Source organism: Ipomoea nil, unplaced genomic scaffold (assembly GCF_001879475.1).
Source record: "Ipomoea nil cultivar Tokyo-kokei standard unplaced genomic scaffold, Asagao_1.1 scaffold1576, whole genome shotgun sequence".
Classification (NCBI taxonomy): domain Eukaryota; kingdom Viridiplantae; phylum Streptophyta; class Magnoliopsida; order Solanales; family Convolvulaceae; genus Ipomoea; species Ipomoea nil.
The window spans coordinates 1,493,767-1,554,538 of NW_017618004.1; the positions used below are offsets into that span (position 1 = coordinate 1,493,767).

At 34.3% G+C, this 60,772-nt stretch overlaps 7 protein-coding genes across 12 annotated transcripts; 2 read left to right on the forward strand and 5 right to left on the reverse strand.

The window, feature by feature from the left end:
• The first annotated feature begins 9,727 nt into the window (after positions 1–9,727).
• On the forward strand, positions 9,728–13,832 carry LOC109190559 (probable WRKY transcription factor 2). Of its 2 annotated transcripts, XM_019341063.1 has the most exons (7): positions 9,728–9,807; positions 10,943–11,444; positions 11,540–11,731; positions 11,812–11,950; positions 11,987–12,602; positions 12,850–13,008; positions 13,099–13,832. In XM_019341063.1, the coding sequence occupies exons 2-7, from the start codon at positions 11,025–11,027 to the stop codon at positions 13,649–13,651; spliced, it is 2,079 nt and encodes a 692-aa protein (XP_019196608.1). In that variant the 5' UTR covers positions 9,728–9,807; positions 10,943–11,024; the 3' UTR covers positions 13,652–13,832. The 2 variants fall into 2 exon arrangements, with proteins under 2 accessions (XP_019196608.1, XP_019196607.1); XM_019341062.1 differs by having other exon boundaries at positions 11,812–12,602.
• A 908-nt stretch (positions 13,833–14,740) lies between these two features.
• LOC109190560 (uncharacterized protein At4g26450-like) lies at positions 14,741–18,195 on the reverse strand. Its single transcript, XM_019341064.1, has 4 exons — positions 16,198–18,195; positions 15,834–16,014; positions 15,593–15,647; positions 14,741–15,118 (listed from the first exon to the last, which is right to left on the reverse strand). Exons 1-4 carry the CDS (start codon positions 18,081–18,083, stop codon positions 15,066–15,068), a joined length of 2,175 nt encoding a protein of 724 aa, XP_019196609.1. The 5' UTR covers positions 18,084–18,195; the 3' UTR covers positions 14,741–15,065.
• Positions 18,196–19,958: 1,763 nt separating this feature from the next.
• LOC109190217 (high mobility group B protein 10) lies at positions 19,959–22,979 on the reverse strand. The gene is made up of 6 exons (XM_019340669.1): positions 22,654–22,979; positions 21,787–21,865; positions 21,466–21,625; positions 21,290–21,367; positions 20,503–20,864; positions 19,959–20,409 (listed from the first exon to the last, which is right to left on the reverse strand). Exons 1-6 carry the CDS (start codon positions 22,827–22,829, stop codon positions 20,320–20,322), a joined length of 945 nt encoding a protein of 314 aa, XP_019196214.1. The 5' UTR covers positions 22,830–22,979; the 3' UTR covers positions 19,959–20,319.
• Positions 22,980–34,706: 11,727 nt separating this feature from the next.
• LOC109190405 (actin-related protein 8) lies at positions 34,707–39,531 on the forward strand. The gene is made up of 12 exons (XM_019340875.1): positions 34,707–35,127; positions 35,576–35,661; positions 35,872–35,942; positions 36,079–36,146; positions 36,423–36,484; positions 36,827–36,924; positions 37,460–37,541; positions 37,621–37,763; positions 38,048–38,196; positions 38,345–38,478; positions 38,658–38,776; positions 39,150–39,531. The coding sequence occupies exons 1-12, from the start codon at positions 34,748–34,750 to the stop codon at positions 39,219–39,221; spliced, it is 1,464 nt and encodes a 487-aa protein (XP_019196420.1). The 5' UTR covers positions 34,707–34,747; the 3' UTR covers positions 39,222–39,531.
• LOC109190404 (pentatricopeptide repeat-containing protein At5g66520-like) lies at positions 39,487–41,359 on the reverse strand. The gene has a single exon (XM_019340874.1). The coding sequence runs from the start codon at positions 41,228–41,230 to the stop codon at positions 39,590–39,592; it is 1,641 nt and encodes a 546-aa protein (XP_019196419.1). The 5' UTR covers positions 41,231–41,359; the 3' UTR covers positions 39,487–39,589.
• Positions 41,360–47,413: 6,054 nt separating this feature from the next.
• On the reverse strand, positions 47,414–49,610 carry LOC109190407 (GPI-anchored protein LLG1-like). 2 transcript variants are annotated; one of them, XM_019340880.1, is made up of 3 exons: positions 49,371–49,610; positions 49,149–49,228; positions 47,414–47,855 (listed from the first exon to the last, which is right to left on the reverse strand). In XM_019340880.1, exons 1-3 carry the CDS (start codon positions 49,481–49,483, stop codon positions 47,491–47,493), a joined length of 558 nt encoding a protein of 185 aa, XP_019196425.1. In that variant the 5' UTR covers positions 49,484–49,610; the 3' UTR covers positions 47,414–47,490. The 2 variants fall into 2 exon arrangements, with proteins under 2 accessions (XP_019196425.1, XP_019196426.1); XM_019340881.1 differs by having other exon boundaries at positions 49,149–49,223; positions 49,369–49,602.
• Positions 49,611–52,868: 3,258 nt separating this feature from the next.
• Positions 52,869–57,494, reverse strand: LOC109190406 (KH domain-containing protein At5g56140-like). 4 transcript variants are annotated; one of them, XM_019340879.1, is made up of 7 exons: positions 57,117–57,494; positions 55,889–55,974; positions 55,282–55,427; positions 54,413–54,535; positions 54,213–54,329; positions 53,596–53,739; positions 52,869–53,483 (listed from the first exon to the last, which is right to left on the reverse strand). In XM_019340879.1, exons 1-7 carry the CDS (start codon positions 57,212–57,214, stop codon positions 53,337–53,339), a joined length of 861 nt encoding a protein of 286 aa, XP_019196424.1. In that variant the 5' UTR covers positions 57,215–57,494; the 3' UTR covers positions 52,869–53,336. The 4 variants fall into 4 exon arrangements, with proteins under 4 accessions (XP_019196424.1, XP_019196423.1, XP_019196422.1 ...); XM_019340878.1 differs by having other exon boundaries at positions 52,869–53,486; XM_019340877.1 differs by having other exon boundaries at positions 55,282–55,430.
• Between the last annotated feature and the right edge of the window lie 3,278 nt (positions 57,495–60,772).

Consider the following 60,772-nt stretch of genomic DNA (forward strand, 5'->3'; position numbering starts at 1 on the left):
CGCGAATATTGGGGGTTTGGATTTGAGTTTGGGTTGTACTCAACTCCTTGTGTGCAATCGTTATGATGTGGAACCATGTCCACTTTGCAAGATGGATACAGTTCTATGTTCATAATTACTGAACTATATGTTCATAATTATAAAGCTATATGTTTATAATTTTTGAACTTCATATTCATAATTATTGAACTCTATATTCACAATTACAGAATTCTATGTTCATAATTACTGAACTATATGTTCATAATTATAAAGTTATATATTCATAATTTTTTAACTTCATATTCACAATTATTGAATCTCTATATTCATAATTACAGAACTACATGTTCATAATTATGTTCACACTCTATGTTCATAATTATAGACCTATATGTTCATAATTTTTGAACTATATATTCATAATTATGAATAGTTTTGGAACCGTGTCCACCTTGCAAGCTGGGCACGATTCCATAGCATAATTTGCCTCTTGTGTGTCTAGATTGACTTGATTTACCTCTTTATGGGCATGGTGGACGGGTTCATGAGGTCTAAGGTATAGTACAATGGGGGTTTGGGTATGAGTTGGGCTCCTTGTGTAGTTAGATTGGCTCGATTTACCTCATCAAGCTAAGGAACTGGGAGACGGATTCGTGCGGTCCAAGATATAATTCAGCAAAGGCGAGAAACTTTTGTTATAATAATAATAATAATAATAATAATAATAATAATAATAATAATAATAATAATAATAATAATAAGATAATATACAAGGTAATTATATTTTACATTCTCATAATCTCGCATTATTTCTTAAAAAGTAATCTCATATTTCGTGAACTAAAATGCACTCCTAACTTTAAGTCAAGCTTAGTACGAAAAAGTATAAAGTGTATTTTTATGAAGTATTACTCTTATGAAGTGATTCGCATTGATTGGGTACGAAAAAGAAAAAAAAAAAAACGAAAAGATAAAGGGGTCTCCGCTCAGGCTTAATGATCAATCAATAACGAAAAGAATAGTGTAAAATAAAAACATATGAAGTATAACTTGCTCACCGAAAGCAAGGGATTATTGTCTGGAAAGTGGATAATTTAGAGAATAAGGTCATTATGGCACATACCGTTACGTGGACTATACTATTAAATAATGTACATTTAATATATAAATGATTTACTTTTAGTATATTAAAAATATGAATGAAAAGGGGTGACTAGAAAAAAAAAAGTACTATTTATATATAAATTGAATTTATTGAGTTAAATCAAAACTAAAAGACTGAATTTGGTTGATAAACACCTAACATCACAAATTTTACTTCTTTTTTGTTTTGGTAATCTTTCAATGTAAGACATATATACTTCAACAGTTGCCCTTAAATTGACAACTGAGCCACTTTGTATCTAACTATTTTGAGTATGATTTTTTCACAAAATATTTGAAATAAAAACTTCTCAAGCAATTAGTTTGATAATTTCTCAATTAATTCAAGGCGTGTGATACTCACATTTTTTTTAAAAATCGATTCTCTTCCTCCCAAGAGTGCTAGAGCGTTGAAACGCCAATTTCCCAGATACAATGAATTACAACAGTATATTTGAGCACTCAAATATGCTATTCAACGAACTAGAACAAAGGTAAAATGCAAACTTTTATTGGAAAGTAGAAAGGTTTAGAGAAATTTTTTAGTATGCAGGCATGTTTGACTCTACCATTTTAGAGGTCCGAGGCAAAGTAAAAACAATGGCTCTTAATATATGAAGTTAATGTGTGTCTACATATATTGCATTATTTAGTTCAAAATATTGTATGAGTCAATTGAAAATAATTAAAAGATAACTTTGAATTTTTGTCAACATATAATTTTCTCTTAAAAAAAAAAAAAAAAAAAAAAAAAAAAAAAAAAAAAAACTCCTTGAACTAGCCTTTGATAAGTGTCCATTAAACTTATTTATGTATCAATTGAATTATTATATTAAATGGTTGTAATGGTTAAGTGAATTTAATGTTAAATAATAACTTTGAAGTTGTGGGTTCAAATTTTTGTTCATGTAAGAATTTTTTTTTTAATAATTAGGAGATCCCTTCCAACATTGGGCCTTGGGTGGGTGCCCAGCTCACCGCAAATTATGCTGTGGAAACGTGTTCACCATGCGTATGGTGAACGCAAGAGTAGATCCATAATTTCTATACTGTAGATTCATAATTTTTTTTTTTTTTTGAAAATGTAGATTCATAATTTTGTTTTTCATTTGTTGTTACAGATATTATGAATCTACATTACAGAAATTATGAATCTACAGTACAGAAATTATGAATCTACAGTACAGAAATTATGAATCTACAGTATAGAAATTATGAATCTACAATATAAATATTATGAATCTACAGTATAGAAATTATGAATCTACAGTTTAGAAATTATGAATTTATCCCATTAACAACAAATAAAAAACAAAATTATGAATCTACGTTTTCAAAAAAAAAAAAATTATGAATCTACCACTGTGTTCACCATACACATGGTAAATACGTTTCCACAACATAACTATTGTCAGCTCACCCACCCTCAAGGCGGGGCTTGTGTGTAGGAAAAATAAAGCTTAAAATTTTTATTGGTGTAAAACGATGATGCTACAAATTTTCTTATATATAAGGAGAATTTGAGTAATAAGAATTTATGCATTCAAATCCAAAATAACACTTCAACCATTACAGATTAAATTCTCAGTATAGATCTTACTATCTTAGCCATTTCTAGCTGCCAATTTTTAGATGACCATTTCGTGGGTGCAGTGCACATGGGTTCAAACTTTCAAAAGTCATTTTGAGATTTTATTTGCACACCCACTCCCCTTCTCGTGCACTTAAGAGAGAGTGCTTCTATGTCATACAACTCAAACTCCTTAAAAAGTTGAATTGTATTTATAATAGTATAAATGTAAGCACATAATCCACGTGACAATTAATAAATACGTGGCTATTAAAATAGAGTTTAGATTACCAACCTCCAGCCATAGCTTTAGATCTTGATCACCAGGGACTCGTGGTCTGATGAGCAGAAGTTCCTCGGGCTGCTGTAAAATCTCCGTAGGTTTTAATTGTGTTTCTCTCACTTCTCTCAGTGACTTTAGATGGTGTATGATACGTCAACTGAGCAGTGAGAGGACTTGGGAGTCTAAATAACCTACATCCCATCAATGTAGGTAACTAATTACCTAATGCTGACTAAGTTCTAATACTTAGTCAGCCTATTGATTTGCACCACTTAAATATTATTGTTATTATATAATAAACTTAATAATAATAATAATAATACATAAGGAAAACGTTACATTCTCCCACTTGGTGCAAATACGGAACCCAAGAACAAGATTTACACCAACCATAATGACATGTCCTCCTTAGCGCAAGTAATATCCATTATGATCAAATGCAAACTGTCATTGAGTCCTTTAGGTAATCAAACTTAATGAAACAAACCATATGTTCATTTCAAGTCCACTGAAGTATATTTTCTTATTGAGATAAACTGAATTGTGTACACACTCAAAGAAAATATCTGAAGTATCTGAAGAAAAAAAAACTTAAGTGCAAAAGAATTTCATTATTAAACTGAATGTATATACAAATTACAAAGTGGACGAAAGTCCCATTTTCTGAATCAGATCCTTGAATTTAGACGGAGGCATGCCTTTAGTCAAGGGATCTGCTAGCATCAACTCAGTATTAATGTGTTCAATGAATACAACTTTATTCTTGACACGCTCCCTAATGGCTAAGAACTTGATGTCAATGTGTTTACTTCGACTCCCACATTTTTCGTTCTTAGTTAGGAAGACTGCAGCTAAGTTGTCACAATAAACTTTCAGTGGCTTAGATATAGAATTCATAATTCTAAGCCCGGAGATGAAATTCTTGAGCCACACACCTTGCGAAGTAGCCTCAAAACAGGACACGAACTCGGCTTCCATGGTAGAAGTGGTTATTAAGGATTGTTTAACACTTCTCCATGAAATTGCCCCACCAGCCAATATGAAGACGTACCCGGAAGTCGATCTCCGAGAATCAACACAGCCAGCGAAGTCCGCATCAGAATAACCAACAACATCGAGGATGTCCGTCTGCCTAAAACCCAACTTGAAATCTTTAGTACCTTGGAGATACCTCAGAACTCTCTTCACAGCTCCCCAGTGGTCTAAGCCTGGATTATGCAAGTACCGCCCTAACATACCAACGGCAAAGGCAATGTCGGGCCTTGTACAAACTTGAATATAGCCGAGACATCCAACCGCTTCAGCATATGGAACATCCTTCATACGCTCCGTCTCCAACTCGTTCTTAGGACATTGGTCCAAACTAAACTTATCCCCTTTTGCAATGGGAGCAACATTCGGTAAACAGTTTTTCATCCGAAACCTTTCCAAAACTTTGTTAATATAGGTTTCCTGCGATAGACCCAGTATGCCCCGGGACCTATCCCTATGAATCTTTATGCCAATGACATAAGATGCTTCACCCATATCTTTCATATCAAAGTTTTTGGAAAGGAACTGTTTCACGTCACGAAGCATCCCCACCTCATTAGTGGCGAGTAGGATATCATCCACATATAAAACAAGGTAACAGATTTTGCTCCCACTAACTTTCTGGTATATACAAGGATCTAAGGGACTTTCAACAAAACCAAATGATGAAATGACCCCGTCAAACTTAATATACCACTGACGGGATGCTTGTTTTAAACCGTATATGGACTTCCTAAGCCTACACACCAAATCCTCACCACCTCTAGAAGAGAAACCTTCAGGTTGTTTCATATAAACTTCTTCTTCTAGATCACCATTTAGAAACGCGGTTTTCACATCCATTTGTTGCAACTCAAGATTAAAGTGTGCAACCAAAGCCAGAATGATTCGAAGAGAATCTTTCTTTGATACAGGAGAAAAGGTCTCCTTGTAATCAATTTCTTCTTTTTGAGTGAATCCCTTAGCAACGAGTCTGGCCTTGTACCTCTCAATGTTACCTAATGAGTCTCTTTTGGTTTTAAATACCCATTTACAGCCAATCGGCTTGGCCCCATTAGGTAACTCAACAAGGTTCCAAACTCCATTACTCTTCATGGAATTCATTTCATCTTTCATGGCTTCTAACCACAAATCGGACTGTGCACAATTCGTAGCTTGTGAAAACGTTATGGGATCATTTTCAGCTCCAATGTCAGATTCTTGTAGATACGATACATAATAGCTAGGAACTGCTGAACGCTTTACCCGAGTAGACCGTCTTAATGTTGGAACACCAGTACCTTGTGAAGGTTGTGGCGCAACTACCTCTTCAGGAACTGGATGTAGTTCTTGGATTGGTTCAATTTCGGTCTGTGCGGGTTCAGGATCTTGCTGAAAATCCTGAATTGGTTCAACCATTGGCTCAAAGTCTAGCTCAGGAGGTTGCTGTAAGTCCTGAACTTGTTCTTCCAATGATTGAGTTTCAACAGCTTGTGGAATCTCAACAATGGGTTGCACAACCGCAGGCGGGACTGAAGGCGCATTGCGTATAAGTACAACTCCATTAGATGACGTTGAAGGGCAAGAGTCAACATGATCAAATAAAGGAACTAAGTCCTATCATTTTCTATTGCGAAACAAATCTTACTTGAAAGCATTTTTTTTTTTTTAAGTTGAGATCTAAAAGTGGATTAAATCAAAGTTAAAAATGTTACTATACTAAAATAAACTCTAGCAATGTAGACTTTTTTTTTTTTCTAATACTATTGACTCCATTGCAATATAGTATTTGTTCTATACTATCTCAACTATTACAGCCCAAAGAATCAACACCCCACTACCGAGGTTCGATCCTATGACCTTTCCTCAAAAGAAGTCACAGAGGTACCATCTGAGGACAATGTGTTTGGCGTAGACCCATTTATTTTCTCTTCAATTCTTCAATATGGAGTATAAGATATACTTCAATAGAGATCATATAAGAACCGCCCTTTTCATGGACATGCTTCATATGTACACGCAAATGTATGTTGAATTCTCCCAACTAATTTCATTTTTAGATTTTTTTTTTAATGCACCATATTGATTCTCATGTACTCAATGGTAATTCTCAAGAATCATCCTCTCTCTCTATATATATAGCTAATATGATCCATGCATCCATCTAAGTAAATCAGTGATTGAAAGTTATTAAAAATACGGGGAAAATGGTAAGTTGTTTTTATAAATATTACAAATTTGAAATATTTTAGATAGTGTGAAATCGTTGAATATATAATTTGAACTAAATGAGTTATACAGTTCGCAATATTTGATTAGATCTTAAAGGCAATTTAAGGAAGATAGAGTGGCAGCAATAGCATGTTGGGTAGATAGGCATTAGTGGCTATTAACATTTTTGTTCCGTTAGAAAGTTCTATCTTTAGCCACTAGGCACAAAATAAATGTCTTCTATTTAATTGTTGTACAATCTTACCCTAAGTCAAACACTCATGCCACATGGCTATTTTTTATTGGCTGGTCAAACTCTACAAAGTTGCACATTTTCAGAATTTACTACTGCTTTAAAAATCTGGTCTCCCATATGTATTATTTTTTGTTTAAAATATATTTGAGAATTTAAAACATTAGCATAACAAATTCTTTTAAAATACTAGTTGTCCTCCGAAATTTGATTTTTATTTTTATTAAATTGACCTTTGTGAGCATATAGCCATTAATGTGCAATCCAACTATCAGTTTAAGCTTTTAGTTGGGATGGAACACATGCTTCAATTATCTTTAGTAGTATTAGTATTGATTTTTTTTTTTGTTTAATATATGATTATTCAATAATTTTTTAAATTTGTGATATTAACAAATTCATAAACAATTAATGGATATAAAAAAAAAATTATTAGCCCATCACAAGGTAAATCGAGAAAGGAAAAAAATAACTTTTTTCTTTAAAATATATATCATTAATTAATTACTAACTTAATAATACCATCATAAACCTAATAATTAATTACTTCCTAAATAATAATAATACAACAATAAGAGTATTTATATCATAACATTTACTACTTCTATGTTGGATTTTTTTTTACACTTTTTTTTTTGTTATACCATTAATTTTGTCATTCAAATAGCGATGAGAAATCAAATATGCCGAAATAAAGTGTTTCTCTTTTCAAAAGCATATTACAGTGTCTTATGCATCTCTTCAACCAAAAAATTATGAATACTTTATTATTTTTGAATTAATAGTTATACTTAATAGTTATTTTTACGTTTACTCCTTTAAATATAATAAAATTTTTGAATATGGTTTATCATTTTTTATTTTGACAAATTTAATCTTCAACTTTAAAAAATATTTTATTCTTCCCAAAATTATTTTATAATTAGTCTAAAAATATTTCTAACGCAATTTGTATCGCGGACTACCTGTGGACCCTGGTCAAGATTATATATCTATAATTAACATATTGTATATATCTTAGTTAAAGGATTATGTACATATAAATATATTGAAAGTACATAATATGTTAACCACAACACGTATATAATATGGTAATCGTATGTACATCATTTAAAAATTGATCCACAATGTGCATGGTCAGCAATTATACTGTGAACCGCGGTGCACAAAACTTTGTGGCGCGCGGTCTAAAAACGGCGCCGTTACAGTTAACGGAGCGCTCATGTTTGATGTATTAATTGCCAACTGTGGATCTAAACTGATACTGCCTCACGTATTATTTTATATTATCAAGTGAAACTGCAATTGAATTGAAATGAAACTGTAGTTGTGTTGAAATGATACTGTAATGTATATAAAATGAAACTGAAAACAATTTCACATTTTTTAGTGTATATTGCCCAGTGAAACTGTAGTTATATTAAAATGATAATGCAGTTGTGTTGAAATGAAACTGAAGTGTATACGAAATGAAACTGAATAACATTTCACATATTTGAGTGTATATTGATCAATGAAACTGTAGTTATATCGAAATAATCATGTAGTTGTGTTTTAATGAAACTATGGTGTATATAAAATTAAATTAAATAACATTTTCACATATTTGAGTGTTATAATATCGAATGGAACTGTAGTTATATTGAAATGAAACTGAATAACAGAGTTACTTTTTGCGGAAGAGTGCAGAACGGCGCGAAATGGGTGCCGTTTCTTTTCATTAAATAAAACGATGTCGTTTATAAGCCCGGTGTATAATCCATTATGCACCGCGGTGCACGATATAATTTGCCGTGCATGGTGGACACTAGTCCACGATATAACAATAATATTTCTACATGTAAAAATGGTAAGCTCTAGGTCAGGTTTTTCTCGAATAAGAGTCAGACTCTGATACATAGACCAAGATTCACGTAGCAAGATGGATCCCTGATACATGTTCATTTTTAATATATTGTATGCTTATTTTTATTGTACTAGATATTTATTTTGACTTGTAATACACTAAAAATGAATATCTATTAAAATGTAATGAACATATAGTGCATTAAAAATAAGTTTGTAATATATTAAAAATAAACATGTATTATGGTCTACCTTACAATGTGTACTTCACTGTTTACCTATATAATTTGCCTTGAATATCATTTGAAAAAAGAAAATCATAAAATGAAAGTAATTCAAATTCAAACATTTTATTTAAAAATTATATGGGTACATTTATTGGGAAAATAAAAAAGATTAGAATATCAACACCCACTTTTAAAGTTTTAATTTTTGAACGCCGCTACTGACCCTATTACATTGTAATGATAATGAAGCACACAGAGTCCCTCTACTGAGAGGCGATCTCATGACCTCCTACATGGAAGAGATCACTACATGCCATCTGAGCAAAAGGTGTTTGGTAGTTTTAATTGATTATGCTAATTTTGATATATTTATTTGAGTTAAATTTAGATTTAGTAATACTATTACTCATTTTCAATTTTAGTTATTAATTAATAAAATTATCAAATTTAATCTTTAGATATTAAATTATTTCTAATTGTAATATTAATATTGAGGGTAAAATTGGAAAGTTATTATCATTGTACCAATTTTTTTAAACGTTAGAAAAAAAAAACCTTAATTTTCTTTCTCTAACTGCTCTAACATTTTTGGCAAATTATGTTGTTCAACCGTGTGCACCATGCATGGTGCACACAGAATTGGATCCATAATTTTGATACTATAGATTCATAATTTTTATACTATCGATTCATAATTATTGAACTCTATATTCACAATTACAAAACTCTATGTTCATAATTTTCAATGTTCATATTCCCAATTGTTGAACTCTGTATTCACAAATCACTGAAGTATATGTTCATAATTTGATAACTATTTAGTATAGAAATTATGAATCTATAGTATAGAAATTATGAATCTATAATATAAAAATTATAGATCCAATTCCGTGCATCTTGTATAGTGCACACGGTTGCACAACATAACACTCCAACATTTTTAACAATTTACACAGGAAAAATCTTACAGTAGATTACAATTTGAAATAATCCAATAATGATTAAATTTGATAATTTTAAAAGTCAATAACTAAAATTATAAATGAGTAATAGTTAGAGGACCTAATTTGCAATTAACTATTTTATTTTTTTTTTGAAACAGAAATTAACTCCTCCTCAAAAAAAAAAAAAAAAAAAAAACTATCTTTATTTAATAATTTATTTAATTATGTATTTATTTATTCATAGTCATTATTGTTTCCCCAAATCAATCATTTCTGTGCTTAAGCAATATTTTGGCAGAGGATAGAGAGAGATATTGGACAGGAAGAGTGAAGCCAAGGTTCTTTCTCTTTCTTTCTTAGAAGAAAGTCTTTCCATTTCTTTAACTTTTCAATTTCATTGATTCAAATAACTAAACCAAAATTATCAACTTCAAAGGAGACTAATCTGGGGAAGAGTTAGAGAGAAAAGGGTCTCCTTGGCATTCCATTTGTCTCTCTTTCTCTCTCTCTCTCTCTGTTTGTTTTTTAATTTTTATTTTCAGTTACTCCTTTGCATCATCATTGTTGAATGATTGAGTCTTTTACTGGGTTTTCTTCCTTGTTTCATTCAATTTTGCTATTTTTCCTTCTTTTTGTGCGACAGAATTGTTAACTGGGTTTATAATTTTTTTTTTAAAAAAAAATCCAAAATAGATTTAGTTGCGTTGGATTGCTGATGGGTTATTTCGGATTTTGATGTTTTGCTCGTTTGTTGTTTCTTCCCAGATCTTTAATTTGTTTTGGAGATGTATATAACCAGTGCCCATGATTTCCTTTTATGAATATATTTCGCGAATCTTTGTAAAGATTTAAGCTTTAATGACTATTACTGCTTATGTTGAGGTTGAATTGTCTGAAATGCTATTGAGAAGGAAAAGCTTCCATGGAAAATTTAAACCTTTTTTTCTGATTGCCCATGATGGATTTTCCTCAAATCTGGATTTTCATAAATTAAGGTTGATTCTTATCATGAAATGCTGTTCTGAAAGAGTTTAGGTAAGGGGCTTTTTCACCAGTGCTGATTAGATGGCCTGCAGGAAAGTACATGTGTTGTGGTTAGATGAGGAAAATTGATCAATGGGACCTTTTGAAACTGTCTGGTTTTGGTGTATTTTAGGTTTATGTTTTTGACTATCTTCATTTTGTGGAGTTTCTTCACAGTTTATTATAGCCATATTTGGTAGTTTAAACTCTCAGCATGAGTTGTGGGATCTTGGAAATCTTTGATCTCTGGGGTTCAGAAATTGTTCTTGAAACATTTAACCATAAAAAGACTTAGGTTCACTGTTGTTGTGGGTATCTCATAGAATTGGAACAAATAAATTCCTCGAAATTCTAGAGGGAAATAGGACCTAATAAAGGGCTGGATTATATGAGTGTGACTGGACACAACCACTTTTATCGCATTAACTTCTAAATCTTTAATTCTTTCAGGTTTATATTTATTGGATGCAAGTCGTTTGTGTCACTGTTTATTTGTACTTGAGTTGCTGATTTCCAACACCACTTGAGATTCATGGGTGGATTTGATGACCCTGTGGCCATCATGGGAGATTGGATGCCTCCTAGTCCAAGTCCAAGGGCGTTTTTCTCATCAATCCTGGGTGACGATCTTGGGACGAGGGAGAATAAAACCGGGACCCTTGTTTCAGAGCCTGAAGGGTATGCTTCATCGAGAAATAGTGATGGGAAAGGTGGTGATCAAGCGGGTAGCATGAGTTTGCTTTCTGAGCAGAAAATAGGGTCTCGTGGTGGTGGTCTCTTAGAAAGAATGGCAGCTAGGGCGGGATTCAATGCCCCACGGCTGAACACAGAGAGCATTCGAACTGCTAATCTTTCACAGAATCAAGAAGTTCGGTCTCCTTACTTGACGATTCCTCCTGGTCTCAGTCCAACAACTCTGCTAGATTCTCCTGTTTTCCTCTCGAATTCACTGGTAATTTATAGTAGAATATCTTGTCATAATACATCTTGCTTGAGTATTTTCATTTGACTTCGATTGTTTCGAAAACGTGATATTTTTTTTGGCAGGCACAGCCGTCTCCAACAACTGGAAAATTTCCATTTCCTTCATCTGGTGATATTCAGAACTCAATGATGTTTATGGAGTCCGCTTCTCGTAAAAGCAAAGAGAGTTCTTTCGACAACAATGATTCGTCGTCCTTTGCTTTCCAGCCCGTTATTCAAACTGGCCCTTCCATCTTTCCCGGCACATTTGGCAAAGTAACCTTCTTTTTATCTTAGAAAAGTACGTAATTTCAAGCTCTATGGCATGAACTCATTAACGGCTCTTGGCTTTACAGGTACCTCCATCCAATCTAGCACGGCAATCCTTTCCCAGTATAGAGCCTACTCAAGTCTATGCACAAAATGGAACAATTCAACGGCCTGATTTCTCTAGATCTTCTACGGAGAATGATAACGGGAGTGGTAATATCACATCCGAGCCAATGGCTTTTAATACGGTTGCTGGCAGTACCGAGCATTCTCCACCTCCCGATGAGCTGCCAGATGAGGAAACTGATCAAAGAGGAAGCGGAGATCCCAACTTTCTCGGGGCCCCTGCTGATGATGGTTATAACTGGAGAAAATATGGGCAGAAACAAGTGAAAGGAAGCGAGTATCCCCGGAGTTACTACAAGTGCACACATCTAAATTGCCCGGTCAAGAAGAAAGTGGAGCGCTCTCACGAGGGTCACATTACGGAGATAATCTACAAGGGGGCCCACAATCACCCAAAACCTACGCCTAGTCGCAGATCAGCACTTGGAAACATGCAAATAGAAAATACTGAACAAGGTGGAACCGGAGGTGATGGTGATCCAATTTGGGCTAATATGCAAAAGGGATCGGGTGCTGGAGATCCCGATTGGAGGAACGACAATCTTGAGGTAACAACTTCTGCACCTTTGGGCTCAGAGTATTGCAACGGGTCTTCCTTGCAGGCCCAAAATGGCACTCAGTTTGAATCAGGGGATGCAGTGGATCGGTCTTCTACTTTTTCAAACGATGAAGATGAAGATGATCGTGGAACACACGGAAGTGTGTCACTAGGTTATGATGGTGAAGGAGACGAGTCCGAGTCCAAAAGAAGGTCTCTCTCATATTATCCATGATATTAACCTATAGACCAGGTTGAAAAAATAGCTAGGCGCCCTCTATGCGCCTGGGGACCGCCTAGGGCGCCTGGGGACCGCTTAGGGCGCCTGGTGACCGCCTAGAGCGCCTAGGTGGCCGACCGCCTAGCGCCTAGGCGCGATTTTTGCAACACTGCCTATAGATGAGGATTTTGATTTAATCCAATGTAGACCCATAATGTTTTTTATCTACCGATTTTCTAGGAAGATTGAAACTTATGCAGCAGACATGAGTGGCGCCACCAGAGCCATTCGGGAGCCCAGGGTGGTGGTGCAGACTACCAGTGAGGTTGACATACTCGATGACGGGTATCGCTGGCGTAAGTATGGACAAAAAGTCGTCAAAGGGAATCCAAATCCAAGGTCTGTAAAATTCTCTACGTTTTCCAAAATCCCAAAGTTAATTCTTGTTGCTGGAAGTGAATGAATTCTTTGCTTGTTTCCGATTTACAGAAGCTACTACAAGTGCACGAGTGCTGGCTGCACTGTCAGGAAACACGTGGAGAGGGCTTCTCACGATCTGAAATCGGTGATTACCACCTATGAAGGGAAGCACAACCATGATGTTCCTGCAGCCCGCAATAGTAGCCACGTTAATTCAGGAGTTTCCAACAGCGGGCCCACCCAAGCACCCGCGCCAACTCATACCCATTTGCATAGGCCCGAGTCTTCACAGCTTCAGAACGCCATGGCAAGGTTTGAAGGGCCTCTTTCATTTGGGCTGGCCGGTAGGCCTCCACAGCTAGGTGGTACCCCGGGTTTTGGTTTTGGGATGAACCCACAAGGCTTAACCAATCTGGCAATGGCTGGGCTTGGCCCTAACCCGGGCAAATTTCCCGTTCTTCCATATCTTGGACAACAGCGCCCGGTCAATCACATGAGCTTCATGCTGTCCAAGGGAGAGCCAAAGATGGAGCCTTTATCAGACCCCGGCTTGAACATCTCCAATGGCTCATCGGTTTATCAACAGGTCATGAGTAGGTTGCCTCTTGGACCTCATATGTAAATTTACTAACTTTTGCTCTCACAAGAGAAGAAAGTAGAAATGTTTGACTATATTCAATGGGGGCATTTCATTTGATTGCATTATATAGTTCATTCTTTGTTATACCCTTGAACAATCAGCACTATATATAATTGAAATTTGTGAGCTTTTCCTAAAGCTGTTGCTTGCTACTATTTGGTTGGCATTGAGTGCAAAAATGGAAAGTTTCAGATTCAATGAGATATTTCAATTTGATTCCATTTGGTACATATTTCTGATGATGTGCACACACACACACACAAGCATTAGGTATATGCAATATGTACTTGTTTCAGCAATGTGGTTGAGTGGAAGGGACTCTTTCATCTTTAACCAAGCCTTTTTCAAGTGGATTGAGATTTTCACTTATAATACTCGACTTTACATAATATATTTTTTAATGTTTGGATTTTATAGACATTACACTTTTTAGAGGTAGATGAAAGAGGATGGGGAATTAGGGATTTGACGTTTAACATATCTATTTAATATACTATATTGTGTAGTGATTATTACTGAGTAGTCACATGTTAAAAATGTCTACAATTGGAATAATCAGTTGAAACATTTTTGTAATTGAGAGAACTAATTGCATTTTCACGAGGGTATATATTCACCCTTGTTTTCTATAGAATATAAAAATCTGCATTATCCAATAAATGGAAGTAAAGCCTATAGGATTAATTGATGAGTTAATTCCATTTTTTATTCTAGATTTATAAGTGACAATCCACTTTTTATTTATTTATTTTTGTTAGAATATCCCTCTTTGGTCCAATATTAATGTGAGTTAACTCGCTATATTTTCTTTCTTTTTTTTTTTTTTGAAAAAATCATTACTTGAAGAGCAAAATGACATTGTATTTTAAAGGTCATTTAAACGGTTTTGTTAACAGAGTACCAAAAATGGTTCTGCCACAATAATACTATGATTAAAGTGAAATATTCTTTTTTTTTTAAGGGACTAAAAGTGGAGTGTTATCTACAACTCCATGGCAAAAATGGAATTAACTCAATAATTGATTAAAGAATAAAGAAGTTAACTAATAAAAATAAAAATACTACGATAAATTTGCATTGAGAAATGCACTTTGTTATGTCAAAAGCTAATTGTGGAGCATACATAAAATATGATACACTAAAAGTTGCACATGGTAGGACCAGTCTGACACTAAAGATCCATACTAAAAGTCCTACACAAACAGTTTTTATTTTTTTTATTTTTATGTATATAGGAAGGGGATACCCAATTACATCAAATGTCTCCATTGAGATTCAAACCTATCACCTCTCATAAAAGGAAGTGACATGGTACCATTGGACTACAGTATCGTTGGTAGACAAACAGCTTTTAATTTACACATTGAGCTGTGAACCTAAACAGAAAAAATATAGCTCAAAATGGCTTCCCAAATTCCTGAGATGGTTGTTGCCAGGACCTTAAAAAGCCTGCAGGAATTTGCAATGTTATTAGAGAAATGGCAATGAAAGAACAAACCCGAAAAATCATTTTTCATCATCTACGCATTTGAATGCACATTAGTACAAAGGAACAGACATATATTCATGTATGTTTCGATTCTGCACTCTAAAGAAATCATGAAACTATGCTACCAAAGTTATCATCAATCAAGAATTCCAATTCCATAACAACGTATCTTCTATACCTAGATGCCCGACACCTTGCTTAACCCGATCAACAAGGATTTCTCTTTATGCATGGTTCTTAAATCTTTCTTGTTTCTATACGAGACTCAAATTTTACTAAGTCAAAATTTACTTTTTAAGCACCTCACAGTCTCCTTCTGGTAGCTAGGGTAAGGCAGGTAGGTAATGTCAATATTCTATTCAAACAAAGTTGCACCTTAATAACTGAATTTAGATTTAGAAGACATAAAATACTAAACTAAGATTATAACATACTTGGTATCTCTTCCAGGGACATATATATTGAATCATCGTCACCACCAAGAATTCCCTGCAATAACCAACAAAAAGAATTTGTCACTCTCACTTATAGATAGTCTATTACGTGGACCAAAAAAATAGATAGTCTATTACATATATCACTTCAACTAAATGGTGAGAATTATCTAGGCAGGTGATACTAAGAACTAAACAAGCTATGAATCATATCCAAAGAGTAGCCAGTAGTCCATAGTACCTCTCCGTTATGAAGGCCCATATCATTATGTAGAGTATTCAAATCTCCTGGTACAGATGAGCAGTTTGGTATATCACTCCCAAGCAATTCCGAAAACATTAAACCATAACCATCCTGAACATCAGCAATATCATTTGCATCATTAGGAAAGCCATCCTGGGCAGTGAATCCAGTTTCAGAACTGCAATTCAAGGAAATACTTGTCAAGGGTCTTCGAAAATAATGCAAACCAAGACAATGATCATAGAAACTGTGTATATGTGAAAAGCCGAAAGGAATCAATTGAGGCTTCCCTTTAAGGGAAAAAATGCAGTTCAGCAAGCCAATAAGAATGACATGGAATGTAATAGAACAGACAGCTAACCTCTGTGGATTATTGAAAGTCTTGTTATCTTGATCAGAATCATTTTCCAAATCAATCACTTCTATATCTCTGCCACCGAACCCACATTGACTGTATTTGCTGGGCAAATCGTAGTTCTCGTTCATGGGCAAACCAATGTTAACTGGTGCAGTCTGTTTTCCGATGTCTGTGGTACAAGGGAACGTGAGAACAGAATCAGCATCACAATTGTGGTTCACATCACACGTATCAATGTGGTTTAGGTCACACGTCTTATATGAACTGGGAAAGAGTTGCTTTTCAGAAAACTCAATGGTTGGCACATCACTTGAAAACAGAGGGACATCCACCAATTTTTTATGATCAGGTGACAACATTGCTGGCTCTCCATTTGTAGTATTTTGGTCTTCTGAATTCTGCTGCTTTGCCATTGAAATAGAGTATACAAAGACATCCTCCGGTTCTGTTTCATCAAATAAAGCCAACTCTCTAGGTTTCTTAACTCCCACATTATTGTCAATATCCTCTAATGGTCGTTTTTTGCCTCTTTCTTCGGAGCTGCATCTCCCAAACATATTTACTCCCTCGCTTTCCTCATCCTCTTTTATTAAAGGATGATCAGCAAAAGAGGAAGGCCCGGTAGTATTTTCTTCTATGACAGCAAAAGAAACAAACGGGACTTCCTCAGTAGCTAGTGCTTTTGAATTTTCGGAATCAAGGGCTTTTGTGTCATGATTTTGATGCAATGAAATGTCATCAGAGGAAACATGCATAGACATATCTTCACCTTGTGCATCAAACTCCTTGGGAAGCTCACTCTCTTGAGTTTCCTCTTTCTCTGCCATGGTATTAGCATCAACCTTTGGACATCTATTTGCCAACGAAGAGCGTATTCTTTTAGGAACTTTCTCAAATCTGCAGAGGCTTAGTAAATCGGTGCCCTTTTTGCTTGTTAAATTATCTTTTTCAGCACACAAATTAATCTGCTTATCCTCCTTGACTGCTGTCACCTCCATTCCATCATTATCGTTACCATTCTCAACCTCCCCAACTTCTGCATTTGAGATTTCCATGTCATCAGCCTTCTCAGTTCGATCCACTTTATCTGATAATAGGAGATCCTTCTCAGTATCAATTGCACTTGTATCTTCAACCGACTGGTTTCTGTTTAAGATAGACTCTGAATCTCCAACTAATTTATGAATGCCATCCGTTTCTCGGTTTAATTCAGTGGCTGGGGAATTCTGCAATTCACTATTGCTATCTTTAATAGCTTGCTTTTCATCTTGACGCCCTGAGAAAGCATTTGTATGACCATCCATGTCTGTGGAAGCCCTGGCTCTATCAGACCAAGTCGCGCTTCTTCCAAATTCTTGGTCCCACTCAGAATCTTTATACGATCCATGTCTTCTCCTTCCTCTTGCATAACCTTTCGAGGCCATGGAGCTATAATCATTGGGGTACCGTTTCCTACCTGGCCCTTCACCATCAGCAACATTTCCCAAACGAGAAAGAGCTGATGTTCGACCCTCCATGGATAGCTGCATATTATCCCCATCTACCATCCTAAAACCGTGACTATAACCACTGTGATTCTTCAAGCTACCATTCTGCAACTTCCCCAAAAGGGCACTTCGCGGCAGCAATCCCTTGCTCACCAAGTACTCCGCTGCCATTCGACCAGCTTCCATGAAAATATCGCTTCTCTGTGGTGAAGGTTGCCGAGGCTCAAACTGCTGCCTCAGCTGGCCACGCCCATAGCCACCACGGTTATAGCTTTTGTACATCCCGCGACTACTTCTCATTGATCCCTCCGGTGAAACTCGAGAGGTTGTCCCCATACCTCCCATCCCCATTGAACTAGACCTATTATATGCATTTGCTGGACTACGATGCCTGGCATGCATATTTACAAAGCAAAAGTTCACTGATGACAATTCAAGTGTTCTTTCTTGCTTCCTTTCTTTCACAAAACCCTCACAGTCAATTTCTTCACTAAATTCTTCCCCAAAAGCAGCTTTACAACTTCTAACTTAGTGTCTCAACAAGAATTGCAAAATATTCCTACAAAAACCTTGTTCTAAGCAGTTTCAGAGGTTTTTACAAATTTCCTGTAAGGGAATCTGGGAAATATATAGAGATTCAACATCTTTCTCATGGGGTTACTGATAAACCTCAGAATTAACAGTCCAAGAAGGTCAAATCCATAAGATTTGCACAAGTCAAGAAATCAAGGTTCACAGATCTGGTGATTTTCTGTAATCAATCAAAATTTAGCAGCAGCAACAGTGGTTTTAAGTTACCTTTGACTGATTGGTTGACGGAATCCAAAACTGGGGTTCTTGCAATTAGAATTTTCAGATCCAAGTTCACATCAATTGAAACCCTTCATCCAACTTCACCATCGTCATCACACAAAGTCCGAAAGATCAATGTTTAGCAAGATCTATTAAGATGATCCGGGTCAATTTCATGCCCGGTACCCCCCCCAAAAAAATCTGTTAGGGCAAGATCAATCCGGGCAAATTTGTGTGTATGAATTCAAATCAACATGGCAGATCTACCTACGAAACTATGGATATTAGTATTTTCATTGTTCTATTTATTCATCTTTCTTTTTTTCTTTTTTCCTTTGTGATTTTGTGGAGTGAGAAAAAAGAAGAAAAATTGAGACGCAATAGCTGCTACATCCAACTTTCGGCCAGTGTGATTGGTTTCTTACGCAATAATTAATTGTTACGTGTTTTAGTTTCTTTCCTTTTCCTTTTAACCTTCTATCATTGCAAGAGCCAAGTGATAATCAAAATAAAAAATTGAGCAAATTTTTCATTCTTAACCAAAAGTTAATGGTTCTATTATTTGCTTTGTGTATGGAGAAGCTTTAAATCTCCATGTCAGTTGTCCCACCTAAAAAAAGATATCTACAATTAGAGATGTCGAAATTAGCCGGCGAAGTGGGGCCTGTCAAAACCGAGGGCGGACTAAAAACCTGCCAAAATACGGGCATAAAGGAAGTCGGCTCGCCCCGCCCCCAATGCATGTGGGTTAGGTGGGAGCGTGCTAAAAAGCTTATATCAAAATACAGGTCCAAAATATCAAAGACCACCTTGTCCTTTTTGCATGACAGGACGGGCTAATCGGCAGACTAAGCCCGCTTTGATTGTTTTAGCTACAATTCAGCGAAAAAATTAGTCACTGTGTTCGACGGTGAACACAACATCATTCACTAGGAGGGGAGGGGGGCTTGGGAATGACTATTCCCAAGGCAAAGGGAATAGTCAACTCTGTAGAATTCTCAAAATTCCGTAGAATTCTATTCATGATGATGAGTGATGTACACCCAAAAAAAAAAAAAAAAGAATAATATGACAATGTTTTTCCTGGTGTATCCAGGATTTCCAGGATTTCCACCGTCAGAGACAATGACTAAGAGGGGAGAGAGGCTTGGGAATGACTATTCTCATGGCAAAGGGAATCAATTCTGTAGCATTTCATTGTACAAAATGACATTTCATTCTCAATGTATTCCACGAACCAAACATCACCTTATTGACTGATCCCAGAAAACATCCAATAGCTACACTTACAATGATTGTTTCATAAAGAGTAGGAAAAAAATTGGAGAAAGGTGCTTACCACCTTGACCATACACAATCCACATTCACATGTTCATGTGCATAGCAGCATAGGATCAATGAATATAGATATGCTCTGCCAACTTCTAAAACCAGTCAGTGTATCATGCATGCACTTTGCTCACATCAACATGCATGTTAAATGAATTGATTCACTTCAAATGAACATGCAATTCAATTTAAAAGGGCACTGGGTTCAGTACAATATAATTAAGCAACCTTCATCTTCATTTTAATTTACATTCATGTTCAATTGTCAAACTAGATGAACATGACTTGACTATGAAGTTTGTCCACTCCAAAACTAATACTAAAGGAAAGAAAAGCCCATTTCCTATGTTCCAAACTGTGCACTAATTAAGGCCTGAGGATTTCATTTCCACCAAACCGAATATTAGGTGAAAAGGTTGCAAGGGAAAGATCTAAACTAGGCCAATTGACAAAAACAATTTCCCAAAACCGTTGTAGGAAGTAGTGATCCCATGGGAAACAATTTCCCAAATTATATCTATTGAATTTGTAAGGGCTGAGAGGACTTATACTCGAGCATCTCGGTCCTGTATCTCTCCTTATCTCTCAAGCCCTTTTCCTGATAAACCTGCAAGAGAGAGAGATAGGAATGTCTGTTGATGCAGAAGTCCAATGGTGAAATTACTAAGATTATTTGATATACAGAATGCATAAATCTTACCTGTTTCTCGGCGTCTGAGAGTCTGCTCCATAGCATTCCAATTTCCTTGCTGATAGCTCTCACGTGGCCGTGATGTGCAGGCTTCAGCCTGGCATAGTGTTCAGCGAAAAAGAAATTGTAGCCACTTAGGTTTTGCCTCGGTTTAGAGGGATCCGTTAGTGCAAGCTGGTGTTTCTTTCTATTCAGTTTAGCAGGTCCAGTTGAAGCACTAGCACTCTGAGATGAATCTAGTTGCATAGGTTTATGATAAAGAGCGCCATTGAAAATCTCGGGACCCATGTTCACAGATATTACATAACCATAATCAAACTTCGCATCAATTGTGCCAACAACTGAATCGCCCACTTCGATACTAGGAGCCCCTGCATATAACATCGTAAACTAGGCATATGAAATTTGAATATTACTCTTCAACGATTTTCTTTTGTGTATCGGTAGATGTTAAATTTACATACTTGGGTGAAGCATAATATAAGAACTCTACAGCCAAAATTCAAGGCTAAAATCTTACGAGTGCCTTAACCAGCTTGGTTGGCGTGAGTGGCCATGCACTCTTGTCCCTTAGAGAGGAACCCCCTCTCGTATGGAAAAACCAATCTGGTCAGCACTTTGTCCCTTAATTGGGCCGGCCCGGTGCGAACGGGGATTAGTCTGAATATAGTATGGGCTTAAAGGTGCCTCCTACAGTTAGGGCCTGCTCAGGACACCTCGAGGTCTGACACAAAAAAAAAAAAAAAAAAAAAAAAAAAAAAAAAAATGACAGTGCATAAGTGCATTAGAAGCAGACCTGACAGTGGATTTACGGTGGCATCGCCATCAATAGGATGTCCGGTTTCTAAGACACTGAAAGTTTTGTCAGTAGGATCTGCGCAACAGGGGGAAAAAGTTGAATTTTTACCTTAAAGAGGAAAAACAAGTAACACAAAATAGCGTTCTATAATTTTTTTCAATGTTTTAAGGTACCGGGGACAGATGAAGGCTCTTCCTTGCGGAAGTAATAGACCTGCTCAAAGTGATAGAGCATGGAGAGGTAGTACTTTCTTAAGATGAATGATGCACTTGTTACATAGGATGGAAAAGTGAATGCCCCAATCACATCTTCCCATCTTCGATCTCTAATAACCTGCACATTCACGAGCTATGATCCATAAAACTGTATAACAATATATCATAATCAAACTAAATTCAAGTTTCCATTATTCTCAAGAGTCAAGATAATGTCTAGTTCCACTTAACAGGGTTCAATGAACCTTAAGAAAAATCTCAAATCGAAGAAAGCCATACCTTTTCTATTCCACCTCGCGAAGTAACCTCCACAAAAAGACGATGTAGATCTAGAGGCTTTCCTGCTACAGTAGGAACCCTGCAGAAAATGAGACATCAAAAGTGGAATGATCACATTACCATTCTTTTAATAATTTAGCATTTTTTCGAAAATTCTCTTCTATAATCTTCATAAGTTGGTAGCAAAAGTAGTAGTTCAAACTTCAAAGCATAGATGAATAACTTCAAACCAAGCTCCAAGTTAATAGTCCATTATTTACTAATCCATAATACACTCTTTGTGTCTTCAATTACCCATACACGCAAAGATTGCTACTTTCTTCAAGAAATTGCAGTCAAATACTGTAACTTTATCATTGATCTACACAATATTCAACCACAACAAGAAAGGTAAATTACATCAAGAGCACAAGAATGTTCATTACTTTCAAAGTAAACTGCGATAATTTAAATGTCCACTGTCTTTGAAGCAAATATCTATTACATTTGTGAATAATGCTCATCAAAACTCACATATATGTGAGATGTGGTTCCTAGAACCCTAGGACACCAATTGACCAAAAAAAAGATTCTTTGGGCCCATCAAGCATCCTCACACCAAGATAATACTCCAAACGTTTTCAAGCATAATGGAAGTCCACAGTTTGTTTGAGCATAAATACTCACCAGATAAATTATACATAAATAATCAATACTACAAAATCAAATCCACAAACACAACAAACTAATAGGAATCGAAGAAGGGCACACTAGGAATGGGGAAAACAACCTCCATTAGCCAAGAACTTCTAGAGCAAGAAAACCTCAAACCAACAGAAGAAACAGCAAAAAAAAAAAAAAAAAAAAAGGAAGAAAAAGAGGACTAACAAGTATTTGGCAGCCAAAGAAACATGGAAAGCTTGAAGCATTTGCCAGAAAAGCTGTGGGTCTCGAACAATTTCCTGAAACTCAGCTTGGGGCTTAGGGTAAGAGAGCGGGCGCTTGGATTGACCCGAAGAGGGAGCAGTGAGAGGCGTTCCCGTGGGTGAAGGGTTAGATGACATTTTTGTTGCCGATAATTATACTCCCTAATTGTTTGCAGTATGAACTCGTAAACCTCCCATTCCCTCTGCTCCTACGGCACAGCGATGAAGTATCAAATTTTTTCTTAGTAATCAATGTCTGCCCACAAATTATGCTATCATTCTGGCGACAATTCTAGTTTTATTATTATTTAGTAATTTAGTAATATTTAGACCTACCCATCAAGAAAAAATATATATTCGGTGTAATATTTTACAATTATTTTTTTTTCAATTTTATTTCGATGGTTAGTATAATTCTAAGTGATGTAGTACAATGGAATTTTGATTACTATTTTAAATGGATTGTCATAGATTTGAACCCTAATAGTGGAGTTTAGATTCTTTTAAGCTGGAAATATTTTCGAGAGTATTTTTTAAAAAATAATTTTTAGTTTAACTCAATAACTTTAAATTGTATCTTTTATAATAATATAATATATTATACCAAATATTATAAATGATTGAGTTATTGAAAATGATCGAATAATAACGCTTCGGGGTCTAGGAACCCATAGCCCAAGAATATGATCCAGGTAGTTCAAGAAGAGTCCACGACTCCACGATCCAAAGCCCAAGGAATTGACCTTGGCTCAAGGGAAACAACTCGAACCAAGGTAGTCCCGACCAAGGAATGTGACCCGGACCAAAACAATTCGAACCAGCGTATGCGACCGGGGGCCGGCCCCTGGGGCAACCAACCATTCCTGTCCTGTAGCCCATCTTGGAGGTCGGAATGGTGGGTCCGGACAAGCCATGCGGACAGTCCATGGGCTTTGACCCGTTACCTCAGTCCACCGGATTGTTATATTGTGCAACCGTGTGCACACTGGTCTAGATTCATAATTTTTATACTGTAGATTTATAATTTTTAAACCGTAGATTCATAATTTAAATGAAGTAGATTCATAATTTCTATGCAGTAGATTCATAATTTCTATACTGCAAATTCATAATTTCTGTACTGTAGATTCATAATTTCTAAATTGTATAGTTATCAGATTATGGATGTATAATTAAGTGATTTGTGAATACAGAGTTCAACAATTGAGAATATGAACATCGAAAATTATGAACATATAACTCTATAATTATGAACATATATTTATAAATTATGAATCTACAGTATCCATTTTATGAATCTATCGTATACAAATTATGAATCTACAATATAGAAATTATGAATTTAGACTCATGTGCATACGGTTGCACTACATAATTTGCCCAGTCTACCGTGATTTTAGCTAAATTTGTTAGACTTTCCTTGTATAAATAGCTTATGTGATTATATCCTAACTTAGACAAATCACGTTCTAATCTGTCATGACTCATTCTTACACAACATATTTTGTAATAATAGCTTATGTGATTATATCCTAACTTAGACAAATCACGTTCTAATCTGTCATGACTCATTCTTACACAACATATTTTGTAATAATATTGCAATAATCCACTTATTATTACCACAATTATCTCTTTTAACTAAGTAATTTTAAATTGAATCTTTTATAATCATATATTATACCAAATATTATAACTAATGATTTTTAATAGTAATAAATAGAGTTAATCAAAATGGTCCTCAACTATAGCGGTTGATAGGGACTATTTCTTGACCGTAGTCTGATGGTCAATCGTGGGTCCCTTACGCCTAAGGATTATTTCCTGACTGTAGTCTGATGGTCGGTCGTGGGTCCCTTACGTTAAAAGATTACGACCTGACCCGACTGTGTCTATTGACTTCTCGACCTTTGCGCTCACCCAACTTCCTTAGTGAGCAAGCCCGCATGTCGCCTGAGAAGATATCTTGTGAACCGAGCTCCTTAGGTCGGGACAATCGATTGAATTGTCTGCAGCATGTCTTATCTCGTCAGGGATGTTGCAACACGTGTGCGGATCCCCTTTGGCCCCATACTGAATCCGTGCATGGGCACCACAATCCCTCCAAGCCAAAGGCTCGGAACTTGTTTTCTAACCCCTCTATAAATACCACATTTATTACTGAGGGTGGGGGATCGAGTGGGGGACTTTTTTCACCTACGTAACTTACAAATTTATTTAGAAGTTTTCATGAATTAATAAAATTCTGAGAATGATGTGTAAACTTGTTCAATTGGAGCTAGTGGGATGTCAACATTGTCAATTCTTTGAAAAATGATCCTACCATTTTAGACTCCATGTGTAATTGTATTTCTAATCAACAACTTTGCAGTTAAGTCGCGCATGTCTGACAATGATGTAAGAACAATTTTGTCCGGAAAAAAAAATAAGTGTATAATATTTGTAAAGTAATGTACACTGTACATTTGTACAATTTATAAAAATACATACAAAAAATATTAATATCATAATGACCTAACTCATTCTAATAATGCAAAAGCATAATTAAAATATTGAGCTTTGTTATAAATAATAAAAAAAAAAGATTAATTAAGCTAAAAAAAATAAAATTTAACCTATTTTTTTAAATGCAAAAAAATGATTTTCAAAGTTCTTGATTTATAATCTTTGATGCTCAAATTTGAATGCTATGTATTTAGTCGAGCTAATTATTTGATCAAAATTTATGTTAAATTTTATATTGTATTTTTTTTTAGTATATTTTAACATATTCGTAGTATATTTTAACAATTATGCCAACTCTGATTGGGATGTGGTTCGAATCTAAAACCTTTCTTATATAAATTAATAAGTTAAGAATAATAAATAGTTAACGGAATCTATTACTAAAGTCTATATTAACGTAATGAAGGGTTATTTAAGAAAATAATATAATATAATAGAGGGTAAATAAGGAAAATAAAAAAAAATACTAAAATCACAATAATATGAATCATTCATTTCAAGAAACAATTACACTAACATTTTTTTGTTTCGGTTAAGAGCCTAATATTATTGGCTCTTATTAGATTTATTACTAGTTTTTTACGCGCATTGCGCGATTGAGACAATGCCCAATATTTTTCTTAAATAAGTATTTTAAAGTATATCAAGGCAAGATTATATTAGAATTGTTTATGCATAGATAATTGAATGTTGAATTTGTGTATTTAAATTGGTAATTCTAAGTTTACAAATGCAAGATAATATAGTCAAGATTGATTATATTGTCAATAAAATAATTGTATGGGTATGGTTGAAACCAAATACGGGACATAAGGGAGGGCAAATAAAAATTAAAGCATAAAATATTAAATATATACTAATATTGTTTGAGGAGATTCCGGCAGTAGGATTCGTGGTTAGAGTTCTATTAAGACTTTAATATTAAAATTAGATTAATGTTGTAGTTATAATTCTATATTAGACTTTAGTATTCGAATTAGACTAACGGTGAATTAACGGTACTTAAGGGAAATGCTAACGGATCGGATAATCATATAATTGAGGATAAATTAATAAATCTCAAGGAAAAATTAAAATTTGAACAATCTAAACTATTCATTTGATTTAATAATTTGACGGTCATTTTTTCTACCCAATGTTTATAATTAAATAAATATTTGAAAGTATATAAATGCAAGATTAAAATGAGAAGTTCAACATAAGTAATTTAATGTCTAATTTGCTTATTTAAATATGTAATTCATAGTATATGAATACAATGTAATATAGGAGATTCATTATAATTGTTACTAAACCTTTTTTAAATAGTAACCAAGTATTTTTGTTGCAAAGGGTTCTAATATATTTAATGAATGCACATATATACAAGATCAATGAATGAATCAAAGGTACCAGTCCTTTAGGTGTTTTGCTCAGTGTTCATTTAGTTCAACCATTATTGTTGAATAAATTATTATGGATAAAGCTAAGAAATTCCTAATTTAAGAAATTTAGATGTAATAAAAATTTAAAATTTTTTAATTATAATGTAACACAAAGATATTGGACGATTGATAAATATGATGTAACCCAAAGATCAAAATGCTAAAGAAAGTGTTTTGGTTATTCAACAGTTTGAAGCAACAATTTGTTCCAAACCACTGAAAATACAAATATTGCAATTTACAATATTTTCACTTGACGTTTTTGAGAATGATTTCCCCAAAACATATCTATATTTTTTAAAAAATTATTATTAAAACAATTATTGTATATATATATATATATATATATATATATATATATATATATATATATATATATACATATATATATATAATTATTATTATTATTATTATTATTATTATTATTATTATTATTATTATTATTATTATTATTATACCCTTAGGTCATTTTAAATGTTAATTTAAACAGCTAATTTTTCAAATATCTTTTTACCAATCGTTGATATAATTCGCTGGTCAAATCCGCTAACGCTAACTGCTAACTGCTGATTGTCAAACAAGGACATTGCAATGTAGTTTCTCACTTAAATTTGTTGTGTGAATTGAATACTCTCTTTGTCAACAAATCTCTCAAGTAGTTAATTGGTTTTATTAATTTAAATTTTTTAATTTTTTCATGGTATTAATAAAATACTTGGTAAATAAATATATAGAATTATTTTTGTATTATAACTTTGAGATTTAATTAAAAAATAGTGCACAAAAAAAGATAATAGACAATGTAGTGAATATAATCAATTGATGAATTTGAATGTAAAGAATTTTTACATTGGAGAAATATAAAGATAATATAACTAATAAAATTATATCTCTTAATTAATTTATTGATAATGAATAATTTTTTTTAATAAAGACATTGTAGGGAAAATGCAGCGAATATAATCAATTGATGAATTTGAATGTAAAGAATTTTTATATTGGAGAAAAATAAATACAATATAAAATAATGAAATTATTTCTATTATTTAATTTATTGAGAATGAATAATTTTTTTTGAATAAAGACATTGTAGAGACAATTCTAAATTAAAGAAATACATATGTATTATTTTTTGTTGTAGCTACTAAATTATTATTTAATTTAATAAGAGTAAAATAGAGTACTAATTATGCCAACTTTGATTGGAATGTGGTTCGAACCTAAGATCTTTCTTATTGAAATTGAAATCAATGAGTAAATTAATGGTGAACTAACAGAACTTAACGAAAAAGATAATATTTAACGGAAAAGTTAACGGAAAATCATATTCATTAAGGATAAATTAGGAAATTTTAAGTAAAAATTAAAATCTGATCAATCTGAGCCATTCATTTGATTATAAAATTTGACCGCCATTTTTTCTACTCATTATAGGCCTAACTCTCTTGGGCTCTTATTAGTATAGTAGATAGTAGATATTTAGTATATATTGTATTTTATTAGATGAAAATTAGATGAAAATACACATCACTGTTATAAATTTTGAGTATGTTTGGTAGATTTTATTTATGAGCTTATAACTTATTTTGAGCTACTAATAAGCTATAAACTCTGTTTGATAATATTCCAAAATAAGCTCGTAGCTTAAAATAAGCAATCATTATTGTTCACACAAGTTGTGCGGACCATATTTTGTATACTATAAAATAATATATATTTAGTACAAAAATAATGTACATTGTATTCAGGGGATGTACATTATTTTTTACTGAGTGTACATTATATTGTATAATGTGTACATTATATTGTATAATGTACATTCAGTACAAAAATAATGTACATTTAGTATATTATAAATGTACTTTTTGTTATGGTCCACATAACACTGTGTGGACCATGATCCACACAATAATTTGCCTAAAATAAGAGCTTATTTTAGAACGAAAATAAGCTAGTGGCTTTCTATTTTTTTTTCATCTTTGTCTTTATTATTTTAAAGAAATGACATATTTTACCATTCCAAACTAAAACTCTTTTCTTTTCTCCTATCTGCAACTTTCACCGCAAATATTATTATTATTATTATTATTATTATTATTATTATTATTATTATTATTATTATTATTATTATTAATTATTAGATGAAGTACATTCACAACAATATTGCTATTTCATTATGGGATGTTAGATCATGATTATGTTAATAGTTTTATTTTAAAATGTTAATTTTTTTAATACAAAATATTAAATTTTAATATATAAACAAACTAATTTAAATTTTATGAAGATGTCATTTTTTGCCTTTTTACATTTATCAGCTTATCAAAAAACTAATTTTACAAAACACTTTCAAGCATATACAGCTTTTCAGTTTTCAGCTCCTAGCTTATACCTTTTCACCTTTCAACTACATTTTAGCTAGGTTTGTCATTAATTTCTTCATTTTCTCACTTAAGTAGTGTGATCCCCTCCATAGTCTTCATTAACCATCCAATAGCTGTAATCATCCTTTATATAATAAAGCTATATGGTTTGGGAAATAATTAATGCTACAATTAATGTCACAACATCTTTTATTATTAAAAAAAAAAAGCACAACATTTAAAAAATAAAATAGCTATATATTATATAATCATATAAAAAATATGTTCAATTAGAGTTTAAATTTACACATACAAAATTTGAAATTTGCTTTCCAAATGTAATTATCTTAGTTATTATTCATATTGTGAAAATTATAATATAGATGAAATACAATTAAGAATAAATCAATGTAATTATGTAAATTCTCTCTATAAGTTTATTTGAATATGCACATAATTAGAGATTATATTAACCATACAAAATTATAATTTTAATTTTAATTGTAATTTTGTATTCTATAAAAATAATAAATACTTGACCAATGGAAACTCAAAAATATTATTATATTAAATAATTTAAAATATTTTAGTTTTTTTATTTTTTATTTATATTTATAATAACATAATTTTCTCGTGCATCGCAGGGGTGAATTACTAGTTAACCACCCAATAGCTGTAATTAAGAATACAATCAAGACATATGTAAAGATTGAAAAAGACTATTACATGTACTTCCTATTTATACTTCATCACTTTTACTCTATAATATATCAATTAATGATTAGGACTTTTCATCATGTGAGTCCCAATGAAAATGTTAACATCAAAATTTTATAAGAGGGAGTAGAATTTGTAAGTAGGAGTAGTATTTTCCATTAGAATGAATGGGCCGATAGACATGTTATCGGGTTTTAATTGGTAATTAATTATCGACTAAATTACTTTAAATATAATGACTCAATAAATATATATGTTTTTGAAAGACTCATGATAACTCGTGACCACCTATTTGGAATGGTAATAGAGGTATTATCACGGGAAATTATATTGTGCACCTTGTGCGCCCTGACCAAAACGACGTGGTTTCTCCTTTCTGCCGTAACTTTTAAAAAAATTATTTGTTTCGGATGTACAAAATTGTATAATAGAATACACATAAACTCTTAACATAATACACATAATCTAACATAATACATAATACACATAAACCATTATCAGAGTACACAAACTCTTAACAGAATACACATAAAACACAAGTGTTAAAAAAAAAAAAAAAACTGTTATGGGATTGAACGGACGGAACGGTATCCGTCGCGTCAACTCCCCACACAACTTATAAAAACGACGTCGTTTTGAGTCAATGTGTACAATATTTTGTGCGCCTTGATGCATAATATAACAATAGTTATCATCACATGGTAGTTGGGGACTACATAAATATTTAGTTAATTAGCCTAGTTGTTAGATTGGTGTTGGGTTGATTAGCTTGAAATGCTGAAATAATTAATTGAGTTTAACCAGATCATTTGAATAGTTGTGTTGTGTAAATGATGGATTTGACCATTGACCCATAATATATTTCATATATATATATATATATATATATATATATATATATATATATATATATATGTATGTATGTATGTATATGTGGTTGAGATTATTTCATGGAATTTGATTTATTTGGAGATATTATTGAGATTATGAACTTGGACATAATAATGATATTATATTATGATACATTTTGGATAAATCTTCATATTATTTTAAATAATTAATATTAAATTTAAGAATAATATTGAAAATTTTGAAGGTTATTAGGCCATAATTGACCGTTTTCGCTAAAAGAAATATAAATTCATCAAGTGCAAAAAACACTTGGGAAACTATTACAAATGTCTCCATACAATTAGTTTCATATTAAATATTCTGAAGCAATTTCAACACTAATAGTTACGGAGTACATAAAACTTTGGTCCATTTAATTCGATCTTAAAATCATGTCTCCATACAATTATTTTCATATTAAATATTCTGAAAGCAATTTCAAAACTAATAGTAGTTAGGAGTATATAAAACTTTGGTCCACCATTTAATTCGATCTTAAAATCACCAGAATTTGACAATCTCAAACTTATCATCAGAATGTGCTGTAACTGATAAGAGTAACAGAGGGACGGTGCCATGTCCACATGTCCTTTCACCCTCGTTTTACGCTATCGAAACCTTAAATAATGCAAAGTTTATCCAGTTAAGGAACGTAACATAGCCAGCCAACAACGTGCAGCTGTGTTGGAGATTTATCCACTCAGTATTCATCTTATTATTTTTACTTAGTTTAATATTATTAGGTACGAAGTACGAATAATGTGTACGTGTTACTAAGGAAACTTAGCTCTGCTGTCTTCGATTTGCGTTATATTTATACTTACCTGCCGTCTCAGACTCAGGTTGAATATAATCTCCAATCTTAAAAACTTTACACCTCGACTCAACAGAGTATTTAAAAAGAGGTAAATTACGGTGTGATTCAATGGTTTAGCAGACATGACCAAATATCGATATGTACAAAGATTTTATGTAAATCACGGTGTGACTCAATGGTTCAGTGGATAAGACCAAATACCGGTACGCACAAAAAATTTGTGCAAAATATTTAGGAGGATGTAAATCACGGTGTGACTCAATGATTCAGCGAACATGGCCAAATACCGGTGCGCACAAAGATTTTGTGTAAATCACGGTGTGACTCAATAATTCAGCGGACAGGGCCGAATGCTAGTGCGCACAAAGAATCTGCCCACTTTAAACATAATTCTCACACTGCCGCTACCAAAATTTAAATTTTGATCTTTTCTCTTAAATACTGTTCACTAAACCATTGATCTAAACCCGCGTGGGCTTCTTTTAAATTCTCTATATAAGATAAAAGGGAAAATTAGAAAATAGAAAAACAAAATGGGTGTCATTATCCTCTTCCCATGTTCCTAGATGTAATATTTTAATGACTTTTTTCTAATACTAAAAGATAACATTTATATGTTACAGATATTTATTTATTTACTAGTAACAAGATGCGTGTTATGCGAAAATGAGTATATACAGTATTTGTCTAAGCTTAAAATGATAACAAAAGTAAAATAGATTAAATAAAATTATTTTAAAAATTATTTGTGGACGTTCTGCCGAGGAGGCATGGATGGTAATTGAAGAGACATCGTACTGTAGTCATGAATTAGAATTTTTTATTTTTAAAAAGTAAAAATAAAATATAATGAGTTAATCCAATTTGTATAAAAAATCAAAATGTCATCGTATTTAATATCATTTAAATAGGTTTGTTGACGGATAATTAAAAATGGTCCTATCATAATAATATAATATTATGACTAACATGACACCTACAAATACTACAAATAGAATTGACTTTTATTTTTTTGGTTATAATAATATATTTAGTTGATTGTGTTGATAGGAAAATTTCTAGAAGCTCATAACACAATAGAAGACATCGAAACAAAGACAAAGGCAAAGTCGTATACAAGACATTGAGATACTGTATATAGCAATCGTATATTAGACATTATTTAAGAAAGTTTGACATGCTATTATTTAAGAAAGTTTGAACAAACCTTCAAAAAAAAAGAAAGTTTGAACAAACTAAGCATGTCAATTAATTTGTAAGTACTTTAATTGTTATATTTCGACGATAATATCAAACACAATAATTAATTTGAATTGTTTTTCTTAAAAATTTAATTGATGGAAAAACACTAAGACTCTGTTTTGCAGAACTTATTTAGGAGCTTATAGCTTATTTTAAGCTACTAATAAGCTATAAGCTCTGTTTGATAATGTTCCCAAAATAAGCTCCTAGCCTAAAATAAGAGCTTATTTTTGAACGCTACTTAAGATAGCGTTTCAAAATAAGCTCCTAGCTTCCTAACTTTTTTTTTTTTTTTTTTTTTTTCATTTTTATCCTTATTATTTTAAAGAAATAACATAATTTACCCTTCCCAATTAAAACCTCTTTCTCTTCTCCTTAATTTATCCGCAACTTTCACCACAAATATTATTATTATTATTATTATTATTATTATTATTATTATTATGAGATTTGCAAAAATATTGATACTTCATTATAAGATGCTAGATCATGATTATGCTAATAGTTTTATTTCAAAATATTAATTTTTTTAAAAAGACAAAATGTTAAATTTTAATATGTAAACAAACTAATTTAAATTTTATGAAGATGTTCTTTTTGGTCTTTTTACATTTATCGACTTATCAAAAAGTTAATTTTACCAAACACTTCCAATCATAACAGCTCTTCAGTTTTCAGCTCCGAGCTTATAGCTTTTCAGCTTTCAGCTCCTAGCTTATAGCTTTTCAGCTATGTTTGCCAACACAGAGCCTAACATTATGTTTAGTAAAGCTTATAATTTATTTTAAGTTATAAATAAAGAATTAATTTCATTTTTTGTCGTAAATTTATATGTGACAGTTCATTTTTAGTCATTTTTTAATCAAAAAATCTCATTTTTGTCTTAGTATTATTATGACATTACCAAATTTGGTCATCTATCAAAAAAATTATTGAAATTGCGTTAAATAAAAGAGCATTTCGCCCTTCAATTATGTTTTTTTTTTTAAAAAAAAATAAATATACAATATACAAAGAGTCAACGCACTTTGTATTAAAGAGATCAAAATGTCATTTTATTTAACGAAATTTCAACGAGTTTATTGATAGATGACCAAAAGTGGTCATGTTACAATAATATTAGGACAAAAATGAGATATTTTGATAAAAACATACTAAAAGTGGATTGTCACATATAAATCTAGGACAAAAAATGGAATTAACTCTATAAATAAACTATAAAATATATTCGATAAAAAAAAATAGAGATATTAAAATAACAACTTATTTTGAATTCAAAATAAGCTAATAACTACTAGCTTTTAAACTTTTAATTTTAAGTTAGCTTATAATGTACGACTCTATTTGAAGAAAATCTGCATTATATTATTTTAGATCGTGATGTCTAAAATCACATTATTTTGGGGAAAAATATGCATCTTTTTCTTCACATACATTGTTTTAACATAAAAATGTACTATTCCAATTTCCAATTCAAACTATATATCATGATTTTGAATATATATAACTAATATAAGCATAGTTTTTCAATTGAGAATAAATGGATCATCCAAAGAAACACGCTTAACTTTCAGCATCGATAATCACTTATTAGTCCATATGTCCCACACTATCCCCCAATTGATACTAACTAGCGACATTGGTAGAGTCACGTAGTTTCTTTGTCATCAGTCATGAATCCTAACAAGCTTGACAAACCGATCAGTAACCTTATTTTGTTTTTACAAAACGTACTACATTTTAATTTTTCAGTCATTTTTTAATCGTTCCCCCACAAGCCCAAACAAGTCACACAACATTTTCACACAACCTTTTAATTATTTATAAAAATATCTCAATTTTCTTTTCTAGAATTTTAAGCATAAAAATCTGATTCAAAGGTGGGGAGGGTAGATCTCAACATTTTCCCACGTCTTTGTTAAGTGACTAAAACGAGTACGATTAACGAACGGTATGGTATGGACCGTATGGACGGTGTGGTCCCCAGGTGCTGGCGTGGCGAAAACTTATCGATAATTATTATCCCACCACCAAATTAATATAAATTGCCCAGATAGAGACTCAAAGTCCACAACTTAGGTCCACACCAAAACTTTGATGCGCGTTACTACACACAAGTACACAACCATGGCGACTCTGCTCCGAAAAGTCTGGGAATCGGTCTCCTCTCGTTCGGCTTCGGCTTCGGCTTCCATGAATCCTTACTCAAGCTGGAGCTCCAGCGACGGCTTCCACCAGCTCGCGTGTATGAGGTCGTCTTCCATGGGGGATTTCGATCGGATTCCGATCGATATAATCATCGTTATCGTCAAGCTCCTCGGCCCCAAGGAGGCAGCCAAGCTCACCGCCGTCTGTAAGTCGTGGAAATTCATCGTCTCCGATAATCGCTTGTGGATTTACTTCCTTCAGAATCAGCAAGATCCTTGGGATTCTATCTTCTTCGCCGAAACTCATTTGCGATCGGGGTCTTCTCTTTGGTACTGTGCGCTTTTTTCCTATTTCAATTTCTGTTATTGGTACTGAATTTTAGTCAGAAATGATGAACTGAATTTTACCTCAAATTCATAGGTAATGATTATTGTTTCTATCAGGAGTTTTTATTTTATATGGCGCAGCAGAGTTTTCTAATTAAAAAAAGTTTGATTCAATTTGGTGCACCTACTATCTGGCTTTTCTGTTTCTCTCTTAAATTCGAGCTTGTCATGGTTTTTGATTAATTGACTGTTTCTTTAGCTGAATTATATTATTTATATATATCAGCTTCATACATACATTTCATTTTCAATTAAACTGCATCTGTTACCCTCTAGGACTATGATTTTAATTTGTTCTGAATGAACAATTGATGATTGATTCTTTACCATTAGAAGCAAAGAATATGGCAGGCATGAGTCTCTGAATTTATCGTGGGTTTACCGGATGCAGGACATTTGCTAATCCAATGACTGACCTTTCATTCATGCATATTTATGGTCAACGAGCCAAGGTTCCTGGAACTATGATTGTTGATGGTGCGTACTAGAACACTGGTTATACCTTTTTTTTTTTTTTTTTTTTTTTTTTTTTTTTTTTTTTTTTTTTTTTTTAAATATGTAGGGTGGTCCCGGGAACTGTAGTTATTGATTTTATTAGTGTAGTTAAAACCACATTAAAAGTGGAATGCAGTGGCAAATACCCTTGCTTTTGAGATTTTATTAATTCATTCTTATGCTTATGTAAAGGTGGTTCTGGCTATTGCAAATATGGGTGGAGTAAGTATAGTCGTCCATCTGGGAGATCAGCAACTTTTTTGGTAAGATTTCTTATAAGACGAAAATATACCTTGTGCTCTCAAGTTTTCAATTTTGAAATTGAGATGTTTTCTATTTTTACCTTGTGCTCTAAAAGTTTCGTTTTTGTCTTTCTTCTGGACTTTTGCTCCTGTCCAGGAATTTGGTAACATTGAATCTCCAATGTATTCTAGGCTGAGGCATTTCTTCTCAACAATATATAGCAGGTATGTCTTTCTTAATAAATTATATGATAGATATTTAACAATCTATTTGGAGAAGTATCTGGCTTTAGAATTGAGCTTTGGTATTTGAGAGGAGTACTGCACAGATGTCCAAGGCTTTTGCTTTCTTAAGTCTTAACTGTGATTGGAAAATTTTGAGAGAAGCTTAATGTTACCAAATTCCATCTAAAAACTTTTTGTTAAAAACTTGTTTTGTTTTTGCACTTTATAAGTTTTTGGTCACTCTTGACCCCCTCTTGTTACTTTGATTGTTTGCAGAATGCAGGTGAAAACATCAACACAGCCAATTATTGTGTCCATTCCTATTTGCCATTATGATGGTGAGCTTCCACTCAGTCTATTTTAAAATATTCCTTTTGGTACCAAATCTTAGTACTTGTAGCTGTTTTCTTTATGTGGGTGGATGGCAAGATGGCACTTCATTTTATATTGCAAAATCTCCTATTCTTTGCACATCTTGAGAGCACATCACTTTGAATTATTTAGGTGAAGGAAAGTCTTATATTTAGTCATTTAAGATTGATCCTTGAAATGTTGTCCATAGATGAGTAAATAAAATTCCTGAGTTCCTTGTCAGCCTTCTTCTTTTGTTGATTTTTATCAACTTTTATGTCATTGATATGCATAGTTTCATATTCTTACTCTATTGTTTTCAATTGTAGATGCTGAATCTGACAAATCAGCCCGGAAGCAGCTAGAAGAAGCCATCCTCTCAGCATTATTTGACATGAATGTTCCTGCTGTTTGTGCCATGAACCAGGTATTTTATTTTTGTGTAGTGTTTGGCTACATTTTTTGTTGTTTTTATCTTTTAAAGGTGTCTGCAAGTTTCACATGTCCTTGTAAAGTGGGGACTAAAGATTGCAAATTGTGTTATTAATATTTGTCCAGTGCATCATTTTTTGCCTGCTATTTTTGAAGCATGGAGGGGGGGACTAAACAGTTGTGATTGTAATAAAGATGCACACAATTTTAAAGGCTGTCTTAATAATGTAGCCAAATGTAACGCATTATTCTCGCTATAGCAGTTAAAATGTATTAGCCAAATGTGACATATCTTTGAAAACTCGCTATAGCAGTTAAAATGTATTAACCAAATTCGACATATCTTAGAAAACAAGGTGTTCATCCCTGCTAAGAAACATATCTAAGTATTTTGTCATACAGAACAATGGGGGGAACTGAAATCTATAGTGCCTAATATAGAGTATCTACTTGGTTACTTACACTATTTAATACGGAGTACCTTTTCTTTTACAATAATCATCGTGACTTGATCTTTTTACAAAGTGTAGGCAGTTTTGGCTTTGTTTGCGGCAAGACGGACATCAGGAATAGTTGTCAATATTGGGTTTCACCAAACATCTGTTGTTCCTAGTAAGATATTTCTTCTTGAGACTGAAATTTGCAGTGCAATGTGCTGTTGTTAAACCTTTGTCATTTCTTACTGAAACAGTTATACATGGCAAAGTTATGCACAATGTGGGTGTGGAAACAATAGGAGTTGGAGCATTAAAACTTACAAGTTTCCTCAAAGAGCAGATGCAACAGAAGAACATATATTTTGGCTCACTTTACACCGTGCGCACACTGAAGGAGGTAATCCATTATGTCTTCTCACTGGGCCTTCAATCAGTTTCATATGTTGGATTTTTGTACCCTCCAAGATATTCCAAATCCAGTTACCAATGCCCATGTCCATTTTTTTTTACTTAAAGATGGTTCAGGGAGGATTCCACTACATAAAATGGCATATTGTTATCTCCAGTTGTGATGTTACTTAACTTTGTATATCTCATTATTGTTTATTTCCTTAATAAACCTGAAAATTTTGACTGAAGCTGTTGCATGTTTTTGATTTGTTTCTTTCTTTGGACTCACAGAACCTCTGCTATGTTGCTCCTGATTATGAAGCTGAGCTATCCAAAGACACAAAAGCCTCATTCCAAGTTCCATCAGAAGGTTTCTTTACGCTTGATAAAGAACGATTTCAAACAGGAGAGATTTTGTTCCAGCCTCGTATTGCAGGAATGTATGTCTATACCATTTTGGTCTACAAATTGGGAACTATTGTCCCATTCTCATTTGTTCTTGATGTTCTATGATAGCTGTGCTATTCTTTTAATTAGTGCATTTTCAAACACAATTACATATGTGTGGGTGCCTTTCCTTTTCTGCAGGCGTGCCATGGGTTTACATAATGCTGTTGCACTTTGCATGGAGCACTGTCAAGAAGCAGAACAAATTACAGATGATTCTTGGTATAAAACAATAGTCTTGGCAGGGGGCAGTGCCTGTTTGCCGGGGCTAGCAGGTAAATAGCAGTTTCTTTCACTTTTTGACGTTTTTCATACACCTTGACATTTCATCATCATTAATTCATTATATATTTGCACTTATAGAACTGTGGTATAGAAAAAAAAAAAACAAAAAAAACTAAAGAATGTTATGAGGAAATAATGTTAAACTACTTTCTTTGCGCTGTCTCCCCAGAAAGACTAGAGAAGGAAGTACGTGACCTTCTTCCCCCGTCCATGTCTTTTGGTGTCAGAGTACTTCCTCCCCCTTGTGGTGTCGATTCTGCATGGCATGGGGCAAAACTCATCAGCAATGTAAGCTACTGCAAAATGTCTCTAATCTTCCTTTATACTGAAAAATTGTTTCTAAATTCTAATATAGATAGAAATCAGTTTCGTTCAAAGTATAAGATGAGAGGACTAGAAGAATTGCTCCCTGTGATTTTAAAAATTAAAAAAAGGAACTAGAAAGAGATTGCAGTATAATCTAAACATTAAGTTGACTTTTCAATCAGAGATATTCTTCTCCTTCAAACCATTGACAAACCTTAAATGGGAACATTAGAATTAAGTTGACTTTTCAATCAGAGATATTCTTCTCCTTCAAACCATTGACAAACCTTAAATGGGAACATTAGATTTATGTGCCAATAAATGTTACTTAGTGTTTTTGCTTGTTATTGTACAGTTGAGTACCTTTCCCACTTCCTGGTGTGTGACAAGGAAGCAGTTTCGACAGAGGTCCAAGCTAATATGGTGACAACTGGAGTCTGATATATTACAGTAACTGCAGCAGATGAACTTCGACGCTATAATCAAAAGACCATCTTTTAGTTTGGGAGGATGTATCATACACAAAGCTTCTTAAGCATAAATTATTTCTTTTGTTTCATAGTTTTGTGTACAAGTTATCAACAAAGCAAAAGCCGGGCTTGTAATGATAATATAGAGTCATAGTATATAAGAAGTCTTGTACAATACCATTTTGTTCCACTCAAATATTTGTTACTGTGTAAAAAGTGATGGAGTCTGATAAGGAATTTTATATATGAAAACCGTTTTTTTTTTTTTTTTTTTACCCAAACCTTTTTTAACTATATTACAGTTCTGCAGAATTTGTGCTTCTTGTTAATCCCTTGATCCTTCCATCATCTGATATATGTCTTGAGAGTGTTTATGACTGATATCCCTTACCATGAACTCATGAGTTACACCACTGACCTCAATGACACTTAAACCAGGTTTATTATCCTTTCCATTCCATATATTTTCATCTAGCTCTCTGTTGTTATGCCACAGGTAAGCTGCTAGTTTATACCTATCCCCAGATGGATCTAATCTGATTAGCTCCCGGAACGCCCGTTCTCCCCTTTGTTGGTCTTTGTGAATTCTGCAGGCATTGAGAAGTGATCCCCATATCACAGAGTTGGGTTCCATTGGCATAGCTGAAATCAGCTCTTCTGCTTCTGCAAGCCTCCCAGCGCGGCCTATGAGGTCTACCAGGCACCCATAATGCTCAATGCTTGGTGTGATCTTGTATTGGTTCACCATCAGGTGGAAATAGTTGAAGCCATGTTCAAGCAGTCCCGCGTATGAACAGGCAGAGAGCAGGGATGCGAAAATGATGCTGTTTGGGTTAGTTCCTGCACTGATCATCTCATCAAGAAGCTCGAAGCATTTGTTAGCGTGGCCATGGATTGCGAACCCTGCAATAATGACTCCCCAGGTAACAACATCTTTTCTTGGCATTTTCTTGAAGACTTCATAGCTAAACTCTATGCTGCCACACCTTGCATACATGTCAACCAGAGCAGTTCCCAGGTTAAGACTGACCGGAATTCGCATTTTCTGGATGTATCTGTGTATCCACCTTCCTTGATCCAATGCTCCCAAACTGCCACAAGCCGATAGAGCACTCACAACTGCAGATTCAGTCACTGGTGAGACCCCTGAAGCCACCATTTCTTGAAATGTCCTTACGCCTTCTTCGTGCATACTGTTCTTAGTGTAGCCTGCTATCATCGTGCTCCATGTCGCCTCGTCTTTCATTTTCATCATACAGAACATATCTCTAGCAGCTTCAACATGGCCCTGATTCATATAGCCTGTAATCATAGAGTTCATCACAAGCACTCTATCTTCTTCACAGAATTCATCAAACACTTGTTCTGCAGAATCCAGGCAGCCAGCATTGGAGTACATATGAATCAGCGAGCTAGAAACGTGAGTATTCGGCTTCACCCCCGCCTTGATTATCCGGGCATGCACTTGTTTACCTTCACAAATCGCATTCACGCGAGAACATGCTTTGAGAGCAAAAGTGTAAGTGTGGTTATCCTCTCTGATGCCTTCTGCACACATTCTAGCATACATCACCAGCGACTCATTCGCCTGCTTGCCCAGAATCAGGCCTCTGATCATGACATTATACGTGAATGCATCGGGTGACTGAATCGATTCAAAGACAGATGAACCATGATCAAGTTCAAATGATCCAACGTAGGATTGCAGCAGCTTTGCTTGGTTCTGTCTGCGTTGAATTGATCCTGAGACGATTAACTGTGCGTGTATTTGTTTGATTTCTGCAGAGTAACGGCACATTTGAAGCAGCAACAGATGGGCGGAAGCGATTCTATTTACACGAAAGGTTTGAGATTCTGCATTATTATTATTATTATTGTTGTGGTTTATTATTAGGAGAGAAGAATTGGAAGCAAGAGCCATGTAGATGGTCCTTGAGCTTTCACTTAAGGCAGGCTTGTTAAGCATTATTATTATAGGATAAGTTTAGGTTTGTCTTTTACATCCTCAGCCATAGAAACCTTATCCAACAGACAAAACCCTCAACACCATGTTCTTACATGTGTTACTTTCAAAGCCTTTTCAATTGCTTATTGTTACACAGATTCAGGTTCTCCCATATTTTATTTATATACAACGCCAACATTTTCAAACGGAGAGTAATCCATATTCGGTCCGGGACTCCAACCTTATGTATAGCTCCATTAACAATGACTCATTCCTGGGATAAGATAATGTATTTTATGAGTTAGAATAATTTATATTATATTTTACAATAGTGTATATTATAATTTACAAAAATGTATATAGCAGTGAATTGCGCGAAAAAATACGTAAAATAATATTATTTTTGGACCGTGATCCACAATTAAATTAATATCAATTATTTATTCATTTATTTTTGTTACTTTATTATATTAACGATTCAATTATTCAAATAATCATTTAGTAAAAACAAAAATCATTACTTTATAAAAAAAAAAAAAAAAAAAACTCTGACCTCAGATTAAATGCACCAATAAAACTACAACGAATCAAGAAAATTTGTAAAATAATAACAACTTGTTGTAATTTGATCTATCAATTAGTCCAAATCTCGCGTGATAACTGCACGGTAATAGCTTGGAGATATGCGTGTATAGAGTAGAGAAGCAAAAGAGAAAGGAGAAGAAGAAGAACACCGAATGTAGGGCACAGCAACCATATCATTTCATTAGCCTTAACTATCAATTTATAGGAATCCATACAACCTTTCATATCCTTAATCATAAACAATGTAATAAGTGGAAGGCAAATGAAGAGACTCAAGATTAATGGCCATAATGAAATATTTATAACACTCCCCCTTGGCCATTATCTTACCACACTCATGCCTCGTTAAAAACCTCGCTAGAAAATCCAGTGGGAAAAACTAGACAAGGAAAAGAGTACACGAAGTATGTTAAACTATTGTGTTGCACCGGTTGCCTCATTAAAAACCTTAGCCTAAGAAAACCCAGTGGGAAAAAACTTAGCCAAAGAAAAGAGTACAACCATAAACCTTCTGGGCATAATCTTCAAGATTTCAAGGGTCTTCAGGACTATCCACTTAAGTGCACCAACATCGGTTGCCTCATTAAAAACCTTAGCCTAAGAAATCCCTGTGGGGAAAAACTTAGCTAAGGGAAAAAGAGTACAACCATATGCTTTCATAGCATAATCTTCAGGATTTCAAAAGTCCTCTAGATTGTCCATTCTAGCACAGCTAGGGGTTGTCGCCCCCCCCCCCCCCGCCCCCCCCCCCCCCCTAAGCCTACGCATCCCAATTTTGTAAACATATTACTCAAATGTGGATGTAGGCAGAGACTTAGTGAACATATCTGGAAGATTGTTCAGTGAGGCAAACTTTCTCAACAAGAATTTTACAACTCTTCTAGAGTTCATGTGTGTAGAAGGACTTAGGTGCAACAGGTTTTGTAAGGTTCCCCTTAACAAACCTATTACTTGCTGGTGCAACACAATCTTATTTGTCCTCATATGGGACATTGGGGGTAAAAATATAACATAACCAGTTTTGGACTTGGCATCATAGGGATCAAATAAAAGAGCTAATGCCTAAGTAGCCCATCAAAACCACATATGAGTTTCTCACATAAATGTCAAAATCTTTGTACCTCGAAGGTGCTGGAGGATAAGTTAAATACCATTCCAATTTTCATTGTAGGGGGAAACACTAAATGTTGCTAGCAATTTCATTGCAAATTCAATATCAGGCCTGATGCGATTATGGAACTTCTAGTTCAATAATAGTGCTCCAATAGGAATGAAGTAATGGACTTCCAGTCCCTAAATATCCTCATTATCATCTTCGAGTCTAAATGGTCCTTTATCTACTTCAAGAGATTATTGGACAACCGTTTGTGTGATAAGTAAATAATACTTATCCATATAAAACATCTTCATGACATTTTTCAAGTAGGCTAACTAGTGTATAAAACTTCTTCAAGGAGAAGGTCGATCTTCAGGTCGAGACAATACTTGGATTTCCAAGTCTTTTATTTTAAAACTCCATATTTCGGCATGAGCTGATATCACCAAGCTCTCTATGTGTTCAATGATATTTAAACCGTCAATATCGACTGAGATGATAAATAAATAACTCCATTAGCAATTCTTTAACGAACACATAATGGTACATATTATTTATACATTCCTTCTTCGGGAGGAAAACACTCAGTCAATAATATTCAAGTCATACAAAGACTTTAGTAGTTTAATGATACACGTTGCGATTTTCACTTTCCACATTCCAAAAGTGTTGAATCCATCGGGGATTTACAAATAAATATTAGCATCTAATGACCAGTAAATTACGGTCATGACGTTCATCAACTGCATATCTAAATTCATAATTCACTGCCAATAAAGTTAATTTGCGGAACGTAATGCCATATGTTGTGGGAGAGAATATTTTATCGAAATCAATTCAGGGTCTCTGCGTAAACCCTTAAGCTACCAGTCTCGCTTTATATCATACCGCCATATTGTTTGTATTTCTCTTTTGTACAAACACCCATTTGTAACCTACAGGTTTAACATTAAATGGTGTACGTGTTATAAAGAGAATATAGTTTTAGCGAGCTGAGCTGTACATGCCTTAATTGCTCTTTTATACATTAAAAAAAAAAAAAATCAGGGCACTACTGGTGCCTAGCTCTGGATCCAGATTCTCATATAACGAGAGCAATTTGTAAAGGCAATTCTCTTGTCGACAACTATAACATTTTTCATAAATTTCTCCCATAAAATAATGGTGATTTCTAATTCAACCAGACTCTAGCCATTTCCCAAAGATATTTTTATCTGGTCGTTCCGCATCCCCAGTATTATGATTCTGGGTGCACCTATAAATTTACTGGGATTTTTCGTCTTCTGGACGAATGTCTTCACGACATACTTCTTTAAGCGATTTCAAGAGTGACACCATTTTCTACTAGATTTAGCTTTCTGCGGATTATACCAACATGTCCCCACGCTTCTGGCGTCAAGGAGCATTGGTAGATACATATGGTCCAAGTTGGGAAAGACATATAGGACCTAGTCACTCTTTTATGATCAATATATATATTGGCAGATTAATTATCTTCTGAACTTCCAGTTCAGTTTACTTCTTCTGAACTTCTAGTTCAGTCTACCTAGTACGTGGATTCAAATATTGAAGATCAATCATTCATAGAATTTCCTGGCATTCTATAAAATTTGAGCTCTTATCTCCCCCTAATGCCGTGAAATGATCTTCATAAAGTGTGCAGTCAGCGTACCTAATTTATATATTGATCCCTTATCATGGGCTCTAAGGATTTAAATAACAGACGGAGGTTTATAATCAACATATACATGCCCACAAAGGTACGCTATGGTGGTGATATAGGAAAAAGACTGCACACTGTGAATAAAACGCAGATGGGAAATGTTTGTTTTATACCACGTACTAGGTTCTAGGGGGGATAATTATGATATGCAGTAGGTTAGATTGCGATAACCACAATAGCATATAAAACTGATGTCCCCAACAAGAAAATATATATTTTCCCAAGGCGATGCACTATAGCTCATGTCATACTATAAAATAATATGGGTCTTTAAAGCCTTTAAAAATGTATCGCAACATATGAAGTACCCAAAACATATATGTAATCATCTAAGAGTAACATATATAACCAGATATGAAAGCGTACATATCAAATGATATTATAAGGGTACACAACAATCATAAGGAAGTTAGAAGCTTGTCAAATAAAATAGATCTTCAAGATCTCCCAAAAATCCTTATCCTGAACTTTACATTAGTTCACTCACTGGTTTGGGAATTGCTTTGTGCAAATTCACATGATATAATTCACTCCCTCATTTGCTTCGGACAAACTGATATGAAATAATTCATTCTCTCGTTTGCTCCGGGCAAACTGATATGATATCATTTTCTTCTATCTTTCAAATTAATAACATATAAATCAATCATATCATGTATGGCATATGTCAAAGATCATTCTTATAAAGGGGTATAGTATACCACCCCTTAAATAACACAGAATTGCACTAAGCCATATTCGGAGAGAGATTTGACATTTTGACATTTCAAATTTAGTCAAAAGATGATTATCATAATTTCTTGATAATAGCAATCCTTTCGGGATTGGTATAGGATTATGTAACAAATAATAATTCAATTTTGAATTAGCAACCAGTCAATCGCATACGAGAGTCATGTTGCATGCATGAGAAAAATTTCCATAAATAAGCATGCAAACTAAGAGAAGTAACTCCGAGAAGTAAACTTCCTCCGAAAAATAAAGTCTAGGAAGTAAACATCATTCGAAAAGTAAAAATTTCTAGGCTTACCACTCCATGTTAAAGCTTAGATGGATAAGCTTAGAGAAGTAAACTTTCAGAATAGTCAATTCGAGTAGTAAAATCACTTTGCACTCATAATCATTTGCATCCAAAAATAACTTTTGGAATATATATACTTCTCGACCATGCAATAAATATTGCAGTCATGAATTAACTTTTCGGGTGCTTCAGGCATAAACTAACTTATCTGATGCTTCAAGCATGAGCTAACTTCTCGGATGCTTCATGCTTCAGGCATGAGCTAACTTTTTCAGCCATGAATAGATTTTCATGCATTACTCAAAACATTATCATGACATCAATCATTTCTTCATCAATACCGGGCCAAACCGGGCCATTTCTCAAGAACAATAGTACCTCATAATTTCATTATCATCATTTATCACAATATTTGCTTCAGGCAACCTAGAATCATCAAGATGAGATTCATTCTTCGATGATCAAATGCTTTGGTGTGCGGCACGAATGGACAAATGCCCTTCACACCCATATTAATAGCAAACCTGCTTCTAGCTAGAATTTTGCTTAAATGAATTTCGTCGTCCTTAATTATATTGATCATTTTGCTTCTTATTATTTTGAGCTCGAAACTCATACCACACTAGTCATAACTCGACCGCAACCCCTTATAAAGTTACTCAACTGGGCAACATTATCTGCTTCAGACACCAGTGCGAGACAACCATACTTGCATTATGATTCTTCATCAACAAATGGTTGCGTTTCTTAGCCACAAGGGGTGCTAAAAATCTGCTTATAATGTTTCTCATAATTTGCTATCATATACTGATGCTGGAGTCCAAAATTACTTTGATGAAAAGTTGGCAATGTCTTTTCAATTAAATATTCCTTTAAAACTTCTTGTTTAGAGTTTCACTTTCGAGACTATTTTGTGCATAGCTGAATTATATATAGTTAATCACTGACTTACATTATAATGTCAAAATTAATTATGAGGTTAAACTAGTCAAAATGTGTCTGAGGAAGAACATTTGATGATTTCTGGTCGGAATAGTCCTTCAAGGACTTCCATTAATTCAAGGGGTTCCTTTTCAATCAGATACTCATTTTTTTAAGGTCGTGGTTCAAGTGGTGACGTATGAAAATGAGAGCTTGTGCCTTCTAGGCATCGGTGCTCTGTGACTTAGCAACAAAAACTTGGCTCAATTCTTTAGATGCCAAATATATTTCAATATCAAGAGCCCAAGCTAAATAATTGCTTCATTCATAAGTGAGCTTAATAAATTCACATTTGGCAATGGAATGCATAATCTACAAAACATATATCATATGTTCTCATATACATTCATAATATCACATGTTCATAGCAAAAATAAGGAATTTGACATCTTCTAGATGCAAATCACACTTTCAGAGATAAAGTCGAAAGGTAAAGTCTGAAAGAACAAATTAACCTTTCGAAAACACACAAGAGACCATAAAAATGACCTTTCGAGTATTCAACCTTTCAGCAGAAAACAAAATATCATTTCTGATCCATGCAAGGAAAACATAATTTTCCATTTTCAAACATGAAAACATTTTGAAGCATTGGAACCTTTCGAATACCATGTTCATATTGCAGCAATAAAGTTATACACGCGTATACAAAAATACTTAATTACTCAATTCGTGAAAGTTATAGTGTTTATGTGTTTATTAATTACTTGATACATGATAAATCAATTTGAACTAGGAATAAATCAAACAAAAAACTTATTCAATCTTATATCGATCAAGTCTTAATTCATACATACATTTATGATAATTTAAAGGGATTTAATTAGACTTGTGAATATATATTCATGAATTACACATGACATAATAATAATGATTTAAGAGATTAAAAATAAAAAAGTTACAGCGAGGGTTGTAGTATAAAACAGGAATTGAATAATGGGTGGGGGTGCCCCCAATCCCACTGTGACTCCGGCAGTTAAATCAGGTGGTGGTGTAGGGCAAATTAGGCCAGTTTGATCTCCTTTGCAACCGGTGAAAAGGCCATTTGGGAAACCTCCTTTTTGGTCGATGTAGGTGAACATCACATCGGAACAGTTGGTAGATCTATCATTCAAAAATTGGGCAAAAGGACAGGCAAACTGTGTAAAGGCGTCGCAACATGGCTGTATTTGTTGGTATGGAGCTTTGCATTGGCTGGTGAGGATGGTATAGTTCTCAGACTCAAAGTTCTTGTTACAAGCTGCATGCACCCAACAAAACACCATAATTAAAGGCATTTTTTTTTTTTTTTGGGTAGAGATTAAAGGCATTAATTATATGGAAAAGGGTCAAATACATTTTTACTTGAGAGGTCAATTAAGCCCCTAAACTTTTGAAAGTACAATTAGGTACATAAACATGTCATTTTAGTACATCAAGACCTAAATACATGTAAGTAACATGTAATAACAGGTCACTAGGTTGCCCGGCCATGTTCTGGTGGCGAAAACTGACGACTCCGACCAGCACGCGCCAGAGAAGGGTTGGTCACCTACTCCGTACCTTGGAGATGGCGGCCAAACCTGGTCGACTACTCCAACGACAGAGAAGACGACCAACCCGATTGGAGATGGCGACCAGTTTGGTCGCCATCTCTAGTCGTCGGAGAACGCGACCAACCCTTAATTGCAACTTTCAAAAGTTCGAGAGCTTAATTAACTTCTCAGGTAAAGTTCGGAGGTGTAATTAGCACAGGATCTAAACTTTTTCTAACTCAAATATTCTTAAGATTAATTAGTGTTTCAATTGCCTCTAATCTGCTGCCATTACAATATTATTTGTATACGAAAAGGTCTTTAGTCCTTGAGTAATGGCCATTTTCGTCTCTCGCCTAAAGTATTGCTAAAATCTAATGTAACGTTGATGTAAGAAAAAATCTAGAAATTCACTTGCTCTGATTCCCCCAAAAAAGTTTGATAACTATACAATTGAACCTGAAGAAATATATATATGCAACTTTTTAAGTATTTGCATTGCACAAAAATGTCGAAATAAACTATTATGGTATCAAAAACTTAGATTCTCTTCTAATAATGGATCGGATAAAATTATGGTAGTAGCTGCACTAGAGATTCTACTCACATCAATCCAAATGAAATCACCTTCCTTTGCTTCCTTCCCCATTTCTCAAATATATATATATAATTCTCTTACCTTAATTAACTTTAAGAATTTCAACACAAACTTTTCCACTGATCATATCATGATCGAAACCAACTATATATCTATCTAAACCAAATATACTTAATTTCCATTTTATATCATTAATTATATATCCCCTAGCTAGCTTAGCTTTTAGTGCATGGAGAGAAGGAATTGAATAGTAATTTGTATGGAATTGAAGAAATTAAATTATGAAAATATGTATTGTTAGTAAGTGGCAGCCAAATTAGGTGAAACATTTCCAGAGAATTGAAGATAATATTGTATCTATACTAGCTATCCTTAATAAATGAGGTAAGGATGAAGAAATTAAGAATGAATTGAAGCATACGTATCTTGGCCTGAAGGAGGTTCCTCCCAATCCCAGTCCCAGTGGAATACTGAGAAACAAACACACTACCCTCATCTGCATATATAGATATACAATTATTAGCAAAATAACAGTGAGCGAATCGAAGATGAGCTAAGATCGATGGAATAATTCAAAGAAATAGTAATTAGTTTTTGTGAAACTAACACATATATACATATATACATACATACATACATACCTGATGAGGAGGAAGAGAAAGTAGTAAGAAAATGGAGAGACAACGATACAAGTATGGAGAAGGTGGTAACAACAGAAGAAGAAGAAGATGAAGAAGAATGTTTAATCCAAACCATTATTGTTTAATAATTTCTCCAGATCTGATCTGATGTGATGAATATAATAGGTAGTGATGATCGAGTGGACACAGACTGACTAGTAGACTATATTTGGCAATTGGATTGACCGTAGCATTTGAATTCAATTTGGTTGGGTAGGGTATCCAGGCCACTTGCTTTTGTACGTTTTGGACGTCCTTATCAGGTAGCTTAGCCACACATACAATCATTAATGTAATACCCGTGATACAAATTAGATAGGGGCTAGGTTAAAGATGATTATATATATATACCAAGGATCTTGTGGTCTGATACTCCGATCCACTGGTACCAAGGTGCTCCCCTATGTGAAATATTATGAGTTTAAGTTTCAGCGGAGACGGATTATTAGCTCTTTGTGCTTCAGTAGATTGAGAAAAAATAGTTATGAATAGAAACTACCACTAGACCACAAAGTCATCATTCGCTTATACTTGAATTAAGTGCTACGTATTTGGTTTATACTGAAAACTGTAATAATAATAAGGAATAAAATGTTTGTACTTATATAAGAAAAGAGTTAATTCCAGCAATGGTCCTCCGACTATAGTGATTTTCCAAAATTAGTTCCCGACTTTTAATTTGGACACTTTAGGTCCCTTGACTTTCATTTTCTTTCCAATTGAGGTCCTTTCGTTAGAATACGGTTCATTAGACTTTAAATGAAGGGGTAAACTCGTCCTTTCACATGTCTATGTATTATTCTTCGTATTTCTCCCTTCGTATTTCGCTGTTATACCTTGTAAACATCTCAATAATAGAGGAATGCACACACGAGTAGTCAGCAAATGGGGAACGACGAGAAATATTTTAGGGTTTCGACTAAGATTATCTTCATATATATCGCGTATAAAATGGAGAAATACTAAGAATAATACATAGGCAGGTGAAATGATGAGTTTACCCCTACATTTAAAATTCAATTAACCGTATTCTGATGAAAGGACCTCAATTGGAAAGAAATTGAAAGTCAAAGGACCTAAAGTGTCCAAATTAAAAGTCAAGGACTAATTTTGGAAAATCAATATAGTCGGAGGACCATTGCTGGAATTAACTCTATAAGAAAATGTAATACTTTTTGAAGAAAAATATAATAATTTTATATTTTAATTTAAAAATATTACACTTTCCTTTTATAAGTAACAAACACTTTATTTCTAATTAGTATACATTTTCATATACACTCGATCCGTCTTACAAATAAAGATGATTGAGAGTTGAGAGTTGAAACGATTTCATAAGTGTGATCCTAAATTATATACTTGATAGTATAGGATGACTATTGTCATTGAATATGCCGGAGTATCCAATTCCCCAGTCCCCACTCTGATACTGATCGCGTAGAAACCAGGATGACGTGGGGATGAGGAACACCCTCCCATGGTCGGTTTTGAAATTGTTGGGATCTTGTGAAATAATTTGATTTATACCCCTCTTACAAATATTAAATAAATAACATAGTTCCGCGAAATTAGCTCAATTGATTCAATCAATTATCCTAAAATCTTATTCTAATGATCGATTGATCAAATGTGATAAAAATCTTTTTGTGTGTAGAGTGTTTCGACAAGGGGTGGGAACCTAAGGACTGACGAGGTGATTCAAGATTTAGCTCCTCCCGTAATTCTTTTGGCAGAAATTTTAAGAGTTGATTAGTCTGGCGTAAGTTGAGAAATCTAATGTATCAATCAAAAACACAATATTTATTGGGGAAAATGATCAAATAAGCACTCAAACATTACCCACAAATGTAATTAAACTCTCTAACTTTAAAAGCATTCAATTAAACACTCAAACTTATTAAAATAGAGCAAATAAACCATATTTACCGGTAACTTATTGGTTACCGGTATTCACCGCCCAAAAAACTGCCATTTTCGTCGGAAAAGCCACCGCTGGTCGTTTTTCTCCGTTGCTGCCACTTTCGCCAGAAAAAATCACCGCCGGTCGTCCTTCTCCAATGGAGAAGACGACCTCCATTAGAGAAGACGACTGTATTGTTCGTCGAACATCTTCTCCCATTGGAGAAGACGAACAGTATGCTCGTCTTCTCCAATGGAGAAGATGACCGCCGTACTGGTCGACTTCTCGCCTACGAACAGACTGTTCGTCTTCTATTCTCCAACCGAGAAGACGACTAGTACGGTCGTCTACTGAGAAGACGACCAGTACGGTCGTCTTCTCCAACGGAGAAGATGACCGTAGCGACTGTACTGGTTGTCTTCTCCAATGGAGAAGAAGAACAGTCTGTTCGTCTTCTCCAACGGAGAAGATGACCGTACTAGTCGTCTTCTCCATACCGGTTGTCTTCTCCAATGGAGAAGACGAACAGTCTGTTCACCTTCTCCAACAGTCGTCTGGACGACTGGAATGGAAAAGATGATCACTCCAGTCCCGGAGAAGACGAGCAGAACGCGGGTAGCATTGACGGTCGCCGAAAAGTTGGACGGAAAATTAATGACCGGTTGTTTCCGGTGAATAACCGGTCATAATGATAAGTTTGAGTGTATAATTAAATATTTTTAAAGTTGGAGGGCTTAATTGCACTTTTGGGTAATGTTTGAGGGTTTATTTGACTCTTTTCTCTATTTATTAAAAATAGTCATGCCATAATAATAATAAGACTAAAGAGGATGTTCTTAAAATAAAAAAAAAATAAAAAAAATTTGACTGCTACTCACAAATTTAGGATAAAAATGGAATTAACTCTTTAATATTTTTGTACTATTATTTTGTTTTATAATGTCAGGAATTTTAATTGAGTGTGTAATTTTTCATTGTTTTTAATTCCCATCTTGTTTTCTGTAATGAATTGTGCATTTCTGCTCCGGCATGAATTTATTGAAGGACTTGAAAAATCAAAATTTCAATCATCTCAATCTTAAAGTCTCTGGACAAACAAATTCCTATTATCTGTATATTTATCTAATTATCTAGTGCAAAAGTGAAATTCCTCATGTAAATCCACAAGTTTTTAATTTTTATTTTAAACTTTTTTTTTATATAAAAAAAGATACTTTCGTAATTTTATTTTAAATATTTTTTTAATTGTATGTAAAACCTATCCACTTTGCATCTCCATTCTTATCACTACACAAACACCAAGATAATAGTTAATGATAATAATAACAGTTAATAACATTAGTTGATTGTAGAAATATGTTGATAAATTAGCTGATTACAGCAAAATGATTTCACAAAAAGCTTATTGAAAAAGTTATTTTAAATAGTTTTTTGAATTTTAACTTTTTGAAGTAATAAACTGTTACAAAAAGCTAATTAATCAAACACTCATTTTGGTTGTTTAATAAAGTCAAACAAGCCAAAATTGACTAATGAGCTAACTATGTTACCAACCAGAGCCTTTGTAAATAAAGAATGATTTTATAAAATGAGACAAATGATACTCTGTTGTTGATACAAACCATTGCATTTCACCTCTCTGAATGCAATGCATACACTACAGGCAGAAGTTATCCATCATCAAAACTCCATCACAACCTTAACATTAACAATGAAATAACACACTAGAAATGTGTTGATGAAACAAAACAATCTAGTCTGGGAGGGAGAAATGTGTGTTTTGAGCAAAACCATACCCGTAGTTTGTACTCTGCTCCTTAACGCCAACAACTATCTCCACGCAATACTAACACAAACTGCATCATATTCACATATACACATCATAGAACTGGTAAATGATGGTGCCAGTGCCCCGACGAGAGTTGAAGGCATAGTCTGCAACTAGTGTTGCGTTGTTGATACTATTGCATAGTAGCGCCTAGATGATCAACATGCATGTGAGCTTCAAAGCCAGGTAACTGAAAGATTATCACCCCGTGGTTTTGGCCCTCTTCATCCCGAGGCTGTTAAAGGGGGACACGGAACCAGACATTTGGGAGCCTTCCTCACGAAGTGTACCATTGAGCATTGCAAGTTCGCGAAGCTGCTGCTTTTTGTAAAAGTCCTGAGATTCGTCCTGCTTTTTTTGAACAACATGTGGAAGACACAAAGGGAAGTAAGAATAAGAAAGCATAATGTTATCTCTTCATCTTCTTTACTTTACCAAAGAGATAGGAAATAATTATTACCACGGGCTTGAGGAGATCTTCAAGTATCTCACGTGCTTGTGCTAACCGAGCATCGATTATCTCCAGTGGGAGTTCTGCCTCCACGATTACATGAAGGGGCTCATTCAAGTGCTCAAACCCAGGTTTACCTCTCATCAATTCTTCCTTTGAATAACAGTAAATTATAAACTTTATTATTGCTTTTATATCCATGAAAAAGTTTAGATCAAATACAAGAAAAAGTACTTGTTTTGCTGCTTTGTAGCATCAAAGATCGTTTAAAATTCAAGAGAACAAGATGTAATTTATTTTATGGTTTTTTTTTGGGTGGGAGGAGTTGATCCTTTGATATAAATATACTGGCAAGTGCCCCGCGGGGCTAGCTCAAGTGGTAGACCACCTGACCTAAAGTCACCACTCTAGCGGCAGGGTGGGGTTCTGGAGGAAAATTGCGAGTTGCACAAATAGTCTCGCAGTCAGTCCATGTCGTTAACTCTACGCACAAGGGATCCATCTCCACACTTCCGCCAACTTGTGCAGAGTCTACGACAGGGATTGACTCGGAGGCTGCTTGGGCGACTCGCGATTTACCTCCTCCAACAATTCTTGGACAGGGTCCTGGGAGTACGAAATGGTACCTTTGCGGGGTCCTTGATGCTTCCACATCCTCTAATCAGAACACGGCAGTCTGTACTTGCTTCCACTCGCTTAAGAGAGTTCCCTCTAGGTCCAAGGAGGCGACCAACAAAATTGTACTGCACCAGTGATTTAATTAGTATTTTGGTAAATTTTGGTATACATGAATCACGAGAGGACAGGCTGGATGAAGACCACATACACTGGGATATTGCTCCAGAGGAATATCAATTCTGATTGATCGCTTAACAATATGACCAGATGAGCTACTTTGACCACCGAGCCAGTTTTGAGAACTGGTGGTCTGCACTAGACCTGACATCTTCTGCAAATCATAAATGCTAACATTGTCATGGCGGGCATATACATATACTCTCCTTTGCACAGAAAACTGCATTGCAGACGATTCATTCCCTATAGCCACTCCTTAATACAGGGGAATATTCAGTATATAACAAGCCAACTTCTGGTTACACGTAATATAATTTAGATATATGCATCTCAAAAAAATTATTGAATAACCCTGTTATCATCCACACGACCTTGAAAGTACTCAACTGTACCATGAAAAAACTTGCAAATTTGATATTCTGCACATTTCTATATCTGTATTGCACTACTAAGTCATGCCCAAATTACATGGTTAGCATGAACTGAAGCGCAGAACTCTAATAGGGACCCCAGAGTAAAATGGCTATATTCTTTTAGGAAAAATATCAACACTGCACTAATAATTCAGAGTTTAGACAGAGAACGAGAGACCACCCTATTATGCCTTATACCACAATCATTTTGATACAAAATTAGGACATGAGAAGGAGGAGGTCAGGTTATTTCAATGATAAGACTAGTAAAAACAAGCATAGTACTGAATCAACGTGCTCAGCTAAATCTATAAATCAGTCTTGACGTTGTTAGCTTCAAACTACCTGTCATGACAGAAGTGAAGTTTTAAGTTAAAAGCACCTAAAAGAAGTAATCAAGTCAGCATTCAGAGTAGAAAAACTGTGTCAGAATCTTTTGAAAATAAAATTAGATTAAAGAGGTTATGTTAATGGTTAGTATCCATACTTCAGATTGAAATCGTGATGCCCATCTGTCCATGTTAGCTCCTCCATTTGAAAATAATCCTCCTGAAGCCATGGGGCTAGCATGTTCAAGCCCACTTTGATCTAAAATCAATGCATTCTCCAAGATTGTAGTTACACGCAATATTTCTGCTTCAAAATGTCAATTTTCAAGAATAAGATGTACCAGTTAGCATTAGTTAACAATTAGTTAGCAGCCACCAATATTGACTGGGTGAAGGCCAAGACACCAAAGGTTCATAAAGTAAATGGCAAATCCTATATTGACCACACTTATAAATCTTATATTGACCCAACAGAAGGCATCCTATATAACCAAGTCGACACTAATCTGCCAAGGCAGTGGCAGCTCTGGCTAAAAACTTCCACTTATGGGACCTGATGAATTATAAGGAATACATGAGCATGGTAGAATGCTGGCTAGGAATTTGCTAAAGAAAAAGTTTCAATCTTTCTTCCATATTTTCACTTCTATAACTCCTCACGTCACAACTAATAAGCCTAAATTTTCATGGTCAGAAGAGAAAGGTTTCTTGTGGTATTCAATTTCAAACAGACAGTAGTTATTGCATGCAGAGGTTAAAACTCACCCTGGTTCAGCAACCGATAGCAATGAGGAAGCACGGGCACAAATGGACTAAGCTTGTTGCGCTCTGCTAGCAACTCCGCAAGATACCTTTCAACATGCATTGAGATAAATTAGTGACCAGAAAATATAAACAGACCTTGCTCTGAGTAACAAGAGTGTTTCTATTACTTCAACCACATTTTTACATCCCCAGACAGATGGCTCCCAGATATTTGGAATGAACTCCTTTATTTTGACATCTCAGGAGACTGATTTTGGAATGAAGTCTAATTTTATACGGTAACGTTAATTTGACCTTTGGTTCCTTAAATATAGTAGCAATTCCTACTTTTCCCATGATTTAAAACGTGTATAAGAAATGCCCCTCAACTGTTGAGAATTGAACAAAAAATTCATCCTTTCAACCATTCCACTAGAGAACCTGATGAAATGATCATTTGTCAGATTTCCAATAGTTGGGAACTACCACTGTACCATAAATTGTAAAGAAGTGGTCCGTCTCAACTACTGGAAATTGGACAGAATGGTCCACATCTATTAAAAATTGTATGGAAATGGTTCCATTAACAAACCTCTAATAAATGTCCATTGCTGTCCAATTTAATAACCGAGGGACCATTCATGACCACTTTTTACCTTTGGAGAAAAAATAGAATGGACTCTATGTTCAAGGGGCATTTACATTATTACATACTTCTCTGTAGCCAATGGGAGATTGATTTTGGAATGATGAAAGAGTACATAGATTCAAATTAATAATCGCTTTGAGCTCTGCTGGAAGTAGCAAATACACTTTCGATGCAATATCTAAGGTGAAGCCAATAAGCACAACAGAATGTTACACATTATCATCATCAAGCTTAGAAATTGTTAACTTAAGCAGCAGCTAAGTACTAGTTCACACACGAAAAAGAAACATTGATTCCTGGTAAAACACAATAAAGCTGACAGCACTAAGCCACTAAGATCAAATGAGAAAAAGGGGGCAATTCTTTTCTTATACAAACATCCATAGAAAAAGCATCAAATGATTGAACTCAAGTGTAACTGATCACATATTACCACATCAAAGTCAACTGAAACAGAGCAATAGAAAAAGTAGTTTAAAAAAAAAAATTGAATTCAGATCAAAAAGCTCGCAAGCCAGCAAAAGACAATCGGACCCAGAAAATCAGAAAGATCCGAATTGGGTGATCAAGGTGTGGAAGCAAGAGAGGAATGGGGTTTACTTTTCCTGGTCGACGAGGGCGGAGGAAGCGGAACGAAAGCCGGCGATGTGGGGAGAGGAAGGGGACGGCGAGTACGCCATAAACCTGCCGGAAGACATCTGTTCCGATGACCGCAAATCCACCGATCTACAGAGAGTTGGGTCGGTGGAGAAAAACGTGAACAAGGGAAAAGGAGTATTTATTGAATGAAAGAAAGATTAAAGATTAGCATAGCAGCAGCAAATGGTGTATTGTTGTAGTATTGTAGGAGTGGTAGGGAAGAAAGTAGACAAGTTTGTAGTGTTTAAGGATGGGTTTCCAACTTTGTGGTTGGCAATTGGCATGCTGCTCCTGCTCCTCCTACTACACCTTCCTCAATCATGGGATGTCAGTCGTCTAGTGGAAGAAAGCTTTAAAAAGATAATGCAAAAACCCAAATATCTATTGCTGTCACCTTTTTTTTTTTTTTTTTCACCTGGTTCCACCTCGCCAACCAAGCTGGTTTCACCCGTTTTGGTGAAAGAATAAACTTAGTAGTGTTTACATTTTCAATGGTTTAGAGCAAACTAGTAAGTTACCAAATACGATTTTTTGCTTTTTGACTTAGTTAAAATATCAAAAATGATAAATTGTCATTTACTACACCCCAAAAATGGAATTGTATATATACTTGTATAAACGCACATCCATTTTCAATGTGGGATTAAGACTCATTCGAACTCTTCCCAACTCAAGTGGGTACATTTTGAAAATTAATTTCTTGTTCACCCAGGCCATTATCAATTTTATGCGTATAATATATCAAATTAAACATCTCACTTAGCAGAAACTGAATCCACTTTGACTTGACCAAAATTGGAAGTATACCTCATTGAAAGTTTTGCACAATGACGCTTGACTTCCCCCTACAACTTGATCAATACCTCTATGGACCTCACCTTCGAGCTAACCCTAGAAGACATGACAATCAGTTTAATTCCCCGTGGTTGGTGAGAGGGGACCCTACTGAAGCACAAAGAGTCAATAAACAAATAAGTAAAATAAAATGGAAGATGTTGAGCTTTTGGACGTGTTCAATAATTACAGAACGAAATAATAACATGTTGACATATTGAGCGAGAATTACAACTCTATGATCTTTTGTTCAACTTTTGCTTTGTTTTGTCCTTATGATCAAATCCATTGAAAGTACCACTCGTGACTTTCTTGGAAGTATTTTAGCCACCTCCTTAGCTTCACCTTGGCTCCCAATTGACTCGAGATTCATTCAAAATGCCCCGAAAAACATACAATTGTCTTCAATCCAACCATTTATGCACCTAATGATATAAACAAATGAATTAAGACACATTCTGGGTTACACCAAAGTATTTTTAAATCAAACTATGTCTATATATAGGGTAGAAACATGGACATGATTACACTTCGGTGTGTACAATTCACTTTGTGGAGAGACTCAACCTGAGCCTCCAACCGTTGGTTTCACTCTCTGGAATAAGTTGTGTAAACTAGACCTACCTTCCAAGTTGCTAGTGTTCGATTTGCGTGACATCCGAGAGATTCTTCTTACAAGGGATAACATTGGACGTTGTGGTTTGGAGCTTGACGACCAATGTCCGACATGTCCTATCGAAGTATAAACCACTTTCCATGTGCTAGTAGGTTGTGCAAATGTTGCTCCAACCTAAGATAAAGTTTGGAGGTTGGCTATAGAGCAGGGTGAAGAAAGACGAAGAGCTCGTGTGCAAGGCTATTTTCCTTATGTATCACGTTTGGCAGGCACAGAATGCTCTTATTTGGGAAGGAAAGAAACCCATCGCCTTTGATACGGTGGGATTTGGAGTTGCTCTTATGATAAAGATGGTAAATATACGCTGCTATCAATGGACCAGTAGTGAACTAAGATCCCAAGCAGGTGAAAGCCATGACATGCCAGAGGACACACTATCTTGGCTTAAAGATAATAACATTAGCAAGGTGTGCCTGTAATCAGATTGCCAAAACGTTATCGAAGCTATCCTGAAAAATAAACGTGATTTGTCCTACACCAACCATTGTCATAATTAGGGACGGATTCAGAAAATCATCTGAGTGAGGTGAAAATTAAATGACGTTAAAAATGTCAATGACAAAACATCAAACAACCATAATGAGGTTAAAATACAAAATACATTATAAATTACAATATAATGTTATTAGTTTTTGATAGATTACATAATAGTTAGGGTCGGAACAAAAAATATATTTGAGTGGGGTCAAAATGTGAAAATATTTATGAAAAAATATGAAACATAATCAATTAGATAAAATAATTTGAATAATTTATAAATATTTTTTAATTATAATTTATTTTAATTAGATCGATTTTTCTAAATTAATTCGAATAATACAATAAAGTATAATATAAATTTGTATGCTACATTAATTAAATAATTCATAAAAAATAGACTAAAAGAGTATTTAATTTATCAATTAAATAATTCATAAAAAGTAAACTAAAAAATCATAAGTTTGGAGTTCAACGAACAAAACTACTCAAACAATTGACAATTTTAACATAAATATATATTTTATATAACATTTAATGCTATATATATATATATATATATATATATATATATATATATATATATATATATATATAAAGTGGTGGGTTAGGGGAAGAGGGCAACTGTCTCCACCGCCACCATAGTTGCTCCGCCCCTAGTCATAATTTACTAAATTCCTTTCAAAGTTATATATGTAGCTTTAATTCACTTTCAGCAAACCACTTACCCATGTTCTTGCTAGGGGCTCTAACTCTTGAGATGCTATCCATTGACTTTGTATTCTTCATTTAGATCATCTACATCAAAGAAGAAATGTGGGAGAGTTCACTACTTTTGAAGTCAAAACGCCATGGTGGCAGAGAGAGAAGGAGTGGGGAGCATCTGCAAAGGTTGGGATATTACTCTGCCCAAGAAAAAGGAATTAATGATGGAAGAGAGAGAACCAATAGAGAAAATGAATTACTCTGACATGCTTATTTTTTATATATTTTTTTAAAATCAATTTTAATTTTTTGTTCCTCTCTCCCACATTTTTCTCTTTCATACTCACTATTACATTCTCCCCCTGATATCCCCAACTGATAAGGATGCTCTTATTAGAGCATCACCATTAGGGGGATTTTGCATATATTTTAAGAAAAAGTTGATGTGTTGGAGGAGAGATGAGAGAGGAGAGAGAGGGTTGGGATTGTTAGGTTATTTAAGGGATTTTGTCAGAATTTTGGAAATTTTAGGAGATTTTGGGGAGGTTTTGAGGATTTTTTTTTTTCAATTTTTTATATTATTTTTTATTTTTTCTTTTCTTTTTTTCCTTTTCACCAATTTCTCTTTCTTAATTACACCTGCAAAATCTCCTCAAAATCTTACCAGAGGATGTCCTAATAGTGGAGATATTTTGAGGAGATTTTGTAAGTGTGATTAGGAAAGAGAATAAAAGAATGGAGAGAATAAAGGAATGGAGAGAAAAAAGAAAGAAAAAAGCAAAACTTACTTTTAATAAAAAAATTAATACGGAATATAAAAGTAAGCGCCCGCTGGTATAATCTTGTTGTGCGTCTCACATTTATGAATTATCTTCAACCCTTGCAGAAGTACTCCAACCTTCTCTCCCCTACACTTCTCTCCTCC

Excerpts from the sequence above, each read along its gene's own strand:
- LOC109190559 (XM_019341062.1), top strand. The coding sequence starts at position 11,025 with ATGGGTGGATTTGATGACCCTGTGGCCATCATGGGAGATTGGATGCCT. Across the intron at positions 11,445-11,539 it reads TTTTCCTCTCGAATTCACTG|GCACAGCCGTCTCCAACAAC; the intron begins GTAATTTATAGT and ends TTTTTTTGGCAG. Across the intron at positions 13,009-13,098 it reads AAAGGGAATCCAAATCCAAG|AAGCTACTACAAGTGCACGA; the intron begins GTCTGTAAAATT and ends TCCGATTTACAG.
- LOC109190560 (XM_019341064.1), bottom strand. The coding sequence starts at position 18,083 with ATGCATGCCAGGCATCGTAGTCCAGCAAATGCATATAATAGGTCTAGT. Across the intron at positions 15,648-15,833 it reads TGGGCCTTCATAACGGAGAG|GGAATTCTTGGTGGTGACGA; the intron begins GTACTATGGACT and ends TGGTTATTGCAG. Across the intron at positions 15,119-15,592 it reads GTCCCTGGAAGAGATACCAA|GCTTTTTAAGGTCCTGGCAA; the intron begins GTATGTTATAAT and ends AAATTCCTGCAG.
- LOC109190217 (XM_019340669.1), bottom strand. The coding sequence starts at position 22,829 with ATGTCATCTAACCCTTCACCCACGGGAACGCCTCTCACTGCTCCCTCT. Across the intron at positions 21,866-22,653 it reads TCTTTGGCTGCCAAATACTT|GGTTCCTACTGTAGCAGGAA; the intron begins GTTAGTCCTCTT and ends CATTTTCTGCAG. Across the intron at positions 20,410-20,502 it reads TCTCAGACGCCGAGAAACAG|GTTTATCAGGAAAAGGGCTT; the intron begins GTAAGATTTATG and ends TCTCTCTTGCAG.
- LOC109190405 (XM_019340875.1), top strand. The coding sequence starts at position 34,748 with ATGCGCGTTACTACACACAAGTACACAACCATGGCGACTCTGCTCCGA. Across the intron at positions 37,542-37,620 it reads CCAAACATCTGTTGTTCCTA|TTATACATGGCAAAGTTATG; the intron begins GTAAGATATTTC and ends TTACTGAAACAG. Across the intron at positions 38,479-38,657 it reads CTGTTTGCCGGGGCTAGCAG|AAAGACTAGAGAAGGAAGTA; the intron begins GTAAATAGCAGT and ends CTGTCTCCCCAG.
- LOC109190404 (XM_019340874.1), bottom strand. The coding sequence starts at position 41,230 with ATGCTTAACAAGCCTGCCTTAAGTGAAAGCTCAAGGACCATCTACATG.
- LOC109190407 (XM_019340880.1), bottom strand. The coding sequence starts at position 49,483 with ATGGTTTGGATTAAACATTCTTCTTCATCTTCTTCTTCTTCTGTTGTT. Across the intron at positions 49,229-49,370 it reads ACTTTCTCTTCCTCCTCATC|TGCAGATGAGGGTAGTGTGT; the intron begins AGGTATGTATGT and ends TATATCTATATA. Across the intron at positions 47,856-49,148 it reads CCTCCTTCAGGCCAAGATAC|CTTGTAACAAGAACTTTGAG; the intron begins GTATGCTTCAAT and ends GGGTGCATGCAG.
- LOC109190406 (XM_019340876.1), bottom strand. The coding sequence starts at position 57,214 with ATGTCTTCCGGCAGGTTTATGGCGTACTCGCCGTCCCCTTCCTCTCCC. Across the intron at positions 55,975-57,116 it reads GCCCTCGTCGACCAGGAAAA|GTATCTTGCGGAGTTGCTAG; the intron begins GTAAACCCCATT and ends GCATGTTGAAAG. Across the intron at positions 53,740-54,212 it reads GCATCAAGGACCCCGCAAAG|GAAGAATTGATGAGAGGTAA; the intron begins GTACCATTTCGT and ends TGTTATTCAAAG.